This window comes from Chionomys nivalis, chromosome 6 (genome assembly GCF_950005125.1).
Source record: "Chionomys nivalis chromosome 6, mChiNiv1.1, whole genome shotgun sequence".
Lineage (NCBI taxonomy): Eukaryota > Metazoa > Chordata > Mammalia > Rodentia > Cricetidae > Chionomys > Chionomys nivalis.
In genome coordinates this window covers 25,770,148-25,842,236 of record NC_080091.1, presented here as the reverse complement: position 1 = coordinate 25,842,236, position 72,089 = coordinate 25,770,148, and positions in this window count along the sequence as shown.

Here is a 72,089-nt window from a genome sequence, read left to right as displayed (position 1 = left end):
TCCTCCCTCCCCCTCCCTCCTTAAGAGAGGGCAGGAATCCTGACCTGTGGGAAGTCCACCCCCCAACATCCAGTCCTAGGAAGCTTTGCATCCAAATAGACAAATAGACTAGGGTCCCAAAAAGCCAGTACATGCAGTAGAAACAAGTCCCAGTGCCTTTATCAATGACTTCTCAGTCAGCCCCCATTTACAGCCACATTCAGAGAGTCCCGTTTGATCGCATGCTCATTCAGTCCTGGTCCAGCTAGATTTGGTGAGCTCCCATTAGAACAGGTACACGAGACAAGGTTTCTCTGTGTAACAACCCTGGCTGTCCTGGAACTCTTTCTGCAGTTCGGCCTCGTCTCGACCTCACAGAGATCCGCCTTTCTCTGCCTCCCGAGTGCTGGAATTAAAGGCATGTGGCACCACAGTCCAGCCAAAATTGTGCCAGTTTTAAGCTATGAGCCACAGAGTAGATCTAACTCAAGGTTGTAGTTCATAAACACTCGTGCTTCTGCAGCTGAGAAGTATCAAGTTTTTATTTACTTTGTTTTAGAAAACGTTTTCCTCATACAGGAGACTGAAGATTGCCCACGAAAGGAAGAAATCATCACCGTTGGTTTACAGGGGTGATTCTTCTGGTAGCATTCCTTTCAATAACAGTCTCAGAATCAGAGTTTCTAACAGGAAATAACGGGAAGAGGTGCGGAAGTGCAAAGTGGTTCTAATATTTCATTTCTAAAATGAAAGTGAGTGGGTTTCTGCTGTAACTGCCCCCAGAGCTATTTGGCACGGACACAAAGCTTTGGGAGTGGCAGAGCTGTCCTCTGTGGAGAGCCGGTCTTCAGTGCCCTGACGAACAGAGCCCGACAGGCGCTTGGCACAGTGCCGGCTGACTTCATTCCCCATGCCAGTTGGAGAGGATTTGCTGGACTGTATTTGGTGCCAAGGACCGGGTGGGAAAGGGGAAGTAAATTCAAACAAAGGAAGGAGGTGAAGCGCCTGAGGAGAGGCTTCTGTGGCATTCCTTAGGTGCCATCAGCTGTACCAAAGACGCCCCAATATTTCCACAGTAGCTGTAGCCCTGCTGGAGAAAAGCAGGAACATACTGAACATGGCGATATTATCACCTCTGCTTGGTGGACAAAAGGCTTCATTGTTTAACAAAATAAAACACGTTTCTCCTTCCAGTTACTGCTTTGTGTCAGTCTTTTTAAAAAATGAGCGTACAAAGGAGCAATCCCGAAACTTGGCAAAGACTCTTTTAGATCTGCTCCTTCCAAAATAACTGATTGAAAGGGTTCTCAGCTGGTTTTCCTGGCTTGCTGGGCAGTTTTCAAACAATCTCTTTTTTTCTGGTCAGTCTTGAGTAGAAGGAATTAACAGAAGTAGTTGGATCATATTTCTGACATTTATAGACAAACGTTTTCCGAGCTGATTAGCTGTCAGTGTAGATGGCAAGTGTGTGCTCTTGAGATCGCAGAGTCCGCATCTGGACGATGGTTACATACCAGCTGTGAGGATCCTCACCTGCCTCCTTTCCCAAGCCACACTGCAGGGATACTTTCCAGCATCTTAGTGAACTGTGATGTTAATCTTTTATCTCCAGAGTTTCTTTGGGTTCTCCGATGTCCTTAGGAATGAAGACACCCTACATGACCTGAAGATGAAATTTATTCTTCCTAGTAAAAAAAAAAAAACAAAAAACAAAAACAAAAAACAAAAACAAAAAACAAACCTAATCAGGATAATCTTCCAGTCAAAAAGCTCCAGAGTCAGGGGAAAAAACCAGTTTTTCCTGCTATAAAGCTGAACAGCTTTTCGCAAATGTCACAGATTGGATGGTTTCATTCGTATAACATCCCAGAGTGATGGAGACAGAGATATGGGACCTGAGCGATGGTCAAGCCATGGGTGTGACTAGGGGTGGCATAGAGCAGTTCCTTTGTGAGGCCAGAGAGGTTCTACATCTGGCTGAAAAGCTTGGTTATGTACCCCACATGGGATAAACTGTCGTAGAACTGCACCCATGCTAGAAAACACACAATTGTTTCTGCAAAAAGAGACAACATTTGAGGGAGGCGGGGATTTTGGTTGACTGTGCAGAGCTAGTGGAGAGTCTTTGGTCTGGCAAGATATGTAAAATGCCGCCGTTGGGAGGAGCTGGGTAACAGTATATAAATTATTCTTTGCATTAATATTTTTTGGGACTGATTGTGAATCTTAAGAATTATTTCAAACTAATAATTAAAAATTGAACTATAGAACAAACTTCAAGTCAGACAGTCTTAAGGTGACAGGTGTCTAAGAAATGAATGAAATGAATTATGGAGTGATCAAAAAATCTTAATTGTTACATTAATGATTTAGAAGACAGATGACAATAGACTTTTACATTTTCTTTTTTGACACCAGGTCCTTCTACACAGCACAGGCTGTTCTTGAACTTGCAGTTCACGTTCTGCTTCTGTCTCCCAAGTGCTGGGATTACAGGTGTGAGCTTCCACATCTGGCTAGGTAACGGTTTTGAATACTTAATATCAGACATTGTACTAGGCACTAGAATAGTCACAGGTGCCTTTTAAAAAAATAGATAAAGCTTGTTTCATTAAAAGGTAATTTTGTGTATTTGGTAGAACTGTAAAGAAAAGAGAATAACCAATGATAAAAATCCAGGTAATGGTTCCTACTGGGCACAGGAAGAGCAACGCTGCTGGGGGTTGTGGGGTGAGATTTGTGTAAGTATGTATATGTGTATATATAATTTTTCTATGTAGATGTTTAGTTTAATTTTTTAAAATCAATTTAAAATTTTTACAATAAAAAATTTACATTTTTAAAATTTACTTATTTACTTAGTGTGTGTGTGTGTGTTTGTGTGTGTATGTGGACATCTTATAGAACACATGGTGGTTAGAGGACGAGTTGCAGGAGATGCTTCTCTTCTCAACATGAGGACTCTGAGAATCCAGTTCAGGCTTTCGGGTCTTAGTTAACATTTCTATTGCTTTGATAAGACACACACACACACACACACACACACGCACACACGCACACACGCACACAAGCCTACATAGATGTCATCTGAAAAGCTAATAAAAGCAGTCTTGCTATGTATTACTCTGTGACTTGGATTTTTTGGTTACCTGTGTTTGGGACACATATTTTACCATAGTGGTCTTGGTGATGGGATCTCACTGATCTTGGTGATGGACTATACATGACAGGTAAGGGTCACTGAAGATCTAATGCACATGGCTTGGACTATGTATATGACCCTCATTTGAATAAACACTGTCAAACTGGCCACCAAAGACACTTGTGCTGAGCTACTGCCCCACAAGCATGGGTATTTATTCATTTTGCCATATTCTTTCCGTAAATAAGTATTAGCAATCTAAAAATTCTTCTCAGTCCAAGAGATACAAAATGACATCCTCGTGTTCATGGACACACATTTCCTAATTCCTAGTAAAGTTTTGTACTATTTTGTTTTGCTAATTTCTCATTTGTCTCTTCTGTTGTTTATCAGGATAGATCCATTTTCATTTCCATTAAAACGCTGTTTTTAAAGCTGATTTTTTAGACACTGCTTGTAATGGGAGTGACTTTTTTTGACAGTGAATGTGGCATGTATTTATTTATTTGCTTGTTTATTTGTTTTACGTTTCCCCCCCCTTTTTTTTTACTGAACTATCTATTTTTCTCCGCTTCTCTTCTTTCCTCTCCTCTCCCTTACTACCCTCTCCCATGGTCTCCATGCTCCCAATTTACTTAGGAGATCTTGTCTTTTTCTACTTCCCATGTAGATTAGATCCATGCATATCTCTTTTAAGGGTCCATTTTGTTGTCTGGGTTCTTCGGGATTGTAAATTGCAGACTTTAGATATTTATTTATTTACTTTTAAAACAATTTTTTCTTTCTTTCTTTCTTTTTTTTTTTTTTGGTTTTTCGAGACAGGGTTTCTCTGTAGTTACGGAGCCTGTCCTGGAACTAGCTCTTGTAGACCAGGCTGGCCTCGAACTCACAAAGATCCGTCTGTCTCTGCTTCCCGAGTGCTGGGATTAAAGGCATGTGCCACCACCGCCCGGCCAAAACAATCCTTTCTTATTTTGCATACCAATCCCGGTTCCCTCTTCCTCCCCTCCTCTTGCTCCCCCCACCTTCCACACACCCTATCCCCCATCCACTCCTTAGAGAGGTAAGACTCTCCATGGGGAGTCAACAAAGTCTGGCACATCAATTTGAGGCAAGACCAAGGCCCTCCCCACCCTATATCTAGGCTGAACAAAGTATTCCTCCAAAGAGAATGGGCTCCAAAAGGTCAGTTCTACCACTAGGCATAAACACTGGCCCACCGCCAGTGGCCCCACAGACCGCCCCAGTCATAGAACTGTCGCCCACATTCAGAGGGCCTGGTTTGGGCCGAACCTGCTGTCAGTCCAGAGTCAGTGAGCTCTCTCTAGCTCAGGTGAGCTGTCTCTGTGGGTGGATACATGGTCTTGACCGCTTTCTTCATATTATTGCTTCTGCCTCTCTTCGACTGGACTCTGGGAACTCAGTCCAGTGCTAACTGGGCATCTGGCACCTGCTTCCATCAATTGCTGGATGAAGGTTCTATGATGACAGTTAAGGCAGTCACCAATCTGATGACAGGGAAGGCCAGTTCAGCACCCTCTCTGCTTTTGCTTAGGGTCTCAGCTGGGGTCATCCTTGTGGATTCCTGGGAATTTCCCTAGTACCAGGTTACTTGCTAGCCCCATAATGGCTTCCTCAATCAAGATATAGCTCTCCTTGCTCTCCTTCACTGTCTTCTTCCTTCTTGAGCATCCTGTTCCCTCATGTTCTTGCTGCCTTCCTTTCTCTCTTACCCCTCCCCTTCTGCCCTCCCTTCTCCCTTCCACTCCCAATTTTCTTAGGAAATCTTGTTAATTTCCCCTTTCCAGGGAGATCCATGCATATCTCTTTTAGGGTTCTACTTGTCACCTAACTTCTCTGGAGTCATGGACTATAGGCTGGTTATCCTTTGCTTTACATCTAATATCTGCTTATGAGTGAGTACATATTGCGTTTATCTTTCTGGGTCTGAGTTACCTTACTCAGGATTTTTTTTTTTTTTTGTGTGTGTGTGTGTGTGTGTGTATCTTTAGCTGCTCCGGGTCCAGGACATGGATATTATGAACATTGCTGCTATGAACACAGTAGAGCAAACGTCCTTGTGGTGTGAGTGTGCATCCTTTGGGTATATGCCCCAGAGTGGTATTGCTGGGTCTTGAGGTAGATTGACTTCCAGTTTTCTGTGAAATTGCCATACTGACTTCCAAAGTGGATGTACAAGTTTATACTCCCACCAGGAATGTTCCTGTTACTCCACATCCTCTCCAGCATAAGCTATCATTGGTGTTTTTGATCTTAGCCATTCTGACAGGTGTAAGTCATGGTATCTCAGAGTAATTTTGATTTGCATTTCCCTGATGGCTAAGGATGTTGAACAATTTCTTAAGTGTCTTTTAGTCATTTGAGATTCTTCTGTTGAGAATTCTCTATTTAGATCTGTAATCCATTTTTAAATTGGATTATTTGGTAGTTTGTGTCTAGTTTCTTGAGTTCTTCATATATTTTGGAGACCAGCCCTTTGTCCCATATGGGGTTGATGAATGTCTTTTCCCATTCTGTAGGCTTCCATTTTGTCTTATCGACTATGTCCTTTGCTTTACAGAAGCTTCTCAGTTTCAGGAGACCCCATTTATTTATTGCTTTTCAGTGTCTGTGCTACTGGGGTTATATTTAGGAAGTGATCTCCTGTACCCATGCATTCAAGGATACTTCCTACTTTCTCTTCTATAAGATTCAGTGTGGCTGGATTTAAGTTGAGGTCTTTTATCCATTTGGACTTGAATTTTGTCCATGGCAATAGATATGGATCTATTTGCATTCTTTTACATGTCAACATCCAGTTACGCCAGCACAATTTGTTGAAGATGCTTTCTTTTTCCCATTGTATAGTTTTAGCTTCTTTGTCAAAAATCAAGTGTTCATAGGTGTATAGAATAATATTGGGGTGTTTAATTCAGTCCCATTGGTCCACCAGTCTGTTTTTATTCCAATACCAAGCTATTTTCATTACTGTAGCTCTAAAATAGAACTTGATGTTAGAGATGGGGATGCCTCCAGAAGTTCCTTTATTGTGCAGGATTGTTTGGGCTATCTTGTTTTTTTTTTTTTTTCATATAAAGTTGAGTATTGTTCTTTTGAGTTCTGTGAAGAACTGTGTGAGATTTTGGTGGGGATTGCATTGAATCTGTAGATTGTTTTTGGTAAGATTGCCATTTTTACTATGTTAATTCTACCTATCTAAGAGCATGGGAGATTTTTCCATTTTTTTTTACAATTTTTTAATTGTAGCCTCATAAAAAGACTTTGGATATGCTTCTTTTGTTTCTATTGTGTGAAACAATTTGAGGAATATATGTATTAGCTCTTCTTTTAAATTCTGTTAGAATTCTGTACTGAAACCATCTGGCCCTGTGCTTTTTTTGGTTGGAAAATTTTTGATGACTGCTTCTATTTCCTTAGGGGTTATAAATTATTTAAGTTGTCCATCTGGTCTTGATTTAATTTTGGTATGTGGTACCTATACAGAAAACTGTCCATTTCTTTAAGATTTTCTAATTTTGTGGAGTACATGTTTTTGAAATATGACCTAATAATTCTCTGGATTTCCTCAGTATCTGTTGTTAAGTCCCCCTTTTCATTTCTGACTTTGTTAATTTGGGATATTCTTTCTCTACCATTTGGTTAGTTTGAATAAGGTTCTGTCGATCATGTTGATTTTCTCAAAGAACCAGCTCTTTGTTTCATTGATTGTTTGTATTGTTTTCTTTGTTTCTATTTTATTGATTTCATCCCTTAATTTGATTATTTCCTGTCATCTATGCCTTCTGGGTGGGTCTGCTTTTTTTTGTTCGAGAGCTTTCAGGTGTGTTGTTAAGTTGCTAGTGTGAGATTTCTCTACTTTCTTTATATAGGCACTTAGTGCATGAACTTTCCTCTTAGCATTGTTTTCATACTGTCCCATAGGTTTGGGTATGTTGTGCATTCATTTTCATTGAATTCTTAGAGGACTTTAATTTCTTTATTTCTTCCTTGATCCAGTGGTGATTCAATTGAGCATTGTTTAATTTCCACGAGTTTGTAGACTTGTGTGGGAGGGTCTTCTGTCTATGTGTTACTTTCATTGGTTAAATAAAGAGACTGCCTGGTCTTTTGATAGGGCGAACTTAGGTAGGCGGGGAACACAGAACAGAATTCTGGGAGGAAGAAAGCAGAGTCAGGGAGAGCCGCCATGGAGTCGCCAGAGTCAGACATGCTGAATCTTTCCCCATAAGCCACGACCTTGTGGTGACATACAGATTATTAGAAATGGGTTAATCAAGATGTGAGAGTTAGTCAATAAGAGGCTAGAACTAATGGACTAGGCAGTGTTTAAATGAATACAGTTTCTGTGTAATTATTTCAGGGGTTCAGCTAGCAGGGCAGCTGGGAGCCGGGTGGCGGAATGCAGCCTGCTGCTCCTCCTTACTACAGTAGGCTTTTTGCCATTAGTGTTGTAGTTGAATTCTAACTTTAAGCCATGGTGATTTGACAAGACACAGGTGGTTATTCCAATTAGTTTTGTATCTGTTGAGGTTTGTTTTGTTACTGAGTATGTGGTCAGTTTCAGAAAAGGTTCCACTGGGTGCCAAGAAGAATGTATATTCTTTTGCGTTTGGTTGAAATGTTCTATAGATGTCTGTTAAGTCCATTTGTGTCATGACATCTGCTAGTTCTCTTATTTCTTACTTCTGTTAAGATTCTATCTAACAGACCTGTCCATTGTGGAAAGTGGGGTGTTGAAGTCTCCTAATATTAGTGTGTGAGGTTTGATGTTCAATTTAAGCTTTAGTAATGTTTCTTTTACATATGTGGGTGCTTTTTATTTGGGTCAAAGCAACTCTGTCTTGAAGGATTTTTTGTGTGATGGGTATGATGTGTCCTCCATCTCTTTTGATTGATTTTAGTTTGAAGTTTATTCTGTTAGATATTAGGATAGTTGTATCTACTTGTTTCTTAGGCCTATTTGTTTGGAAATTTTCCCCCCAATCTTTTCCTCTGAGGTAATGTCTGTCTTTGAGGTTGAGGTGTACAACAGAAGAATGGATCCTGTTTTCAAATCCATTCTGTCAGTCTGTGTCTTTTTTATAAGTGAATTGAGTCTATTGCTATTAAGAGATATTAATGATCAGTGATTGTTAATTCCTGTTGTATTTTGGTAGTAGGGTGTGTGTTTCTGTTCTTTGGGGTTTGCTTTTGTGAGGTTATCTGCTGCCTATCTTTCTATGGGTGAAGCTCACTTCCTTGGATTGGAGTTTTCCTTCTAATACTTTCTGTAAGGCTGGATTTGTGGATAGGTATTGTTTAAATCTGGTTTTGTCATGGAATATCATGTTTTCTCCACCTATGGTGATTGAAAGCTTTGCTAGATATAGTAGTCTGGGCTGGCATCTGTCCAGGAACTTTTGGCTTTCAGAATTTCCATGGAGAAGTTGGGTATAATTCTGATAAGTCTGCCCTTATATGTTATTTGGCCTTTTTCCTTTCCAGCTCTTATAATCCTTTCTTTACTCTGTATGTTGATGTTTTGATTAGTATATGGCAAGGTAACTTTTTTTTTTTTTGGTCCAGTCTATTTGGTGTTCTGTAAACTTTTTGTACTTTCATAGGCATATCCTTCTTTAGGTTGGGAAATTTTTTTTCTATTATTTTGCAAAATATATTTCTGTGCTTTTGATCTGGAGTTTTTCTATCCCTATTTTTCTTAGGTTTGATCTCTTCATGGTATCCCAGATTTACAAACATTTTTACTGAATGTTTTGTGTTAAGAATTTGTTGGATTTAACATTTTCTTTGACCAATGAATCCATTTCCTCTATTGTATCTTTAACTCCTGAGATTGTCTCTTCCATCTCTTGAATTCTGTTGATTATGCTTGCATCTCCAGTTCCTGTTCTTTTCCAGTTCCAGAATTCCCTCAGTTTGTGTTTTCTTTATTGCCTCTATTTCAATTTTCAAGTCTTAAACTGTTTGCTTCACCTGTTTATTATTATTATTGGTTTTCTTGGCTTTATTTAAGAGATTTATTGATCTCTTCCATTTTTTTGTTTGTCTTTTCTTCCATTTTTTAAGGGAACTTTTCATTTCCTCTTTAAGAATCTCTATCATCTTCATCACCTTACATTTAAGGTCATTTTCTTCTGTTTCTTCTGGGTTATGATATTCAGGTCTCTCTGTTGTAGAACTAGTAGGTTCTGGTGTTGCCACATTGCTCTTTAGGTTGTTGATCATATTCTTGCATTGGTGCCTACCCATCTCTTTCTCCAATTGGTGCAGGCAGTGTCTTTGCCTCTTGGTCCAATTCTTACAGTCAGCCTCCGTGTTTCAGGGATCCTCTCTTGGATTGATTGTTGCAGTTGCTGTCTGTGTCTCAGGGAACCTCTGAGGTCTCCCGGGGATGGGTGGGTTTGCTGGTAGAGTGCGACTTGTAGATTACAGGGTCCACTGTGTGTGTGTGTGTGTGTGTGTGTGTATGTGCGTGTGTGTGTTGGAGCAGCCTACCTGCAGTAGGCTTGCCAGCTGGCTGGCTAGTGCAGCTGAGGTGGGTAAGAGAGGGATTTGTGGCTTTGCCCCTGCACTTAGGGCCTAGAGACTGGGTAGTTGAGCTGAGGGTCTGGTCACTCACCTCTTGGTCTTCTCTGTACAGTTCCAGTCTGTGTCCCAGAGAGGCACTAAGGTGGCGGGGGATGGGTGGGTTTGGGGTGGATTGGGACTCTCATATTACAGGGTTCAATGCAGGGGTGTTGGGGCAGCCTGCCCGCGGGAGGCTTGCCATCTGGCAGGCTGGTGCAGTTGAACAGGAGTGACTTTTTATGGAGCAAGTATTTCCTCTCATCCCTTGCTTTGATTTATTGATTATAGAGCATAGTTTGCCTTAGATAAGCTTTAAATATTGAGTTGTAAAGTCAGTAGTTTTAAAAATTGATTTGTATATTTTATTTTTGGCTAAAGAAACTTCCTCCTTAAAATCATTGTTAGGAATATTCTTAAGAACGAGTCTCTCCACCAATGCAAATAATTCCAGTCAGACCAAATCAAACCAAATTAAAAGATATCCAGATTTAATTGGACGTCTATACTCTTGGGTGGCCCAAGGGGGGAATGAAAACCCCACATGACCACTGAAAGGAAAGAGGAAAGACCACATGTTTATTTTCTGGGGAGAAGTTTAAATAGCCTGTGGGAGTGGTCTTGACCTTTCCTGGGGAGGAGGTCAAGGTTTGGCAGGCTCTCTTGACCCTCTGTAGGGAGAGGTCAAGGTTGACAGGCTCAGGGGAGGGGCCTTCCAAAGATGGAGACCGAGGACTGGGATTACAATCATAACCTTAACTTACATTTTCTTCTAGTATGTTTTTAGCAGTCAGTTCTTTAATTTATTAAGGTTTATTTATAAAAGATTTATAAATAAAGGGTTTGTAAAGGGTTTTTCCTTTTTTTATTTTTGATAAGGTCCTTCACTTGAGTTTGGGGCTTGGCAGCTTGGCGAGCAAACCCCAGGAATCCACCTGTGCTCACCTCTAGAGTGCCAGGAACAGAAGTGTGCACTCCCATGCTCTGCTCGCTTAAAAAGTGTGGGCTTGGGCCTCAAACTCGGGTCCTCATTCTTGCAAGGCAGATACCTTACTAAGTTATTAGCCCAGCGTTCAGCCATAAGTCCTTCTTTAACATAATTTAAGAACGCACGTTTGGGCTACTTTTCTGAAGGGATGGCCACTGCCCCACCTCATAGGTTGTCCAATTCATCCTTTCTTCTTCGTGTAACTTCCTTGTTTTTCTGAAACTCTTGTATTTTACTGTTTAGTCTCCTGCCAAAATACTTTGTTAAATAATACCAGTTTATTTTACTTAGGCAACTTTTTTTTTATTAAGTTGACCTTCTAGGCCACTTTTGTTTTGCCTTTTCAAGTTCCACAGAGAAACTTGTTGAGATATTTATCCTATTACCTTGAAGTAAAATTATAGGCAGGGTAATCTACAAATGCTGGCCTTCCCATCATTTGGAATAAGAATTCTCAGTGTTTCAGCACAAATGCTTTCTGCATTATCTTCATTTAGGTATTTTATAGTTTTCATTGGTTCAGGTATTTAAAAATTTTATCACAACGTTTATTAGTTCTTTCTCTGGAGTAAAAAGTTACCGATTTTCTAATGTTCTTAAAATTGGCGACTTGAGGAATCATTTTGAGTTATCCTTGGTTTTTGAATTCCTATTTTAAAAAATAGATTATCATGTCATCTGATAGTAATAAAATGTTTTCTAAAATAATGTGTTCTGTTTTTCTGTCATGAATTATAATCAAATACTTCTAATTTTTGACATAAGCTATAATGTTTGTTATAATAATTTTACTTTTTCAGGGATTTTTTTTCCTAATATAGTGAATTGGAGCAGTAAATGTCTAAATTGTGAATACGGGGCTTCCCAAATATTATTTGGGTTTTCCTATCTCAGACAATAAGCCCCAGAACATTTTGAGCAAGCCATCTTCAAAACATTTCATTTTATGTTAAGGAGATACCCAGCTTTAGCTACCGAAGACAACTGAGTTGTTTTTCCTCATCAACATAACCTATCCTCCAGAAAATACAGAAACAGATGGAAAGGAATCCTCAAAAAATAAATTTGTATTCTTACCTTTGGAATTCTGTTTTTAATACTTTGTTGTACATAGTTAAAGATTTTTTTATATATACATACAGAAATATGTTTTTCCTGTAAACTGGGACCATTATCTTCAATACAGATAATATTTACCTAATATCAGGGACTTCAGTGAATTTTATTTTATTTTTTACCAATTATTGTTTTATATTATTTTCCACAACTAATTTTTATATACTTATTTTAAAACTACTGTATGCCTGGCAGTGTTAGCATTCTGTCCTTACAGAGGAAGGTGTTTAACATCAGGGGCCTTGCCCACACTCATCGAACATTCTCCAAGCTCATCCTCCACCAGCTTTCCTACACATAATGTTTTATAACTTAATTTGGAAAACAAGTCCCTGACTTTTTTCTTGCTAATCTATGTGCATCTAAAACGAAGAAGCGATTACTCCAAAATTTTATATATTTGTATAAATCTATAGTATGCGTCTATTCCTTATATTACATATAAAATATGAATATAGGTAATATCAAATTACATGTATCAATTATTCATATTTAAATTATGTGCATATTCACACTGTATATCACATCTACCATCTAATAAACATATAAAGCATATATTACATCATATGTAAATATTTATATATTTTTCCAGAACAAGCAACAATAAATAATACTAATAAATAAATAAATAAATAAATAAAGACTAGTCACCACATTTTATTGAGTAGTTATAAAGGATTAAGCATTGTTTTGGGCACTAGAGCTAAATAAGACACAGCCTCTGATATTCTAGTCAATGTAGTAGTAATCAACAACAGTTGTAATTTAAAACAGTTATTAATTTCAAAGGGAGTTAAAAGGTCCCAAGCATGCACTCAGAATGGGGTCTGGTCATGCCTGAGAGACACTGAAGGCATGTCTGAGGCTGTCTGAGGCTGTCACGTATGCAGAGAAGTTTTACCATGGTTAGCGGGGCAGTTGATTGACTGTGTGCCCTTTTGGCTCTGTCTATGAAATACTGTTAAGGGGAATTGGATCTAAGCACCCTCTGAGAGCTATATTAACCTAACATCACTCTTCCTAGAATCCCTAGGATCGGGTTTTCCTTGCTATGAAGAAATCATCAGAATGAATTAAACATGTAATCGAAAGGCTTATTGTGTGCTACTTGAATGCTTTGCTGAACCAGAAATAAAGTGAAAATGAAATCGTTTCCTCTTTCAAATAAATATTGTATGCACCAGGCTTCACTGGAGCCATTAACACTGTGAGGCCTCATGGAGGTGACCGCTTTACACACAACATACACAGATACTCAGCAAGTCCTGTAGCTTCCGGCAGAGAAGCACTGTACGATTCTCTACCCTTATTTCTCTACTTAGTAATTTTTGTTCGTCCCTTTCTAAAACCTACAGACAGGTTTTTGTTTTTTGTTTTTGTTTTTTTGAGACTTCAGAGCAGGCAGTCCTTTTTAAAGTCAGTTTATTTCTTCAGTATTTTGAGCAAGTCAAACCTAGCGTCATCTTGAGACCAGAGTGAGAATTCTGGTTAGGCTTGCAGGTTAGACCAGGCAGGCCTTGTGAATTCTATAAAACCACGAAGAGACTTCTGCTGAGAAAATTCTCATCAGCGTGACAAGAAGGAGATGATCATTATCTTTCCCTGGACATCTACAATGTATCATGAGCTTCACCACTTCTGATCTGGTAATTGGGGACCAATGACATTAAATAATTTTTTCAGTGCCAACTTGAACAAAGAAGAACCAGAATGGAAGCAGCAGCTCTTTCTGATACTGGAACACCAGCTTTTCCACATATCACCCCAAATTTTTACTTTGTTATCATATATATATATATATAATGGGATTCAAATTCTCTGAGTATTTTTAGGTTGAAAAGTGTTGTACATCCCCACACACCAACCTCTTAAATCTTTGGGACTGCCTCAATGAATATACAAGATACAAGTGACACCATGTGACTTTTGAATTAAATGTACACATGCTCTTCCTTGTTTACCAGAGCACTTGCTCCTGGATTTCTGAACCAACCATGACAGGAGTCTGAGTGCGCAGATGCCATCTTACTGTGCGGAAACCTAGGACATATGGAGTGGCAGCTTGTGCAAGCACTGAGGTGACAGCTCTAGCTAGCCACAGACTTTTGAGACATCACAGTTTATGTGCCAGAGACTGGTCATAATGAGAAGCCACCGAGGGTTCTAGCCTCCAGTGCTTCATCTCCCCAGATGACACTGTGTCTCTTCCTATCAGATGTACCAGACCAGGTCCTGGAGCACTCAGGGAGGCCATCCCTGTCCTGTGTTCATTTCTGACTCCTGAATAGTGAGCATTATATAATTCTTGTTGTTTTCTGCCACTAAATTTGCAGTGACTTGTTATGCAACAGTATTTTGTAAAGTTGGGAAGTCTTTTTGATGCCTGTTCTACCTTCTCTCTCGTTGCTGGAATCCTACCTACTTTGTCTGCGTCTCTCCCTCCGTCTCCAGTCTCCACCCACCCTCCGGGGATTAAACATCGGATCTGACATATGTAGGCAAGCATTCTGCTATTGAACTACTTTTAATCTCTTAGCTGGAATCTCAGCCATTTCTAGTAGAGAGGCTCCACACACTGGGAGCAAGCATACTAAATCGGGAATTCAGAAGAATTCTGTTCGATTTTCAAAGTTGTGAGTTCTAACAATATAAGACAGGAGAGGAACCAGCACACTGGGGCCGAAACTCATTTCCCATGCAAGGGTAGAGTTCGACCCCGAGTAGCTGGGAGAAGGGGTATTGAAGGGAAGAAACCATAAAATTCCGAAAATACCAGTGATCATTGAAAAATTCTGAAAATACCAGTGATAATCACAAGAGGGTAACTCCCTGTTTCTCAAGATTATTCTCAAGATTATAATCTAACTTTATCTTCAGCTAGTTCCTGAAACACAGTCACTGAACTGGCTAATCTAGATTTTTGATTCTTCTCTCCCTGCTTAGATTTTTGGCTCTATTTTTTCTGCTAGAGGGGTCTGGATTTATCCGGGTCTTTCAATAGGACTTACCTTACAAGGAATAGGCTTAAGGTACAATAAGCTGAAGATTTGAATTTTGCAGAAATTGTTATGCTTTTCACTTTGAAATTTCAAGTTTAGGTTGTATTTGTGTGATGTGTTTTGCATTTACAGTAATTATGCAATAACTAGAATACCTTTTAATACAAAAAAGTACTGTTTTAGGTGAGTGTAAAAATTGCAAAACTTAACACATATATGTTTTTCTTAAACTAGTGGAAAAAGACAGGAAAGACAGATGCATGATAATTCTATTTTACAAGTGAGAACTTGTACCAACTCAGTTTTTTTCTTCTAGCTGTAGTTCTTTTTTTATTGATTTTATTGAGCTATACATTTTTCTCTGTTCCCCTCCCTGCTTTCCCCCTCTCCTTCAGCCCTCCCCCATGGTCCCCATACTCCCCATTTACTCAGGAGATATTCTTTTTCTACTTCCTGTGTAGATTAGATCCATGTATGTCTCTCTTAGGGTTCTCATTGTTGTCTAGGTTCTCTGGGATTGTGATTTGTAGGCTGATTTTCTTTGCTTTATGTTTAAAAGCCACTTATGAGTGAGTACATATGATAATTGTATTTCTGGGTCTTGAGGTGAGTTGTTTCCTAATTTTCTGAGAAATTACCACACTGACATCCAGAGGGGCTTTACCAGCTTGCACTTCCACCAGGAATGCAAGAGTATTCCCTTTATCCCACAACCTCTCCAGCATAAATTGTCATCAGTGTTTTTGATCTTGGCCATTCTTATAGGTGTAAGACGGAATCTTAGAGTTGTTTGGATTTGCATTTATCTGATAACTAAGAATGTTGACCATTTTCTTAAGAGTCTTTCAGCCATTTTAGATTTCTCTATTGAGAGTTTTCTGTTTTGGTCTTTATACCATTTTTATTGGATTGTTTGTTCTTTTGATGACCAATTTCTTAAGTTCTTTGTATATTTTGGATATCAGTCCTCGGTCTGATGTGGGGTTAGTGAAGATCTTTTTCCATTCTGTAGGGTGTCCTTTTGTCTTATTGACATAACTGGATATCAACATGTAGAAGAATGAAACTAGATCCATATCTATCACCATGCACAAAACTCAAGTCCAAATGGATCAAAGACCTCAACATAAAGCCAGCCACATTGAACCTCATAGATGAGAAAGTGGGAAGTATTGGCACAGAAGACCACTTTCTAAATATAACTCTAGTAGCACAGACACTGAGAAAAATAATTAACAAATGGAACCTTCTGAAACTGAAAATCTTCTGTAAAGCAAAGAACACAGTCAATTAGCTGTAGCTCTTTTTTTTTTTTTTTTTTTTTTTTGGTTTTTCGAGACAGGGTTTCTCTGTGGTTTTGGAGCCTGTCCTGGAACTAGCTCTGTAGACCAGGCTGGTCTCGAACTCACAGAGATCCGCCTGCCTCTGCCTCCCAAGTGCTGAGATTAAAGGCATGCGCCACCACCGCCCGGCAGCTGAAGCTCTTAAGAACAGTTGTAGAGTGTGGTGGGGCATAACATCCTAAGATGTCTAGGTCTTATTCCAGTTCCTCCAGAAGGAACTTTTATTGGGATAGAATACCTTGAGATATAATTCAATATTTTAATTCCTTGGGATATTTTCCAGTGTCCCTCAACTAGTGCAGTAGAACATCCAATGGTAGTTTGAAAGTAATTGACTCCCTAAGCTCATAGAGAATGCACTATTAGGAGGTATGGCTTTGTTGGAGTTGGTATGGCCTTGTTAGAGGAAGTGTTTCACTGTTGGGGTGGGCTTTGAGGCTTTCTGTGCTCAGGATACTGTCCAGTGTCTCAGTTGACTTCCTGCTATTTTCTGATGAAGATGTATCCAACACCGTGTCTGCCTGCATGCTTTCAAGCTCCCTGATGTGATGATAATGGACTAAATCTCTGAAATTGTAAGCTGCCACCTCAATTAAATGTTTTTCTTTATAAAAGTTTCTGTGGTCATGGTGTCTCTTCACAGCAATAGAAACCCTAACTAAGATAATGCTGATGAAATATTTAGAAGTTTACTTGAGACATGAGGGTTAGGGTTAGACCAAAGAGGGAAATGCTGTGTAATGTTTCTTTAGAAAGTATGAATATATGTCTCTGTGATTGGTTTAACAAAGAAGCTGACTGTCCAATAGCTTAGACAGGAGAGTCAGACTAGGCAAATGCAAGGAGGAAGAGGGTGGTGTCTGGAGATGCCAGGCAGATGTAGAGGGAGCAGGAGATGAGCATGTCATGCTAATAAAGGTACCACCATGTGGCAGAGTATAAATAAGAAATATGGTTAACTTAAAATGTAAGAGCTAGTCAGTAATAAACCTGAGTTACTGGCTGAGCATTTATAATTAATATAAGCCTCAGTGTGTTTCTTTGAAAACAGCTACAGGTCAGGAAAACTCCACATACAAACCTGCTTGTAGTGAATCCTAGGTTTCAGTTGGAAGTAATAAGTCTGTTATATATAACTTGTGTTTTGTCTCCCTAGAATTAAGCAAACCATGAACACATTCAGGATGCACCATGAATCTTTGCCCCCAAAGGGAAGGTTATATTGAAGTGACTGAAATTGCTGCCATTTGGTAGGAAGTAAAAATTCCTGGGTGAGTCCTGTCATATTTCCAACTGATTCACTAGACTAATACTTGATTGAAAATCGATGAATCCTGGAGAATGATAGTAAATTACTACCACATTGCCTCCTCAGAGCTACTGGGGTGTTTTTGTGTAGAACAATACAATATTGGGTATATGACAGAAATTTATTCACCTTTAAATGTTCTATTTCCAATCTTTTTATGAGATGAAAATAAAAAGAAAAATCTTTCGATATTCAGTTGTAACAGATAATTGCAGGCCTTTTCTAACTTGTCCCAGAATCGTATTAATTCTCTCGTTTAGTGTCATAATGTAGTCAAATAAAATCTGGGGTGCACATCTATTGAGTGAGGTGAGTTACTTCCCTGTTGCTTAGTCAGAAGTCATAGTGTTTCTGTGAGAGAAGCATCTGAGGAAGGAAGAATGATCTTGAAAGGAGCCGTAGTTTCATTTTCTAGGAATGTCCTAGCATCACCTAGGCATCTGCTTGTGCTCAGGGTGAATATGATGAAAATTTCTTTAAAATTTCAACCTCAAGATTCTTTGATATTGAAGTCAAGAATGACAATGAGTGAAGTTAGGGCATGAGGTCGGGATATTGACTTTAGGAGTACTCCTTCAGCCTGATATTTTGAATCAGAAACCAAGAAGTAATTAAGTTCTAATCACCTACTGGCATGGGCTTGACTAGGGTTTCAGGATAAAGCACAGCTCCAAGGGTCTAACAGGATTTCGCTACGTAGCCTTGGCTAGCCCAGACCTCACTATGTGCACCAGGCTGGTCTTGAACTCACAGATCCACCTGTCATTACCGTTGCCTTCAGAGTACTGGGATTAAAGGTATATGCCACCTGGCCTAGCCTTCAAACACATTTCATCCTCTTCAGGTTTCAGTGAGGACTGGTCACAACTTAGTATCATTTTGGCTTTATGTCTTATTCCAGACACTGCTATCAACAACCAGTTGGGCATAGATTTTTACCGGCGTTGCAGGTTGCTAAGTCTTTCTCATGGCTGCAGCATGGGTATTCTATTTCGCTTTCTATTGCTGTGATAGACTATAACAATAAGCAACTTGGGGTTGAAAAGTTTATTTGCCTCACACGTTTCAGATTATAGTCCACCATGAAGGGAAGGCAGGCAGGGTGAGAATTAATGGCAGGAACTAAAGCAGAGCCCATGGAAGAAGGCTGCTTTCTTGCTTGGCTTCTAAACTTGCTCTCTCTCTTTTTCTTTTAAGCAACCCAGGACCACCTGCCCAGTGGGGGCACTATGTATGGCTAGGGCCCTCTCAGGTCAATTGTTAATAATGAAAATTCTTGACAGACTTGTCTAGAATCCAATCTTGTAGAAGCATTTCTCAGTTGAGGTTCCTCTTCCCAGAAGACTCTAGCTTATGTAAAGCTGGCAAAATAAAAAAAAAAATCTAGCTAGCAGAATGAGACTCTCTTAGAAATCTTTCATGCAGATACAACTCAAACTTTCACAGAAGGTTTCTGTACGTGAAATGGTCCTTGACTGATGAACAATAGGAGCGGATAAAGTTATGTTTATTTCTCCTTTCCTGGTGAGACCCTGTCTCAAAAAGTATGGTGTAGAGGAGTGACAGGAGATACCTGATGTTGACATCTGGCTTGCACACGTGCGTATACCCAAATGAGTGCATGATTCTATCACCAAGCAAAAAATAACTGCATTTAAGCATTTGTCTTTGTCTTTGCTTTTGAGGGTTGCCTACAGTACGGATAAGTGTCCTCAGTCCTATGAAGGCTTGATTGGTAGCCCATGACTCTAGTGGGAGGTGAAGGAAACTTTAAAAAGTAGAGCCTATTTGTAGATTGTCCAGTATTGTCTGAAAGCCTGGAGTGTTGGTTAGCTTTCGTTCCTTGACACAAATATAGACATATTTAGGATGAAGAAATCTCCAACAAGGAGTTGCTTCCATCAGATGTCCTGTGACATATCAGCGTGTGTGGGGGGGAAGATTTTATGCATTGATGGTTGATGTGGGAGGGTGTGGCGCCATGGGTGGAGCTATCCCCCGGCAGGAGTTCTGGTCCTGAGTTGTATAAGGAGGTAGGCTGAGCAAGCCATGTGAAGCAAGCTAATAGGCAGTGTTCCTCCATGATTCTGGCTCAGTTCCTGCCTCAAGATCCCTACTTATGCTTCCCTTAGCATGGACTGTAACTGAAAAGGTGAAAAAAATCCTTTCCTCCCTAAATTACTTTGATTGTGGTGATGTTGTAGCCCATGTCCAGTGACAACAACAGCTGGGTCTTACCCGGCTTATTCGTCCGTGCTTGAAGGGAAGCATGAGGATTAAGAAATGGCAGGGAGAAAACAGACGTGCGAAAGAAAAGACGGAAACACAGGGTAGCATCGGGAGAAAAATTCAGTGAATCCTGAAAATTGCTTGAATTTATTTTCCATCTGCTTGTTTCCTCCAATAAAAGAGGAGGGGGAAGAAGGCAAAGGGCTGCTTTAGCATAATGCAAGGAATAAACAGAACAATCACTCGCTCCAATACTTGAAATTTCAAATAACTATATCCTTAGTTAAATACTCTGTAGTTTAGGCAGGGTCTGTAAAGACCACACCCAGACCGAGCATTCTGTAGGCAGCGACATCCTGGGTCAAGTGTCCTATGGTCTCCTTGAAGGAGCAGGAATAATCACGAATTCTCTTTGGTCAAGGCAGAGTTGACCCACTTATGTGGGCCCCCACAGGAAACAAGGGTACCTGGGAAGAGGTGACTGGGACCTCAACCTTCTCTTTGACTTTTCCTGGCAACAAAACGAACAATTTTGATTTTCTGCACAATCACCACAGGCTCCCAAAGAATCTTGCCACCAAACCAAAAATGATGAGCCTAGAGAAATTTTGGCTCACTATCAAGGAAATCTCAGAGATGGTCTGTAACAAGATGATTTCATAGGTGCTTTCAGTTGATGCTAAATAGACCTGGATTACTGACCTCTCCTCCCCTCTCCTCTCCTCCTCTCCCCTCCCCTTCTCTCCTCTCCTCTCCTCTCCTCTCCTCTCTTCTCCCCTCCTGTTCTCCTACTTTCCTTCTTTCCCCTCATCTCCTCTTTCCTTCCCTTTCCTTCCCTTTCCTTTCCTTTCCTTTCCTTTCCTTTCCTTTCCTTTCCTTTCCTTTCCTTTCCTTTCCTTTCCTTTCCTTTCCTTCCCTTCCCTTCCCTTCCCTTCCCTTCCCTTCCCTTCCCTTCCCTTCCCTTCCCTTCTCTTCTCTTCTCTTCTCTTCTCTTCTCTTCTCTTCTCTTCTCTTCTCTTCTCTTCTCTTGTTTCTTCATTTCTTTTCCTTCCTCTTCCCTCTCTTCTCTCTCCCACCTCTTTTGTGATTCTCATTTTATAAATTACATAAAATAGGATAAGTCAAGTTCCCTTTCAATCAAGGAATACATTGAAGAATAACAGTAGTGAACATTATTTAATTGCTAAGTACTATTCTAAATGATTTATATATACTCATTAATTTACTTACAATTGTGTGGAGGATTCAGTATCATTATTCCTCTTTACATAGAAGCTAGGGCTGAGAGAAGTTTAGTTACTTTCTGCATATGATCTGGGCAGTGAATGTGGAAGCTGGGAGGCTACCCTATTTTCAGTGTCTGCTGTCAGAGCAAAGTTTGTAAAGATTAGAAATTCCAGGAAGAGAATTAATACTGGGTCCCAGACAGTGACTACTGGTACTTGATTACTAATATTTAAGGTATGGTATTATGGCATTTTCTTAGGCATCTCCTAGAGACCAACCAGGCCCTCCAACATAAGTAGACAGCCTTGCTTACAATAAAGCACACAAGCATGTACTCTGGCCCTGCAGAAAAAGTGGAATGCCTGGCTCATTATAGAGACCAACCAGGTCCTTCAGCTAGAAAGGAAGCTCCCAAACCCTGTAGTGATTAGTCAGGTCCTTCATCTAGAATGGAAGCTCCCAATCCCTGTAGGGATCAGCCAGGCCCTCCAGATAGGACAGAAGCTCTCAGTCCCTATAGGGACTAGCCAAGACCTCCAGCTAGAATAGAAGCTTCCAATCACTGTAAGGCCTGGCCAGGCCCTCTAGCTAGAATGGAAACTCTCAGTCCCTGCAGGGATTAGCTAAGCCCTCATGCTAGGATAAAGGTCTCATTTACCATAGAGATTAGAACCAAGTCCTGCAGACAGATCAGAAGGCCTCATTCCTTTTAGAGCACAGACTTAGACCTTCCAGCAGAATAAAAGGTCTCCTTCTCCACAGATAACACGTCCAGTCCTTCCAGCGGGAGTAGAAGGTGTCATTCAACAAAGAGAGATGGGTCAGCCATTCGCTTGCTTCCTAGGGTTGCTGGAAAAGGGTAACATCATGGTATTTATTTATGATATTTGCAAATGGATGATTCTGCCTAGTAATTTATGGCACTTTCCTGGACTTTTAATCACAGAAATGGCCTTACAAATAATTTCAGTCTGTCAGCACAAAATAAATAGATGGTATTTACCACATCAAGCTCTGAGTGCAAGTGGCTGGTAACATCTGGGAAGCAAAACAAACAGGATTAGGTAATTTTAAAAGCGCTTCATTTTTCACCCTCCTTCACATCTCTCTGTTCTTCATGTGATGCAGAGTGGAGTATGTGTCTCAATTAGAAGAAACAGGTCATGACTGCTCAGGCAAATGGAACCATTATTCTTCCAATCTATGCTCTAACCTCCAGCTTGAGGTCAAGCTGTAGGAATAAGAGGTTCCCTGAAAAGGGAGAGCTTTTTTTTTTGTTGTTTGTTTGAACCAGTTCTTTCTCCCCACCACCATTAATGCCCACATTTAAAGTACACATGGCCAATATTATTACTTTCCTAGGACACCAGCCCCAAATGAAAATGAAATGAAATGCTTGCCTTGAGAGCAGGAGGACTAGAGTTTGATCCCCCTTAAACGCTGGGTATGGCGTCTTATGCTTGCAAACCCAGTGCTAGGGAGGTGGAGACAGGAGGGTCTCTGGAGCTTGCATCTATGGCTTCTCTGATAGTCCTCTGCTTTGTAATGTTTTGGGGACGTTATTGTTTGACATGTGGTTACTTTGCTTGTTTGTTTGTTTGCTATTCTAAGACTGATGTAACAAATTGCCTAAACTTGTTGGCTTAAAACAACAGGGTTGTGTCTTCTTAGCATCTAGACTTTGCACCTTTGGAATCCAGGTATAGACAGTACCATATTCCCAACATGTGAAGGTAAGCTCTTGAGTTCACCTGTAAATTTCCCGTGAGACCTTGGGCAATTCACAGACAATTTCTGACCCTGTATGTTGTCATCTGTAGAGTGGAAACATGGTGCCGGAGCAGTGCTCAGCAGTCCAGAGTACTATCTGCTCTTGCAGAGGACCCAAGTTCGATTCCCAGCACCCATAGGGTGACTTACAACCATCTGTAACTCCAGTTCCAGAGGAATTGATGCTCTCTCCTGGCCTGCATGGACACTACGCACACACATGGTGCACAGGCATACACACGGACAAGACATCCATGCATACAAAATGAAACAATAGATTAAAGAAAACGGGAACCCCAACCACCTAACTGTGTTGTTGTAAAGATTTAGAGAGCTATTATAAGAAATGATCGCAGCCCGATTCCTGGGTTCCTGGAGAGACTGGCTAGCTGTTATGAACAGGAACACGGCATATCAAGTGGCAAACACTTGAAATATCCTTACTCAGAAAATACACTGGACTTTTGGTCTTGCCAGAATCTGAAATGTTGATGTAAAGGCTCTGTTAGTCCTTGCAGTTGTCTTGCCAAAATAAATAAGAGGCAGGATCGGTGCTGCCACTCTTGCTCTTCTTAGACAGACATCACTAATTCATCTCAGAAAGTTCTCTGAATGGGGCTCTAGCACCCTTTCAGCACAGTTGTTGAGATAGTCATTAGGAATTAGTCAGAGTTGGCACTTAGGGCAACAATCTATTTTTCATTTCCCTAGACTGTTAACAAAGCTCCTGATGATGGAGTGTCCTAGGATCTTGTGACCTTACAGGGACATACAGGAAACAGTGTGCATAGTTTCTCTATACCCTGAAGCTTCATATAGAGGGCTGTGTATGAAGACTTTATTGACTTTATTTAAAACAATTTCTTTTCCTAAAAATTTATCATTATTACTGCTAGAAATCTTTAGGGAATGAGAGTGGAGACTTAATGCCCAGGAGATCAAGGGGATTTTGGAGTAGCAGTGCACATAAATTGCAGGTGAGGTCTCCCATAGATGTGGTTTTGGGGACGACAACTTCCAGACACTACCCCCTCCTTAGTTCCTCTAACTTTAATTTTAGTCCTAAAATCAGAGATTCCCCTCTTCTCCCGGGGGTGCAGGGGATCAGTTGTTCTACTCAGATCAAAAGGAAAACAAACACACACAGCTGGCCCTTCCCATGTCTCTCCATACTGGATAGGCATGAAGCTACATACATTTGCTTATCTTTTCCTTTCACACGTGGGCTTACTCTAGGCTTGCAAAAGAAATGTGATAGCCGGGCGGTGGTGGTGCACGCCTTTAATTCCAGCACTCGGGAGGCAGAGGCAGGCGGATCTCTGGGAGTTCGAGGCCAGCCTGGTCTACAAGAGCTAGTTCCGGGACAGGCACCAAAGCTACAGAGAAATCCTGTCTCGAAAAACCAAAAAAAAAAAAAAAAAAAAAGGAACCAATGTGTGTGAAGGAATGCTCTCTCTCACACACACAGACACACAGACACACACACGCACACATGTGTGCACCACCCACATGTAGGTGGGGAGGGAGACTGAAATCCAAAGGATGACTGAGAGAACTTGGCAGGAAAAGCAACTCCTTCCAACCATTTAACACGCCCACATTAATCCACTTGGGTGATCAAATGCCAACGACAAAGAGAGTTACAACTTTTTCCAGGTCAAGAAATGTGATTGCTTGGAGGAAATTTTTGGCAAAAATAAGGAGTAAAGCAAGCAAAGAGAGTCAGCGAAAGACAGGACACGCTGTTTGGGCAGGCGGTGGACATCTTGCTTTTTTTCCATTTAAAGGGAAATGGTGGTGAGGGGCAGAAGTTGTTTTAATTTGCACAAGTAGTAAAAACTGGTCGTCTCCCCACTGCCAGTGCTTCTCTGCCGTTTCCTGGAAGAAGTCACAGAGGTCAGACAAAGAGAAGGTGAATTCTCCTAACTGGATAAGTCCAGTTCTTGTTGGAAGCAGCTTGAATTGGCGAGTCTTGTCTGGCTCTAATCCAAGCGCTCAATCGAAAGTGAGTTTCACTTCTTGACTTTCATCCAGAGATATTACAGCCTCAGAAGAGCACTCTTACCCAGAGGGCTTCGGCTGGAGTCACCATGCTTGACTCTTGAGATGCGCAGGGTCAGATGGCCATTTGACAACATGAGACCTGCCAAGCCAGCATATTTCAGGGGGTTGGTGACAAAATCGGTTCTTACTTCCCTTCAAGAGAGCAGTCCCCCCATTTTGTGGTGTTTTTGTTCATCTGGAGCAAAAGAAAAAAACCCAAACCAAAACCCAAACTAACACTCCCCAATAAAAAAACATCAAAACCCCAAATCAAAACAAAACAAAAAACAAAACCCCAGAGGATTTCACAAAATTCACGAAGAAAGGGGGGCCCAGGCTAATTTTAACATCAAATCCTTACCCTGGGCAGAGAAGTAAGGCACTGTTGGCCCCTGTTCAAGTCCTCTTGTCTGTGGAACTGAGTTCACTCTTTTTAATTACGGGAGGCAGTAAAACCTCAATGCGTCACCGAACTAAGTGAAAACCGAGACACAGCCTAAATGATGATAGTGAAGGAGGGTAAAAGGTTTAGGGGAGAAGGGGAAGAAAGCAGAGCTGATTCTGATTTGCACGGGTCCTGTTTTCGTCTTTTGAACTGGTGCAGCAAAGAGCATTGAGTGATGTGAACGGCGACAGTGGCCTTTCAAATGGCCCTCCTTCGCTGCTTTCCTTCTTTTTGTCCATTCCCCTCTTCCTCTTTCACCTCCTCTCTGCATTCATCAAGGCCTGTATCCCCCCTCCCCCCTTTTTCTGCGCTCCTCTCAGTATTAAGTAGAGGGAGTTGCTTCCAGCAGCTTAGCTCTGATAATAAACCTCTTGTGTGGTAACCCCATTTGTTCTTAGATACACACAACCTGTTTTGAATGGGGCTGTGGAGTGAAACTCAAATAGAATTAACCACTCCTTTCAGAGACTGTTGAATACGGGCTTGAGTTCTCCAAATCGAGTTTCAGTGGCTGGCTTCTTTGAACAAAGTGCAAAGGAATTCCCAATAATAAGTGTAACAAGACGGAGAAAATTTTATTCAGCCGCGTTCCTCTCAAGGAAGGCGCTGCGTGTGTTTGGGAGAATTACTTTGATAAGCCACTTTGGCTGGGGATTAAGCCCTCAAAGTAAGCAAGAACAAAAAGTGCTCACAAAACTGCTTCTGAAGGAGGAGGGGTTCCTCTTGCTTGTGAAGGCCTTTGTTTTGCTGAATTCGGGGATTGGTTGGATTGTCAGTAAAAAGCAGGAGGAGAGAAGAACTTCAGACCGGAGAAAGGAGGAAGTTCATGTACTTTGGGGGACCTTAAAAGGAGAGAATCTGGCAAAGGACTTGAAGCCAGGGATGCTCCGCTCTAGAGGCTCCTAAGCTGAGATCTGTGTGTGAGCAGTCATTTACCACGAGAATCTGAAACACGTGAAAAATACACAGCAGTATCACAAAACTCCACCCACAAATCTGGCCAGTTTTCTTCTTGTATCTTTAATGCACTTTAAAAAGCTTTTCTTTTGAAGCAAATTCAAGGGCGGTTTTGAAGAAAAAACAAAATCTTTGCTGGAACTTCTCTTGCTGTGGTCTGTTCTTCACGGTGCACAAGTATCTCATAAAATGTCCATCTTTGAGACAGAGAACGTCCTGCTTTGTTTCAGGCTAAGCGTGGTGACAATAGTCATTGCGTATGCGGCCCCTGGACCCGGATAGTGAATGTTCTAGTTTGCTTTCTGTTGCTGTAATGAAATATCCTGACCCAAAGTGACTTGGGGCGAGATGGGGGGAAGGGTTTATCTGGCATACATTTCCAGATCTCAGCTCATCACTGACAGAACCTGGAGGCGGGGACTGGGCAAGGATGCTACCTGCTAGTACCCCCACTGCCTTGCTCTTTTGATTGTTCACACACAGGATGATGCTTAGACATCATACTTAAGATAGTCCAGGACCACCTACTCATGGATGACAGCAGTTTATGGTTAAGACAATCCCTTGTAGACATTCTCACAGGCCACGCTAACTCAGGGAATTCCTCCGTAGAGGCTTTCTTCTCAGATGACTCTGGCCTATATTAAGTTGACAATTGTAGGTAGCAAGGACACTCTACCTTCTGTCAACTTGAAGCATAAGCATGCCACTTTTAAACTGTTGATTTTTAATTCCTTTCCCCCTAGATAAAATATAAAATACAGTGCAACTTTAAAAGTCCTACAATTTTTAAAAATGCAAATGCCTTTAAGATTCGATGTCCTTTTAAAAGTCCAAACTCTCTTAACTCTGAGCTCATATAAAACCAAAAACCAAGTTAAATACTTCCTTATTCCAAAATAGAAGAACTGGATTATTAAAACAATCAAATCAAAGCAAGCCCAATATCTAGCAGTGTAAGCCCAAGTTCTATAGCTCAGAGTCCAACATCTGGCTTCCACTTGTGATCTTTTAGGTAGACTTGATTGTCCTGGAACTCACTCTGTAGACCAGGCTTGCCTCAAACTCAGAGATCCATCTGACTCTGCTTCTCCTTGGGTTATCTGTCTTATATAGCCCAGGACCACTGACAGTGAGCTTGACCCTTTAATAACAGTCCCCATAGACATGCCCAAAGACCAATCTGATCTAGGTAATTACTCAACAGAGACTTTACTCTATGGCGACTGTAGGCGGTGTCTATTAAAATTGCTAGGCAGTCAGCACTTGGGAGGCAGAGGCAGGCAGATCTTTGTGTTTGAGGCCAGCCTGGTCTACAATGAGTTCCAGGACAGCCAGTGCTGCTCAGAGAAACTGTTTTGAAAACAACAAAAATAAAAACAAAAGGTAAAGCAAAACAAAGAAAGATAAACAAACAAAATTAAAACTAACTAGAAAAATGGGGATAATAAGGATTTGTTCAAAGAAAAGTATGATTTAAAAAGAAAGGGTTTAAACATTTATATACTGATGTATTTGGACGTTTTCTGTTTTCCATGCCTTGAAAAACACCTCCAAGGACTGCCTGCCCCTTTCTGAACAGAAACAGAGAAGAGGATGGGGTGGGGGGCTGTAGAGGTAATGGGAGAAAAAAAGGGAGGAGAAACTGTGATTGGGATTAAAAAGAAATGAAAATTTTTTTAATTAATAAATAGTATGTATTCCAAGGTTATTGGGATGGTGGAGCAGGAGAAGACTCTAACTCCAAGTCTGACAAATTGAGTTTAATCTCTGAGATCCATATGGTGGGAAGAGAGAGCCATTCTTATGCTCTGATCTCCACAGGGGTACCATACACACAGCAAACAACAACAGCTACCTCCAAGACATGGCCATTCACTAAATGAATTGGCTAGATGATAGAGAAAGGACACTCAGTGGGGAGTCAGCTCAGTCCTTTATGACACAGTTATCAGTTAGTGGGCACATTCCCACCCATCTTTCTGAGTATTGGGTTCAGATATTTTTGAATTCCCAGAGTTGAAATGGTCAAATTTGTGAAATACAGAGACTATATTTTCAAAGTAGGTGCTTCATAAACATGGGCTATAGTGTCAATGTTATTGACAGGAACTCTCGTTTATACCCCTGCAAAAAACTTCATCTTTCAGACTCAAGGTCTTAACAAGAGATTCCTGTGTAGGGCATCAAAATTTAACAAAAGCACTTACTGCAACACTTGTGCATCGTGGGCCCTGTTTTCTGGCTGCCTTGGTTTGATCATTGCTCAGGGGGCATTTCTTAACTTTGGAATTAGCCTCTGGAAAGGCTAGCAATTTTCAACACCAGCAAGTTTTGATTTTTCAAAAAAAATTTTTAGGTTTATATTTTCTTTGCTGTAACTGGTCAGAGCAAACACATAGCTAAGATTGTCTTATGTTAGAATCTACTCTATCAGGGACAGTTCCTGCTACTCAAGAGCTCCTTCATTAGTAAGCTTCTTTCTTAAAGTCCAACTTGGCTCAGAACATTCAAGGCACTTGAAGTTTTGTGGTGTTTACCTCCACATGTTATATCTATTTGGCTTTTTGTCTCTACCTGGTTCCAAAAAATAATTCAGTTTTATCATTTTACCATTGTCACTGTAGAAAACACATATCTCAAAGGGAGTAGAAGACAATATATGCCTGGGCCAAATATGAATGACTGTGGGAACACAGGTGGACTTTTACCCATGTATTGTGTTCTAATGGGCTAATAGTTTTTTTAAACAGTATCAGAACAAAAGAACATCACAAATCAAATACTTTAAAAATGAATTGATGGAAAAGGGGAATAATGAGGGGACATCTAAGTGAAGCGAAGAAGAGGAAGGCAGAGATAGGAGGTGTTGGGGTGCAACTAATACTAAGAATGATTGGAAAAGTCGCATGGAAACTTATTATAAGATTATATATACATATACATATATATGTTCATGTGTGTGTATATATTTCACATGAAAGTGTTTAATCTGGGTTACCCTGCTGTGCTGAATAGTTTTAAGCCAACTTGACACAAGCTAAAGTCACCTGAGAGGAGAGGACATCAATTCAGAAAATGCCTCCTTAAGATCAGGAGATAGGCAAGCCTGTATGGCATTTTCTTAATTAGTGATCGATGGGGGAGGGTCCATCTCACTGTGGGTGGTGGCATCTCTGGGCTGGTGGTCCTGGGTTCCCTAAGAAAACAGAATGAGTAAGTCATGATGAGCAAGTCAGTAAGCAGCATTCCTTTGTGGCTTCTATAGCAGCTCTTGCTTCCAGGAGATGATAGAGAGTTCAAGTTCCTGTCCAGACTTCCTTTTTTTTTTAAATTTATTAATTTATTATATATACACTTCCCAGGATACAGTGCCAGACCTCATTACAGATGGTTGTGAGCCACCATGTGGTTGCTGGGAATTGAACTCAGGACCTCTGGAAGAGCAGCTAGTGCTCTTAACCTCTGAGCCATCTCTCCAGCCCCCAGACTTCCTTTGATGATTGAAAGTGCTGTGGAAGGGTAAGCTGAACAAACCCTGTCTTCCCCAAGTGGCTTTGGCCGTGGTGTTTCATCATGGCAATAGTGACCATAACTAGGGCACCTGCACAGGGAATAATACTCTCCCAGAGGCTATAGATTGCCCAACAAAAACCCCAAATTCCAGGTGTGGGATAGTTTCATTTAAATTTTGGCCCCGGGTGCTCAGAAGCCCTCCAAATGATATAGGATATTGCCATTGCTCTCGATTGTCTACTGAAACCTGATGGCAAGAGCCTGTTGCTGAAAACGCCATGCACTTTGGACACAGGGCATGAAGGAATCAAGTTGGCATGGACAAGGAAGTAACCTCTGGTGTGTAGGTTTTATAGACATGGAAGGTGTTCTGTAGACTGCTTGGGAAAAGTCCATTAACAGTCTTACCCAGCTGTGAGTTCTGTGTACTATTATAATACTACCATGGCAAGATATGGCCACTGGTACAATAGTGGCATGAATATTATGGGGGGGAATTTTGAGTTTTTGGTGATTGGATTTAAGGCTGACTTCATAGGAGGAAGCATGTTTCTGGTACTGCAAATTTAGTGAATAGCTCATGGTTTGGGAGCTTATAGATCCTGAATGTAAATAATAATAGCATATATACTATTATTCTGCTAAATTGGCTTGGTATGAACCTGCTCACTAAATTAATCTCTCTATACCTGTTGAAAAGTGCAGTGATCAGAATGCATCAGAGAAACCTTCTTGTGCAGTGGATGGTGGTTAGCACAGAGGCTACAACTAGTCAAACCACAGAAGACAACTATCAGGGGCATGCTTAGCTGTAAACGGAACATTGGTATAAGGCCACCTCCCTAAACACTCAGGAACTATTCTGGAAGATGGCTTGAAAATATTGTATGAGTCAGGGGTTGGGGAAACCATAGGGAAAGTGTCTTTTGGACATGACAGGGGTGCCACACTCATGAGTCCACAGCAGCTATGGTTGTCTACTCAGGACCCACACAAGACCAAACATTCTAGCGTGGAAGCGGAGGGAATTATGGATCCCTATACCTAACTAAGGAGTTATTGACAACTGATGGTTTCTGGAAAAGGAGGAGTCAGTTTTCCTCAAGAGTGTAGCCCCTAGGAGGCTGGCCAGGCTCCAGTGGATGACTCCATACCCACGAGTGGATGGGCATCACGGGTTGGACTCAATGCTCATTAACCAAACAAACGTTATCTAATACTAAATAACACATTCTGGAACTTGGCAACTTGAAACATTAGTTTTACTTCATTCATTTTATTATTATAACTCATTAAGCTTTTGGCTAGCATACAAATAAGTGGGGTTCACTGTGATACTTCACAGATGGATGCTATTAAATTTTCTTCCTATTTACCCACCACTGTCCTGCCAGTTGCTTTTCTCTCTTTTGCTCATCTCGTCCTCTCATGAAACACTTCTTTCTTCTTTCTTATGTCCCCTATATTGCTACCCCCACTTGTTCCCTACATCTCCCTCCTCTTCATCCATAGCCCCCTCTCTACTTCATGTTATACACATGCATTTAAACATGAATTCCACATATGAAAGAAACATATATTTGTCTAAGTCTGGCTTGTTTAACTTAACATCATCTCTATCTAATTGCATCCATTTTCACCAATGTCATTTGAATCCTCTTTACAAGCGAATAAACTCTATTGTGTTTATGTGACACATTTTCTTTTCCTTTCTGAGACAGAATCTTACTCTGTGTCCTAAGCTGACCTGTACCTCAGTATGTAGCACAGGCTGACTTTAATTAAACTCAGCAATCCTCCTGCCTTGGCTTCTTGAGTACTGATTATCAACAGGAACCACCATATTTTGTATTTTCTTCATTGATTGATTGATGGATGTCTAGGTTGGTCCTATCTTGAGCCTTCTAAATAGTGCAGCAGTGAACATGGATGAGCAAGTACCTCTGAGGTGTGATGGTGTAGAACGCTTTGAGCATATCTATCCAGGGATGTTGCAGCTTCATCACATCGTAGTTCTGGTTTTTTTCTTTTAATTGTCATTTGACGAACCTTCAAACTGATTTCCATGGTGACTGTGCAAGGTTGCATCCCACCAATAGTGAACAGGACCCTGTTTCCTTGGCATCTGCTCCTCACTAGTATTTGTTATCCATTATCATCTGGATGCTAGCCAGCCTGACTGCTGCTAGATGGAATCTCAATATAATTTTAGTTTATATTTCTCTAATGACTGTATCGCTGACTGACTAGAACTCAATATATAAACCCAGCTGGTCTCAAACTCAGAGATCTTCCTGTCCCTGTCTCTTAAGTGCTGGAATTAAAGTTGTCTTCCTTAAGAGCTACCTATTTGGGGTGGGGGCATGTGGAGTAATGGTACCACAGTTAAAAGCATTTATTCTTTGTGGTGGTTTGAAAGGAAATGGCTCCCCGAAAGGAGTGGCATTGTTTGGAGGTGTGGTCTTATTGGAGTGGATGTGGTCTTGTTGGAGGATGTGTGTCACTGGGGAAGGCAGGCTTTGAGGTCTCATATATTCTCAAGATACACCCAGCCTTTCAGTCACTTCCTGTTTCCTTTGGATCTAGATGAAAGGACTCTCAGTTCCAGCATCATGTCTGCCTTCATGCTGCCTGCTTCCCATCATGATGATAATGGAATAAATCTCTGAACTGAAAGTAAGCCATCCTAATTAAATATTTTCCTATATAAGAGTTGCCATGGTCATGATGTCTCTCCACAGCAATAGAAACCCTGGCTAAGATATCACTCTTGTAGAGGACATGGGTTCAATTCTAAGTACACATATGGTGTCTCACAACCATCTGTTACTCCAGTTATAGTGAATACAGTGCTGTCTTCTGATCTCCATAGGTATCAGGCACACACATAGCACACATATATATATACACTCATATGCATAAAATAAGTTAATATAAAAAATTTAAAAAGAACTATTCAATGTACTAGTCTATTTCTTGAGTATACGATTTTGCGGTGCTTACATTTTGGCATGCATTATACATGTGGGTGTCAGTCTCCTATCATACACACAGGTGGTGGAGATTTCCTCCTATTGTTTAGGCTGCGTCTTGACTCTGCTGATTATGTCCTTTACTGTGTAGATGATGACATCATACCACCTTATTTGTCAACTGGGATAATTTTCTATCCTACTGAAGTCTTTTCCGGAAAATCCTTATATGTTCTAGCTTGTCTTCTTCTCTCTCATTTTCAGAGTTTTAGGTCTTACATTGAGGTTTTTGATCTACTTTGAATTGATTTTTATACAGTTCTAGCTCAGGATATCTTGAAAGACTTGGCTGAGGCTGTGTATTCACTTGAGATTCTCGATGTGGCTGTGACTAAACTCTTTTCTCATTGGGTAGTCATTTCATTTCTCATTTTGGACTGCTTATGGCCTAACGCTTGGGTTTTGTGATCAGACCTGGCCTCTGAGAACCACCTTGGTCTAGTTTCAGAGTCACATAATAATTGCCTTTACTTAATGCAAGGCACGAAGACCAGCTCATATTCAGTGGGAGAGGTTTCACGAAGACCATTGATTACATCTGAGCAAGGTGTCTAGAGAGGTAAGTCAATTTTTTTTAAGTATTACAATCATTTTTTAAGACAGAACAATATCCGGGATATGTAATCAGTCTTTTGTGATAGCCAAGGTATCAGTGAGTGGATGGATCCAGAGTGAAGAATTCAGGACTCCGCCTTTGCACTTCCTTCTCTTTGCCTTCTTTTCCAGGAGAGCCCCGCTTTGAGTCCAGCTGTAGCATGGGTCCTTTCTAATGGTTGAGTGAGCCCCACTAACGGGAAATTCTCTCAGCTGTGATGCTTTCCGGGCTAATCTGAGCAGTGTTTACCATTCTGTCTGATGACACTCAGATCCATGACAAGAAAACCAGCCACCAAAGAACTCTTCGGACACTTAAGAGTTGAAGGAATAACAGTGTTATGACTGAAGCTGTCACTGTTTCCTGAACTTGGGTGGAGAGAAGGGCCCGGTGTGTCTCCAGTTGGAAGAATTGCGAGAGGGGTCATGGGATTTGCTTTCAAGATGTTTCTTTTCTTCTTCTCTTTATATAAAGTTGTTACTTCTCTGAGCCCATCAGTGTTTAAAATAGGTTCATGCCAGGAAAGAAACCAAAGGTAAACTCATGGTGTGCTGCCACAAACCAGAGATTAAGCACTCCAGGGCCTTGGACTCTAATCCAGACTCAGTCTACGTGGCTGGTATATGGCAGCTGAATCAATTAATTCCTCAAAACTCAGTGCTCTTGCCTTTAAAGATAGACCTTTTCACTAAATTCAGAATACCCAAAATCTATTCCTTTGACCAGTGGGAGTCTAAATGAACCCAGTAGGCGCTTTAAAGGACAAATGCTTGCTGGTCAAAAGAACTTAAAATACTTCTGACTATCCACTACAGGCATACTGGAGTTCCTGGGTTGCAAGGGGTTAAATATGGTTGAGTAGCATAATGTAAAATCTGTATAACTTCCAGAATAACCATCACAGGTGTTTCTGTTCATTAATGTTCATCACTCATAGAGAAACTCACAGAGAGTGTTTCTGGTTTTAGATTCAGTTTCATTATAGGCACCAGTTTGCTCCTCAGAAGTGTTTCTGTATGCTCTTTGTAAAATTTGTAGCCAATCAACTGTTTTTTATCCTTAACATGGTATATTGAATACAAGATATGGTATCTTACACTGTAAGACTCAAGTTTCTGCGTGCCCCACTGTTGACACATCTGTTAGAATGTTTCCTAATCCTGTAATTGCACAGAGATTCTACGTATCTGGGGGAAGTTAGCACGCTCATATTACATTGTAAAGTGTATTATTCTTTTGCCTCCTACTTATTTCCGAATTTATCGTTCTGATACAAGGCAATGATACGGGTTTGCAGTTTGAATATGACTTTCTGAAAACGGAATGTAAATTAGCAGACAGGGGAAGCTGTCTGTGAGACTGTTCAATTCTATCAGTCATGTTAAAGGCCATTAATCTTGAGAGAAGCTAGCTAAAGCTATAGAGAGCCATGCGAAGCCAAAGGCTTGAAGAAATACCTAGTGGCTCATCTTCTTTGCTAGTTGTCATGATAGATTTTAAGATCAGAATTCTCAAGGAGGAGGAAAAGAATAAGATATTACTGAAGCTATAGTAGCAGCCAGTTCCTCTTTTGATTCAATACAATTTTGAATCGAATATAAAATATGCTAGAGTCATATGTAACATACTTTTCTGACAAAGAAAAGTTTTATTGTGGGCGTGAAGTTTAGCTAATCACGTGTACATACAAGTGCAAACGTTTAAGCTAATTGTTGTCTTCGTTTTCAGAGTTGAGAAGTTAAATGGGTGGTCAAATGTAACAAGACAACCTTAACCTCACCATGCTCTGTAACTCGATCCTCACAGCTCATGTTTATTAGAGACTTTTTTTCTTTCTGTGTCAACATAATTCTTTGAGGTTATTGCCTGACTCTATGCATTTGAGACCAAGTTTATTTTAGATACCGAGATGATAAAGTAATAATACTTTTTAATATTGCTGAAATTCTATAAGATATTGAATACAGCATTAACCCATTTCACCTAGACTGTCAACTTGAACTATGTAGAAACTGCCGGCTTTTCACGGTTGATCCTTTGTGGTCACTTTCTCTTCAGGAGATTCTGCATTATGGTATCGAATAAAAGCCTTGAACCAGATGGTCTTTGAGGTTCTTTGCAACTTTAACATGGCAACACTGAGCAGAATAAGATATCAGAAAAGATTTTAATTTAATCATCCAGGGCAGTTATAAAATCGGCTTTAATGTGGTAACACAAATGATTAAGATAATCCTTGAAATAGATATTTCTATGTTCTCTGCTCTGACTTTTTTTTTTTTTAATCTGAAGTCCCCTGGGCATGGTTCTGGTCCTATAGTTTTGTCATAAAGATGTGTGCTATGAAAGACCTTGGTGTTATGCCACACTTGAGTTCAGATGTAAAATTATCTTCATTATGTAAGGCAGCTTACATATCCTGAGTCTCAGTTTCCTTATCTTCAGAAGGCAGATGCGGTGAGCATTTCCCTATCTGCTCACTGTGAGGATTCAATGTATTATTGTGAGAGTGAGTGCAGAATGAGTTCTCAGTGTACTTTGGCTGTGGTTCCTTGGTTTGCATCTGGTGTAGAGAGGGGCTAATGTGTTCGCTTTTCTCCGGGAGCCTTTGGTGGCTCTCCTTGTCATCACCTGTACACTCCTCTTGGGTTTAGCCTCTTTTCAGTATTTTCTTTCCAATTGCATCTTTCCGTGATTATGCACATGTTCACACCTTTCCTTGTTAGTTAATACTATTGAAAACCTGTTAGATGCCAAATGACACCTCATTCCATCCAGACTGTTATCTTGAACTCTAGAAACTGCTGGTCTATCACTGAACATTCCTAGGCTGGCCTGGAAATTCCTTGTAGCCTAGTCTGGCCTCACACTCAGGACAAAGCTCCTGCCCAGCCTCCTAAGTACTGAGATTGAAAGTGTGAGCCACCACACCCAGACTTTCCTACAGTCTCAGAAAGACAAATACTATTTTCTCTCATTTATGGTTTCTAGCTCTTACATAGATACATCAAATCACAGCACACATGTATATATCACATGGGAGTAGAAAAAAATTATCTAGGTGGTCAAAGGAGAATAATGGGAGAGATGAAAATGCAAGCATGGGGAAACAGGGGAAATATGTTCAACATATAATATATATTTGTGTGAAAATTTAAAAATAAAATAAAAATTAGCCATGGAAATGTGGACAATACAAAAATCAACCCATCCTAACAACATTTCTCCAGAAGTTTGGCCTACACCTCTCTCCCAGGGGAGGGTACACTCATCCCTGCACTCCAGGCTTGGGAAGTTGGGATTTGCCTGTTCCTCTTAGGAAGAGTGAGAGAAAAGGCCATGCTTGTTTGATGTGTCATCTACAGAGGGTGAATTTTGTTAAAACAGATTGGTGGATAGAAGGCTCAAGTAGGGTGAAATTGATCTCTTTCCCCTCTCAGCTCAATGTTTCATGCAGAGATTGCTATGCTAGTCATATCGCTATCACTGTGACAAAGTACTGAGGAAATCAATGTGAGGAGAAAAGGGTGGTTGGGGCTCCCAATTTCAAAGGCTCCAGTCCACCCCATGGTTCTGTCCTTGAGTTCTATCGGTTCTGGGCCAGTGGTAAGGCAAACTCTTAATAATGGGAATCTCATGGCAGACCCAAGCGTCCCATTTATGGTTGGCCAAGGATGCAGAGAGAGGGAGACAGCGGAGGGGGAGAGGGGAGGGGAGGAAGGGTCAGGACGGTACATACCCAGTGACTTACTTCCTCCAACTAGCGACACTTGAACTCTTTTCAGAGGATTTGTGCGGCTACACATGTGCACCACATGTCCTAACCACAGCTCAGCAGAACTGCAACCCGAGGAATAAGTCTTCAGTGCATGAGCTTTGCAACGGGCCACATTTCCTACCAAATCCATAACAATTGCTTATTTATTTGTATTGCAAGCGAGTCACTCCAGTCAGACCAGGAGTGGTAATGATATCAGGGATGGATATAAAGCATCTTTCTTTAAGTCTGTAAAGAGGCCACCAAGGGAACAATACTGAAGAGGAATTTCTATAATGGAGACATTCAGTAAGTGAGCACATCTCTGACCGGCAGCTTTGGATTCCATGCTTACACAACATCTCCAACACACAATCGTCTGTTTTTAGTAAACAATAGGATGAGGAAGAAAGGAATTGAGTTTTCTGTTGCTGACAACTTGGGAAATGGTACATAGATGGGGGATAAAACACAGGCCGCCCTGTGTATGAGGATTCTCCTAGTGTCGCCGCTGGGCTCATGGGGACCTACAGCTTTCGCCAATGGCTTTGTTCTTCCTGGAAGAGAGGCAGGCAGAACCTTTTTATCTTTGTAAATGTGTATCTTGAGTCTAGGCAAACTGAGGGAGGGCCTGCATCTGTTGTTTCTTAATTACCTCCGACTCAACAATCTTCCATATTTTCCTAAGTCACATTCTGTTCTCCACAGCCCAAAGCTGGCGGTAGTTAATGTGCTGTTGCCAGGGAAGAAATTTACAAAAGCCAAAACAAACTCTCATGTCTGATCACAGTTATTTTCATAAAGTAAGGAGTAAGGAGCATTCTGGGGCTCCTAATATGGCAAAGTAGAGGGCTCCTTTAGCCTGAATCGGCTTAGCCTAACGGCGAACTGACTACAGTAGCCAGCTTGGGCCTGCGAGAACATTGGTTTATGTTGGTAGCAGAGCCTGTGCCGTGTCTGAGATCCACTGCTTTGAGTCAGATGAGCACTTAAGAAGAAGAAGCAAGAAGACACCAGGGAGATGTTGGAGATACACGGTCTTTTCCCCAGAATGGCAACTCTTCCTTCATTTGTTTACTCAATTTTTAGCTTCCAGTCTCTAGCCTTTGATGAGAGGATTCTGGAATATCAGTATCATACTTGATGTGGTGGGAGAAATACGTTTTCCATCCATAAAGAGGCTAATGACTCTTCTGCTGTTTCTAGCTGAGTGATCTGCTTCTAACAGCACTGGCCTCTGCTGTCCTTACTGAGAGAGTTCTTGCCTGCAGCCTGCTGGTGCCATTTGCATGCTAATCATTTCTGTAATTGATCTTGCCAGGTCTTTTCAAACCTTGTAGGAGGCAGTGGCCTGCTGCTCCTAAATTAACTAAGGACTGCAGAGTCGGTCCTCCCTAGAGAGGAGCTGGGTCACACTGAGTTGCCAGGAAGCATCAGTTCCTCTCTCCAACCTGTGACCTCGCACTGGAGGATTCTGGTCTGTGTGCAGGTAAAGTAGCCTTTAGGGCAATATAGAGATTGTGGTTTAGGTTACTACGAGTTCGCTATTGCCAAAATGAGTAGGAGAAAATTAATGCTGTTTCTTTCCTTGTGTTATTAGAAGAGCAGGTGGTGGAACCAGCCAGGAAGCAGGCGCTTGTCATGCTTTTAGATTACGTGCTGGAAGGGGCTTCCGTTCGTGCTGGGTCATTAATGTAGGACAGGAAGATGAGGGGGACAGTTTCTAAGTTTGATCAAAGATCTGAAAACAACCCTGACTACAGGATCAACTGCTACGTTGTTTATCCTTCCCTTATAGAATGACAGAACTTCACGAAGCCGTACACCCTTCGTATTTCTACCGTCATAGTCAGGTTTCTTTGGCTGTGATGAAATCCCTGAGGTGGAGAACCTGTAAAGAAAAGAGACTTGATGGCTAGCAGACAGTTCTGGAGGTTTGAGGGCATGGTGATAGCCTCTGTTTGGCTCTGGCAGAGCCTCGTGACAGATGGCGTCACAAGGGTGGAAGGAGCGAGAGCAGTATAGGCAGGAGATGGATTCAGGCAGGTGCCAGGCTCCCTTAGAACTTCCATTCTTGTGGCCATGGCTCCATTCTATAGGTCTGGCTTTGTCTCTTCTGAGGGCAAGGCCCCCAAGACCTAATGGCTGTCCATGTTTGTTATGGACGTTTGGTACAGTTTTGGTACCAGCTCATGGTACCGGCTCATGGTACCGGCTCAAGCCATCTCCAAACCATAACATCCATGCCCAAATTCTCCAAAACAGAAATGAAAATCCACAGGAGTGTAATAGCTCACCTAAAGCTGCTATCTGTGAGTAGGCTCCAGCAGCTAGGTGAGGCTATTGAAATCAAAATTAATCAACATGGGAACTTCTGTTTCTCTGTTTTGCTGGTTATGCTTCAAGTACTCGGAGGCCATGTTTGACCAGCAGCTACCATATTGGGTATCCATTTTTTTTTTTTTTGCTTTTGTTAAAAAAAGATGGTTTTGCTCTGAAGACTTATGATTCCTTCCTTCTCCCATTCATAATTTTTACCTATAATTGTCACAAGTCACAGAGAAAGGGCATTTTCAGGTTAATGCAAACTTTGTTTTATTTTCTCCCTCCCTGAGGAAGTGGGAGGAGTGTGCTTACCCACATTTCCTAGCCCTAGCACTTCTCTTACTGTCTTTCCTATGACATAGAATGGCTGAAGCATGGTTTAGTAATGTGCTTTCTTTGACTTAGGGTACAAGTCTTTCTTTACAGCTAATATTGATTGAGCAGTGAATTCCTTACAGAACCCATACAGCTCCTTGCGGAAGAATTGACTGAGGTGCACTAAAGTCACAGATGTCTCAGGGATTTAAATTAACACTGTAAATCTCAGGATTATGGGGAAAGAGCTTGCAGCTTTTCTGAATGGCTCCAATCTTACTCAGGCGTTTACCTGACTGCCATGGAAGCTTGCAGGTCCAAAACCAGAGATTCTGGTATTTAGCAAGTAGTGAATAGTTTGATACTTATACCCAAGGATCTCACTTTAAGTTGATTTTATTTTTCAGATTAACAAGATGTTATGAGAGTAACAAGATATTATGCTATGACAGAAATGAGATAGGACTGATTTAGCCGGTGGAACTCAGCTGTGAATCGGGACAGTATTGCGGTAGAGACAGACTGGGTCTGGTGGATATTATGGGTGGAATAAATCATGAGGTCATGAACACTGCAGCTGGACATGGCCTGGTGGGCAGTACTATCTCCTTTCCTATGGTAGTTACTGTGCTGATCCCACTTGTTTGGGGAGCCCTGAGTCTATAAAGGTTTGCTGGAGGCAGCAGGAGGAACTGCTGCTTTGTAAGTGACCGGGATGATGGGATGACTGCCCTTGCTCTGATCTCTCATCATTTGCAAGAATGTCAAGATGTTTAATCATTTATTTTCCTCCCAGAGCAAGGGGAAAGAATCACAGTGTCAAGAGATGGACTCTGAGATGGATCTATGGACCCTGACCTCTCTAGTTATGTCCCTTGGACATGGTGTCATGTGGGAAATTGATGGGAAAGGGCCCACCATCATAGCATAATGATAATTTTTGAGCAAGAACATTTGGAATCTTTTCTGAATTTGCCTGATCTAACTTGCAAAGCCTTCCTGAAATAACCTCGATTTTTCCTCCCTTTCAAGGGAATCCCTGAAAATTGAAGGAAGAAGACTTACCCATTCCACTATCACAAAAAAGAAGAAAAAAAAAGTGAAAATAAAAACCAATAGAGCCCTCCCCATTTTCCTGAACCACTCTAGCCACTCCTTTTCCTGCAGGATATGTACACTGTATAAAAATGCATTGCTGTGATTGGTTTAATAAAAAGCTAAACGGCCAATAGCTAGGGCAGGAGAGGTTAAGTGGGACTTTCAGGAGAGAGAGAAACTCACAGGGATGAATCTAGGTGAACAAGAGATGCCAGTGGGACACTAAGGAAGTCAGACATACAGAATTATTTATTTTTATTTTATTTTTTTAATATTTATTTATTTATTATATATAAAATATTCTGTCTGTGTGTATGCCTGAAAGCCAGAAGAGGTCGCCAGACCTCTTTACAGATGGTTGTGAGCCACCATGTGGTTACTGGGAATTGAACTCAGGACCTTTGGAAGAACAGGCAATGCTCTTAACCACTGAGCCATCTCTCCAGCCCCAGACATACAGAATTAAAGAGATGTAAAAAGCCATATGGCTTTTGGGGAGCTGGCAACCCAACAGGAAAGACTGACTACAACCTTTCTGTTAAATTGGTATAAAAACATTAACCTCTGGGCATTCAATGAACAAATAACGCCTAGTCAAGTATAAATATTCACCTTTTTGTCTTACTTACTATTTCCAGTTATTTTGAAGATCTACTTCCTCAGTCCAACCTAAGTAGTTAGAGGGAAGTTCATTCTTCTAATAACAGAAAAGTCAAATGTCAAGTGCTATCCCATAGCTATATAATGAGAATCAGCATCTACACAATGTCTCCTGATGGCTGCGTGTGAACATAGTCTTGTTTGAGACGCAAAAGAGATGGGTAAATAGCATTTGTAAGGGACCACACAGTAAATATTTTAGGCTTTGGGGGTTATATGGTATCCCTTGCAGTGCTCAACTATGCTCCTACAATATAAGAATATCCAGAGACAACATTTGCAGGAGCAAGTGTAGCTTTATTCCAATAAAATTTTATTTGTGGACACTGAGGTTTGCATGTCATAAGCTTTTCATGTTTTTTCTCAATTACTAAATATTTTCCCCAGCACTCCTTAACTTGTTTGCTATATAAAAATCGGTAGCTGGTTGTACTTGATGTGGTAGCTGGCTGACTCTCTGACTAGACTACTATGCTCAACCCTTCTTACTTTATAGAACACATGGAGAATGATGTTGGAACTACATGCTTGGATATGACCAAGGACACTCATGGTGGCATTGTAACGGATGGATTGTCAGTTGGTGGGCCTCCAGCTGTACTGAAAGCTGAGACCATTGACAAATGCTCATTCACTAGCAGGCAGGTTACTGATGAGAAAACCCAGACAATCTTTCCATCTCTGCATACGTCTGGAAGTGAACTCATTTGAAGACCCTTCGTAGATGTTTTCTCAGTGGAAACCTGAGAGGAGACTTTCTGGCAACTTGCAAATGAACTGATTATTGTCCGAGTGTTCATTTCTCAAAATAATGCAAGAAAACCAGAATGCAAGGAAATTATACATAGATGACTATACTAAAGTTGGCACTAGTTGAAGAAATAAAGTCACGGCTTCTCAGAAAGTGCTGTCTTGAGCCTTCCAGTCCCATCTTTGGTCGCCATCAACATTGTTCCTCAGTACCTCTGGTTCACTCTGACCTGGACTCTTCTCTATACACTGAAGGTTAGGTGAAACCATGTCATTTTAATTGTTGGATTCTTCCCAATGATCTTTTCTGCTTTGCTTAAAGATCAGGAATGGCTTAGAGAATGAAAATGGCATGGGTATTTAAAATTCTAGGTTAGAGTGCTGTACTTCACAATCCCCAAGTGAGTTGTAAGCTTACTATATCTAAGTTGACTGTATATTACTTTTCTGAGTAAGTCTGTCCTATATGGAACTGTGTCCCTCCCCTCAGATTCAGACGTCGAAATTTTACTCTACAGTGCCTCCAAACTGCAGAACTAAATTTACTTAAAATGGGGTTTTTACAGAGATAATAGAATAATAATAATAAAAGATTTGATGGGAGTGGTTCTTCACACAATGCTACCAGTGCCCTTGTAAGAAGAGTCAATTAGAGACAAGATGGAGACAGATTGAATCAATGTTCCTACAAACCAAGGAAGGTCCGTGATTTCTGGAAAACCATGGGAAGTTAGGGAAAGGTATGGAGGAGACTTTTCTTTCCAGTTCTATAAGGAGAAAGCATTGCTGATGCCCTGAGCCCTGACTTCTAGCTCCCAGGACTGTGAGATCATAGATTGCTCTTGTTTAACCCACCAAGTTTGTGGCAGTGTGTTATTGTATTCCTAGAAATGAAAAGCAAGTTTATATGTATGTCGGTAACCACCACAACAAGGCACAGGCTATCTTTTTCCTGGATGGAGAGTGTGGCTCGGTTGTTGACTTCCTTGCACCCTTGAGGCTCTGTGTTCAGAGCCCAACACCACATAAAGCGCTCATGATGGTGCATATATAATCCTAGCACCCAGGAGGTAAAAGCAGAAGGATCATGAGTTCAAGGTTATTCTAAGCTACATAAAACATTTGAGGCCACACTGGGCTGCATGAGACCCTGTCTCAAAAGAAAACATATTTTGTTTTTTGAAAAAAGCTTTAATGCACTATAATTCACATGCTACACAACAGCTCTATTTTATAGAGATACAACTCAAGAATTTTTAAAAATGTATTCCCAAAGCTGTGCAACTATTAATGAGTCACTTAGAATACTGAGAAGCTGTAACCATTCGCAATCCCTCTCTATACACTCTTTTCCTTATTTCTAAGCAACTCTCAATTTACCTTTTGTCCCTTTATCAGCCTGTTCTGGACATACCACCGATTGTTTATCTTTCATGCTAACGAGCTCATCCACATTTGAATATGGAAATGGAAACATACACTGTAGATATGGCACCTAGAACAGCCCAAAGAAATCATTCCATCTAAGTTAGCGCAAAACCAAACTAAATAACAACAAAATCCAGTGAGTTTCTTGGGGTTACTTACAGGGGTATGGGGAGTTTTAATCCCACAGGGTGAGAATAAGACCACTGCCACAATTTTTGAGTCAAATTTGAAACAATTTTTATTAAAAATTGCCCAGGAAGATGGACACTGGCCAGGTCCATGCCCGGTATTCCTAGAGAATGACACCAACCACATTAGACAGGAACTTATAAAGGTAAACCCTACAAGGTTATGTACTTCCCACTTTGGTCCAATCGGGAACAAACATATATCTGACTTACTTCCTGTCTATGTGCATCCCACCTATGTGTGATCAAGTATACCCTGTGCAGTTGGGATAACCAACTTTGTTTACAGAAGTGAAAACTTGTGGATTTTTGTCTTATAGGAACAGCCTCCAGCATTTCAGGAAGTTGCCTGTCCTTGGGCAAGGGGGATTTACAGATTGAAGGCAATTTTTGTTTTCTAGATCTCTTAAGCACAGTAATTTCAACTTAAAACATCACTGTAGCTCTCATAGCAGCATGGGTGATTGTCAGGCAGCTGCATCATCAAGAAAGCCCACCCTAGCCTGGACATCAGCTCACGAAAACCACATCCCTAGAACACTGGGAATGACTTCAGGTAGCTCAGTCGGTCAGAAAGTCTATTGTCCCCAGCAATTGTTGCTGTCACCCACTTCCCTGAAGGAAGAAGTGTTTGAAACAGCTGCGCAGCAGCCTTCTACCGCCTCATGGTTGTGTTGCTGCTGCTTCTGTGAAACAGGGTTTTCCTAGGTCGCCCACCATGCTCTCAAGCTTGTAGTCTTCCTGCCAGGGCCTTTGGAGGTCTGGGATTCTGAACGTGACCTAGGTCTTAATTCAGGTTTTTACTGGCTGTTTGAGTATCAAATCCTTTGCCCATGTTCACTTGGGTTATTTTTGGTCTTTTGTTATTGAATCATGTGAGATGGGGCTGTGGGTCAGGGTTCATTGCACTGGCAACTAGATTTTATTGTTTCAGTAGCAAGGTGCAGGTCTAATTTCTGTTTTCTATGGACTTCTGAGGACTGCCTCTGATTTCTGGGTGTCTGAAGAACAGAGGATAAAGGCCAGGAACTAAGAGGAAGAAGGAATATGAAAAGTGTCTGAAGCGGATAGAGACCAGGCCATGCCATTCCAAATACGCATGCTTGCATTTTAGCCTGAGTGCAGAACTACCTCTTTGGGATTATTCATTCTTTATTTCCTGGATATCTCTGTTATACATTTGAGGTGTCCTTGTTAGTAAATTTGTTTGCTTTATCTCCCACTCTCCTGCAAATCTTTCTTTTGTTACAGAAGTTGGTCTCACTAAATACTATGTTGAATAGGGAGAAAATTGTATTTCTTTCCCTATGCTCACCTGCTGGGAAAAAAATATCTTGCCATTGCAAAAGTTTTGTGGCGTTCAGTTCACACATCATCTGCAGAAAAAAGGAGGTTTTTTTTTTTGTTTTTTTTTTTCTGTTGAAGATTTTTGTTTTTCTTTCCTTTCTTTTAAACCAGTTTTTTGTTTTTTGGCATGATTTGTTCCTCATTGCCTGTAATTGCTGAACCCTGGACACAAGGTTGCAGGTAAGTTCAGTAAGTTGTTCCTCTCCTGCTGAGTGGATTCTGCCTTTGTTACCTGGATCAAAGTGGAAAGCCTCCCTTCCTGTCTGTCTATGCAAATCTAAAGCAGATAAATGTGAGCTATCAGAAGTCAATTTGCTGGAAACCTGCCCCTTAGTAATTGGCTTCATATTTCAGCCCTTAGAAAAAGTCTACTCTCATTACCGCCTTTTCCTTCTCCCCTCAAGGCCGAGAGAGGGGGAGAGAGAGAGAGAGAGAGAGAGAGAGAGAGAGAGAGAGAGAGAGAGAGAGAGAGAGAGAGAGAGAGAGAGAGAATGAAACTCCAGATAAATGATTCCAGATAAATGATTCTTTTTTTTCTCTCTCTCCCTACTGGCTTTACTCCCAGGTGTCCCTGCTCAGTCATGCTTCCTCCAAAAGCTCCCCCCCTCTCCCCTGCCCCTCTAGCTGGCCAGGCCTCCTTGCCAAGGGTGATTGTGTCCTTCCCATCCCAGGCTCACTATTTACCAAGATAGGAAGTGACAGGCAAGGAGACCTCTTGCTCTCGGGATCTTGGGAAGGCAGTGCAAAGCATTACATCAAACACCGCCCCAGGACCAGCTCTTTGGGGTTGCATTAGGCAGTCAAGCCTTTGTCGCCTGCTGAATGTCATCTCATTCAACACTCTGTTAAACAACTTCTAAAGGTCTGAACAATATGACTGAGGGGCCATTGACTGAGGATCTTAGTAGCCAAGTACTGGTTTTACTAGGCTGGACTCTGTGTACTGTTCACTGTGTTATTTAAAGCCAGTTTTTATGCCTACCACCCCTTACTCAGCCCTTGATGTATACTTTCTGTGATCCGCTGGGATATCGTATTTGGGACCAGTTTCTACAGAAAGGCACAGTAGAAAGGAAAAGAGGAGAGGAGTTTGTCAAGAAGAAATGAGAAGACAAGTGGAAAGAAATAAGCAGAAGTAGAAAGTGTGTGAGTGTGTGATGGTGTATATGTGTGTGAGAGAGTATGTGTATGAGGGAGTGTGTGTGTGAGTGTGTGATGGTGTGTGTGTGTGTGAGGGTATGTGTGTGTGTGGTGTGTGTGAGGGTATGTGTGTGTGTGTGAGTGTGTGATGGTGTGTATGTGTGTGAGGGTATGTATGTGTGTGTGTAAGAGAGAGAGAGAGAAAGAGAGAGAGAGAGAGAGAGAGAGAGAGAGAGAGAGATAGAGAGAGAGAGAGAGAGAGAACATGCTTCCACATATAGAAAAAGGGTCTCTGACTTTCCCTGAATCTTGGGAATGACAGATTTTCTTTCTGACTGGCCTAAGTTGGCTACTAGGAATTTTCTTCCTGAGTATGGTATGCCTTGACTTGGAACTCTGGGATTCACTGTTTTACCGAATTTCATGGTATCTCATAAAGAACTTTTCTCTAAACCACACTTTAAAACAATCCCATAAGAAGATGACTTTATTTCTTTAAGTGAATGAAACATTTGAATCAAGAGCTGGTATAAGGTCAATGAGCAGACAAGGATATACTCAGTATCGTCAGTCAGTAGAAGCATCCAATTAAACCACCATTAAACATCACTATCCTTTCTCTGGAATGGTTAGAACAAAAAACCTCACGATATTTCAGGTTGGCGAGACTGCGGTACACTGGATCTCTCTTACACTATTGGCAGAATTGCAAAATGAGCTAACCATTGTGGAAAACGTTCTGGTTATCAACTCTTACCATGCCACACAGAAATCCTCCTCAAATATTTGCACAGAGGAAATAAAATCACATGTCTGCATAACACTCTGCGTGTGAACATTTTATAACTGCTAAGCTATAAATAATCCAAATATCTATCAAACAGTAAACTAGTACTTAGATAAATGTATTATGTATGATACATATTATAACACACATACAGACAAACACATTGGAATACAACTTAATAATAAAAATAATTAACATTGCATACACTAACATAGATGAATCTTAAAAACTGTTCAGTAACTGAAAAAAGACAGAAATAAACAACTCCATAATTATATGAATCCAGTTAAATGAAATACATGGGAAAAAAACTCCCAAAAATGACAGCCACAATTACCTGAGGCTTGTAGTAGGAAGATATCACCAAAGGCAAAGGGACATGAGGTCAATTTCAGGGTGACAAAATATTCTAATCTTGGGTCTAATGAAAACAATAGCATCCTGTATGGCTCTTACTTCAGTTTCTGTTTCCTGGTTCTGCCCTAACTTCCCTGGAAGTAAAAGGTGAAATAAATTGTTTCCTCCCCAAGTTGGTTTTGGTCAGTGTCTTATCGAAACAACACAAAGCACAGTAAGACACTTGCTGAGTTCATTTAGTGCTGCCTATATGTGCATGGGTGTGGCTCAATCTACTGGAGCATGGGTGGTCTCTCAGGACACACATACCTATTTTTATGTGTTAATTTTATATAGCCTGATACTTTTCTGAATGTGTTTGTCAGAGTTAGGAAATTTCTAGTGGGGTCTTTGGGATCTTTCATTTATAGAATCATGTCATCTGAAAATAGGGACATGTTGACTTCTTCTTTTCCTGTTTGCATTCCATTTATTTCCTTCTTTTGTCTTACTGCTGAGGATGGGGATGCAAGTACTATGTAGAACAGCAGAGAATTGGCATCCTTCTTGTTCCTGATTTTAGTGCAAGTGCTTCAAGTTATTCTTGATGAATTTAACATTATTTTGGCTGTGCGTTTGTTGTATATTGCCTTTACTAAGTTGAGCTATCTCTTGTATATCCCTATATTCGCTAGGACTTTTATTGTGAAAGAGTGCTAAGTTTGTGTCAAAGATTAACTATCACGTGTCTGTTACTTGATTAAGACATACAAATCCTTCTGCTTCTGACCTTGTCTTTAATGCAGTGGAATTATTGCTGTGGCTGAGTTGGACTTCCATATGTTGACAGATAATTCATTATGTCATTCTCTCCCTTAAATGTTGATTGAGTTCTATTTATGCTCAAGACTCAGTGTTAGCGCTGTGTGAAATACACAGAGACAGCACATATATTTCTATTTTTAAGAGCATCTTATTTGTCTCGGGTCCAGGCACAACAAAATTAACAGATGGAGAAGACTTAAACTCATGGAAGAAGAAGGCAGTGAAAGGGAGGAGTGAAGACTCTGTGTCAGCCAAGTAATGGGCTTGTACCTGGCAATGAGTTAACAAGGGCTTGCTTTCCACTCTTCACCATTTCCTGGAGAAATCAGACTTCCGGAGATTGTGTTCTTCAACACAAGAGTGGTGCATGGCTGCTGTAAGTTTTGCCAATGCCTCACTGTTCTGGATGTCTTAGGGATTCTATTGCAATGAAGCACCATGTCCAAAAAACAGCTTGGAGAGGAAATAGACTATCTGGTTTACACTTCAACAGCCCTTTTCATCATCAAAGGAAGTCAGGACAGGAACTCAAAGACAGGAACCTGAAGCAGAGGCCATGGAACAGTGCTGCTTACCGGCTTGCTCATCATGGCTTGCTCATTACTTTCTTATAGAAGCCAGAACCATCAGCTCAGAGATGGCATCACCCACAATAGACTGGGCCTTCCCCCATCAATCATTAATTAAGAAAATGTCTTATAGGCTGGCCTACAACCTGATTTTATGGACATATTTTCTTAACTGAAGTTTCTGCCTCTTGGATGACTTTAGCTTGTGTCAAGTTGACATAAAACTCTCCAGCACACTGGATTGCTGCTTGCTTTGCTGTGGTCTTATGCTTGCTTAAAGGGGGACACCTTCTTAAAAGAAAAGGTACCTGAGTCTTGTCTGTGCATATCGTCCTTAATTTTTACACGCTTAGAAGTAGAAAAACCAGGTTATGCTTGGGCTGGAACTGGGAGGCTAACCTGGAACTGTTGACTGTGTTACTCACGTGGTTTCTGAATTTAAATAATGTGAGCCCTAATGGACTAGTAACCCAGTTTTACCCTGAGCAATAACAAAGATATTATTAAGAAAAGAGGAGAGGGGTAGGGTGGGGATGAATTCTAATGCGAAAGGTGTCTCTGAATAGAGTGTGGTCATTAGAGGAGTAGACTCAGAGCAAACGGCACCCAGAAGATCCTGGGTGACTAAACCCCTCCTTATCTACCCTGGAGTCAGAGAAAATAAGCTTGACCTCGGACTCCTCACAAAGATTAGTCTAGAAAAACCAAAGATAACTGAAAATCTACTATGCATAGGCCTAATGCAGTGAGACAGTGGTCTAAATATATAATATTGTTTTCTCTTTTCTAGGCTAGTGCTTTGAACCCTAAATATCATTGTTTTAACATGATCCTCAAATTCCTGCTTTTTAAACTGAGTTGGGATCACAACCCACTGACATAATGTTATGTGATTTTTTAAAAAGCAGTATTATGCTATATTAAGAGCTAGATTATTTTATATAAAACTTTTAAGTTCCTGAATTCTCAAAAAAAATCCTCAAATATAGCAGCACCAAGTCTGTGTTGTTGCATGGTTCAGTGGTCCCATGCTCACTGGTCTCTCCTTATCAACGGGACAAGCATTCTCTTGTCGTGACCCATCCCAAATTTTCTCTAGTCTCTTTACTCCCCCTTTGCCCCTTTCAGGAACTTGTTGAACTCCTCTTGGAATTTGAGTTTGTGACCTACAAACTAACAAAGAAATACAAAGTCACTGGTGATCGAGAAAAAGAAAAGTGATAGTGAACTCAGTGAATCCTAGTGGGGAAATCGTCTTTACCCTAAAACATAAGAGGAGCATTCTGTATATCTATGCTGCATGAGAGATACAGATCTAGCTTTGTTTGCTGTTGTGACCCAGCCTTTGGCAGGACACTGAATGGTCCTGTTCTCCCAGTCTGGGGCTATGCCTTCTTAGAGAAGGTTTAACCCCTTGAGTTTAGCTTTTGGCAAGTAGAATGGGAATAGAAGAGCAGAAGTGTTTACTGTTGTCTTCTCTCTGCAGTTCTCAGCACTGAATAATCTCTTCAGTTCTCAACATATCTAGTATGTCTTCTGTATTCAACACAGTTTTCCTTCTCTAGTTGTGTTGTTAGAGGGAGTGGCTAGCCCAAGGAGCTCAGTTTAGGACTCAGCTGCAGAACTTATATGGACTGGATTAATTTTCTTAGTTTTTATTCAAAATGTCTTCTTACTCCCGTCTAACTTTTCTTCCTGCTTAAACTTTGACTTTGAAATAACAAAGGGCTGACTAGTGCCCTTTCAAGTTTCTTCTTCTTCTTTTTCTATGTGACCAGGCTTTACAAAAGGCTATTTTATTCTAAGAAATTAGGTTTCTGGTTATCGGGAGCCCTAAATAGACATGAATTACAAGAACGTCCTTTGAAAGCCCCACGCAGCCCTTGTTTCATTAAATTCCATGGAGCAACCTTAATTTAGTGGAACACTGGATAGGCTATTCTTTTAACCTCTTATCACTTTGGCCAGGCCCATAAACCATATTCATGGATGATTCCATCAAGAAGGACAACAGTGAGATTAATATTATTTCAGGACACAGTAAATGCCACAGTGATGAAGCTGTTTAAGATCTGGTGCTCACGGTGTCACACTGAATGCATTGACATTTACTCTGCTATCACTTCATTTCCAATATTCCTTCCAAATCAGCCGATGCTAATGCTTCCGTATGTGTGCAGAATACAATGTGGGTGGGGGTTGGGAGACTGGAGAGAGATTGTACAAGTCCTTTGCTTTCCTTTTGGTATTCAGCACGGACCACTGTACTTGGATAGTGTTTTATATGCACTGGGACCTACTATGTCAGTTATTAGGACTACAGGCTCCCAGAAACTGGACTTTTTTCCCAGAGCTGGATCAAAATTGGTCATTGAATCCTTAATTGTGATTGAATGTTTGTTGCTGTTTTTCTTATGATATGAAATGAAAACTTATCACTTGGTATTCTTAGCATGTTGGAATTGAATTGAGCACTTGGGAAATGGATATGTTCATAATGGCTGATAACTTAGAAAGCTTTGTGTGTGTTACTTTCTGGACCTCCTTATCCTTAAATTTGATACCTTTGACAACAATATAGACACAAAGGTACAGAGTATCTGCAAACCTATGGGCAGATTTGGGGAATATCTCTTAAACAGGTAGCAAAGATGTCATCTACAATGGCATTACTAATTGTGCTGTGATTTCTGTATTCTCCCTTCCTTTGCTCTCCCTTCCCATCTCTCTATGCTAAGAGTTCTGGGAACTAAAGGACTTTGCACATGCTAGGTAAATCTTCCTTTTGATTTTGAAAAAGATTCTTGCAGGTGAGAAAAAGTTGACAGCTGTCTGATTCCTGGCTCTCAAGTTTTAGTGTGATTGCCAATCTCCCAAAATGCTAGCTAGTTCCAGAAACTATATAGTCTTGGAGTTCCCAAGCCTATAATCTGGCATCAAGACAGATCTTTATAGCACATCACTGTATAGACAGGAGCAATCGAAAAGGGCTTTATGAGAAAATTGAGTGTTAATCAAAAAGCCAGGAGGGGGAGAGCTTGAAGGAGACAGGATTTATCAGCATCAAGGGCCATGAGGAAATCAACTACAGTCTGAAAAGTTGACACTGAATTATCAATAAGTACATCACTAGCGTTTTGAACAAATGTTTGTGGAAGAAGAAGCAGAATGTGATGCTTTGGGCAACATAAGGTACCATGTAGATTATTAGATCAACACAGATATAAACAATGTAAAGCAATAAAAGAAACCATTGTGTCCTTCCAAGTTCCAAAGGTTCTCTGAAGAGGTGTGCAGAGGATCTGGCTCAACAACGGTTTTACATGGCTGTCTGTCCATCCTCTGCTGCAGTTTGAAAAGCTTCATTAGTTTTAAATGAATGAAGCCCACAGGAAGCCATGCCACAGGATCCGTCTTCCAACTTTTCCTCAGTTTCACAGCTGATCTCATTAAGGGCATTTTGAAGGGCTGGTTGGTCCTGTGATGGCAGAAGCACTGTCTACAGATGTTACTGGCTCAGTAGCTCCCCTGTGCAGACCAGAAAGATAAGTAAGAGTGTTATGCCCAGTTTGTGGGGTCCTCAAAAGACCACCAGGGAGACCGACTTACCAAAATGCAAAAGCAAGGTTTATTGTGTGCACAATACAAGTCGGCAGGGATCTCATGAGCACAGCAGCAGCAGCAGCAGCAGCAGCAGCAGCAGCAGCAGCAGCAGCAGCAGCAGCAGCAGCAGCAGCAGCAGCAGCAGCAGAACTAGCTACCCTGCCCTTCTAGAGGGCATTATTTAAAGGTAAAAACCAGAGAAGTTACATTAGCAGTATGTGTGCTGGCAGGTGATCCTATCTACAGTGGTTGGAACATTAGGAATTTCCTCTGGATGGCCAGTTCCTGGGTGGGTGCCTGGGTGGTTTCAGTTTGTGGTCTTTATTGGAACCAGGTATTGTCTCAGGGTAAACTACTGAGACTCAGGCCTCTATTGAGCTTGTCATGGCTGGGGCCTACAGGAAAGGAGAAGCCAATGGCTTTAACTGAATGCTGAACTGAAGTTGGCTCATGTGACCTGCATCTTACTCATTGCGTTGTATTACCTGAGCTGAAGAATTATACTTGTTGGTGTGATATAGATAGTATGTAGTGTGTGTGTGTGTGTTAAAATGGACCATTTTTAGTGTTAAGTTAGAGGCATAAAGCATATCCATTTTTCCATCCAATAATCAGCAACATAATCCAACTTGAGATGGTTTTCATCTTGCCCAGACAGAAAGATTGTGCTTGTAATTGCTTACTCTGTGTTCTGCCTTCTTTTAGTTCTTGATAATGCTCACACTTTTCAGTGTGAATATCTCTATGAATTTGCCGACTCCCTGTATCTCCTACCAGTGGGATTATACAGTATTTGCTTTTTTTTTTATTCTTGAGTTAGTAAAATGTCTTCAAGTTTCATCTATAGTTTGGTACATGACAAGATTTACTTTTGATATCAGAGAATACCTCATTGTATGTACACACTCTTTGTTGATCTACTTACTCATCTGCCCATGAGCATTTGGGTTGTTTTCTGTTTTCTGGCTCTTATCAATGCTGATAAGAATGCTGGTGTATAGGGTTAAGGTTCTGTTTGAAGCCCTGCTTTCGATTACTGCGGTATGTACCCAGGAGTGAGTAGATTGCTGGATCATGTGATAATCATGTCTAGAATTTTTTTGGATTTACCAAACTGCTCACATATTTACTATTATTATTTTCTAGTGCTTTGAAGATTAGAGATGCAGTGGTATTGAGAGAAAAATCCATGAAATTAGGGCCCTCACAATAGTGGAAAAAGAATAGTTAAGTACAGATTGTCACCGAGTATTCTAAGAATGATGCAGGGCAATGGAGACAAACTATAAGCATCCATAGCAATTTCATGCTAACTCCAGTGGAGTCAGAAAAGCTTTGTATTGGGCATGGACTTGAAGAAACAGGAAGAATGAATGGCTAGGAAGGCACCAACTTTGAGAATGCCACGTGCTGAAAACAGGAGTGGAAAGCCTACAGATAACTGCCCGTGACCTCTACAGACCAGATCCCTGTGAGTCCAACCTCCAATGCCAGGAGAGACGGCGGGCCACAGAAAGCCAGCAGTTTAATGCTGTGAGTCACTAGCAGATGAGACATACATTATGTATCCCACAAAAAGGACACTCGGCAGGCAGGCACATGCTTGTACCCTCGGGGCTATCCCACTCTCTCACCCTCAGGGCTATCTCACCCACACCTCTGCTCACAGGGCCCTCTCTACTGTGCGGCCTAGGCAAGGAGCAGGGCCCGCTTTCCTGAGTCCTGCAGCTGCTAAGAGGAGGTCAGCTTGTTCATCTGTCACAAGTGGTGAGGGGTGAGGAGGAAGAGGGCATCTCTCCCCCATTGTGGAGGGCCAACAATGTGAGTCTATTTGATCTTGTCTGAAGACCAGAGCTTCTCAGGTTGTTTAGAGTTGTTGACAACACCTGTGGCTATACACCCCGACCTAAGGTGCGGTACTTGGGGTTTTAGATATAAAATGGCCCATCCAGGTAGATCTACTCTACCCTGACCAAAGGTCAGAAAATTTAAGCACACTTTTGTTCTTTGTTTTAAATTAGGAGGTTTGACCAAGGGAGTAGCTGCCTTCAGGATACTTTGTCTAGGGTGGGCTCATTGCCCAAACAACAGAATGCTTTTTTTTCATGAATTAATGGCTTGATATCTCAGAGTATTAAAGCAAGTAACTGTTCTAGCTGTCCTTTGTACCATGTAAAGCAGTCTTTTGTCTCCCCGCCCTTTTCTGTATTGGGGCATAAAAGTATATGGAAAAGTAAACACAAGCAAAACACAGAACACAGAACTCAAAACTCATTCCTGAGTGGCCCTCCGGATAATATCCTCTGTCTCTGTGACTCTTTCTTATCTCTGTCCCTCATACCTAACACTTCTAATCCTCAGGCCCCTACCCTGAAATGTACGAACCTGCTGTGGCAGAAGTCACACTAAAAAGGTGACGCTTAAGATTCATGACGGATAACGCACCTATGTTTGGCCAGTGGTACGCGGGGGGGGGGGCGACACGTGATGGACACTGCACATAAATGAGAAACCTCAGGTGTAAGAATAAAAGGTGAATGCTCGCAAAAATACTTCCTTAGCGATCAGGGAAATGCAAATCAAGACAACCTTAAGATACCATCTTACACCTGTCAGAATGGCTAAAATAAAAAACACCAATGATAGCCTTTGCTGGAGAGGTTGTGGAGAAAGGGGTACACTCATCCATTGCTGGTGGGAATGCAAACTTGTGCAACCACTTTGGAAAGCAGTGTGGCAGTTTCTCAGGAAATTCGGGATCAACCTACCTCTGGACCCAGCAATACCACTCTTGGGAATATACCCAAGAGATGCCTTATCATACAACAAAAGTATATGCTCAACTATGTTCATAGCAGCATTGTTTGTAATAGCCAGAACCTGGAAACAACCTAGATGCCATTCAATGGAAGAATGGATGAAGAAAGTATGGAATATATACATATTAGAGTACTACTCAGCAGTAAAAAACAATGACTTCTTGAATTTTGCATGCAAATGGATGGAAATAGAAAACACTATCCTGAGTGAGGTAAGCCAGACCCAAAAAGAGGAACATGGAATGTACTCACTCATATTTGGTTTCTAGCCATAAATAAAGGACATTGAGCCTATAATTTGTGAACCTAGAGAAGCTAAATAAGAAGGTGAACCCAAAGAAAAACATAGAGGCATCCTCCTGGATATTAACCTTCATCTGGCGATGAAAGGAGACAGAGACCCACATTGGAGCACCGGACTGAAATCTCAAGGTCCAAATCAGGAGCAGAAGGAGGGAGAGCAGGGGCAAGAAACTCAGGACCTCGAGGGGTGCACCCACATACTGAGACATTGGGAATGTTCTATCGGGAACTCACCAAGGCCAGCTGGCCTGGGTCTGAAAAAGCATGGGATAAAATCGGACTTGCTGAACATAGCGGACAATGAGGACTACTGAGAACTCAAGAACAATGGCAATGGGTTTTTGATCCTACTGCACGTACTGGCTTTGTGGGAGCCTAGGCAGTTTGGATGCTCACCTTACTAGACCTGTATGGAGGTGGGTGGTCCTTGGACTTCCCACAGGGCAGGGAACCCTGATTGCTCTTCGGGCTGACGATAGGGGGACTTGATTGGGGGAGAGGGAGGGAAATGGGAGGTGGTTGTGGGGAGGAGGCAGAAATCTTTAATAAATAAATAAATTATTAATTAAAAAATTAATATAAAGGGGCAGTGATTATACCAGGAGTAAAGCCGTAAATATTTGTGAATATGGGGCAAGAAATTAGTATTCAACTGTCTGTACTGTTGCTTGGATGTAATTTGATAATCAGAGGAGCTGGGGCGGAGCAGAAACAAGTGCAGAGATTTTTAGAATTTGGAGATAGCGTAAACAGTATACTCCCTCACCTCCCTGGTGACATACTCGCTGAGGCCTTTGGGCTGCTCCTGGACTTGGAGATGCCTAAGTGCAGCCGGACCTTTGGCCTTGGCAAGCTGGGGTGCTTTGGTTACAGAGTCGAGCCGGAGCCATATCACCCTGCCTACTCTACCGCGCTGCCCCGGTGAGGTGAAGGGCCCATTCTCCCAAGTGCTGCAGCTACTGAGGTATTGGGTCAGGTCCCCCACCTGCTGCAGATGGTGAGGGGCAAGGCGAGCAGGGCTTTTTTTCCCTCTCCTACAGTATATGAGATGGGCGTGACCTGCTCTCCCATTCTCAAAACCTCAGGGCCATTTTACCCACGTCCCGGGAGGTGTTCTATTGTGCTGCCCAGATGAGGTGCAGATCCCTTTCTTAGGAGTGCTTCAGCCTGTAAGGGGCAGGACCAGTTCTTTGTGTTGCAACCAGTGATGGACAGGGACCAACTCTGAGCAACCCTAATCTCTCTGCCATTGGTGGTACCAGGAGCCAGGGATATCGACAGAGACTGTGGCTGCATCAGAGCCAGGGACTCAGACATGGGCCCCAGCAGAAGACCAGGCCCAGACATCACCACAGCCCCGAGTGGCCATGAAGCCACTCACCTCAGCCCGCTCCTCATCTCTTTCATCTCTTCAGATATGCTTCTGTTCACAGGACACGCATCATCTCTTTTTTTTTTCCTCTCTTTCTCTCTCCCCTATCACACCATTTATACATTTGCTCACGGTAGTAATGTCCATAGGCATGATGCCACAAGGTGCAGGGTGGGGCAGCGTTTTCCCTTCAGAACCCTAGGGCGGACCATCGCTAGGACCCACTGTCTGTGGGTCTCCTTGTTGTTCCCATTAGATTGTTATGGTCCTGGGCAAGCCCATGCTTCCCTATAACTAAGAGGTCACAATTGCCTGCGGCGCAGACTTTTGGTTGGTGTGAAGGTGTTCCTGGAGTTACCTCTCCTACCTGGGCTAGAAAGCCTGGGCTGCGATCTATTTGTGTGTGTATTCTTATGTGAAAAGAATACCATTAACTACCTTCTTTTATGTGAGTGCTTTTTGAGCACCGACATCCTAAGTACTTGAAAATATGTATATGAATATAAAGTATACACTAATAATCCATTAACGTGCAGCTTGGAGAAAAACCTGTAAAATATTAAGGTAGAGTTCGTTTTCTAAAAACAGAGACTGCTGTAGTTCTGATACCAGATGACATTTCCTAGCAAGAGAAGACTTTGGAAGTCAATTCTCCTTTTCAGTTTGTTCGGCAGCCGCACCAAGTGGAAAGATTATGTGGATGTAGGATTCGTATATATGCACGTCTGTGCACAGATTCCGGTGCACACTCCGGTGTGAACCAGGTCACGATCAGACAACAGCGGCTCAGGAATAGCAAATGAAATTTCTTGTAGGAGACAGTTTGCAAAGGTAGAAATTCGGAGTGGGGCTGTCGCTGAGGCTGCTGGGATGAAAGACAAAGAGTCAGAGCTTTCTGGGGGAGGCGGGGGGGGGGGGCTGGGAATGACGTCAGTTTTTCCTACTCAGAGTGTCGACCTGGTGTGGGTGTGAAGCAGATGTCAGTTGCTCACTAACCCCCTGGACTGCAAAGGAAGGTGAGTCATTTTTGACTGTGTTCCTTGTCCCTGCTCAAGGAGGCCCCACCCTCGCAGGTCTGGGACAGAGTCTCAGCCTGGTGACTTTTCCCGCTTCTCGCTTCTCTGGAAGGATGAGTCAGGGGAGAGTCACGAATTTCTCTCCTTTCCCTCTGTGACTTGGTTTCCCACACTCTTCCTCTTCTCCCTACACACTGAGGCGCATGCTCAGATGGGCTGGTGGGTCACAGGAGCAAGGGTACTTTGTAGGGAACCCTGTGTCTTTTACTCCAGGAACGACCTATGGTTTTTGCTTGCTTTTTAACAAGATGTCTGACCAGGGAGCCCTGGGTCTTACCCCTGGCTGTCAGTGCAGCCAAAGATAAACAAAAGAAAGGAACACCTGGAGTCAGACATTCTGTTTACTAAACAAAACGGACAAGTTCTCACTGCAGAGTGAGGAAGTGTGGTGGCTTCCAATCCCCCAGAGCTCACTGGGATCCATTTTATTGAGCTGGGTAATGACGGGCGTGCTGGAACAGCTGGGTAGTTCCTATTAGCTCTAAGAGACTCAGGAGGGCAGTTTTTCTTGAGAAAAATTATGTTTTTCATTTAGACCAACAACAGTCTGGTGGTCTCAGCATACTTCCCTATAATTTTAATGAGTAGGAAGATCATAGCCAGACTGTTCTTCAAACATTAGGGTGGCTGGAGCTGGCAAGTAAAGTCGTAAGACCTAGTTAAATAAAGGTTTTCAGATAATTTCTTTTGGAGTTTACGTACGTGTTATAAAATATCTTTGTTCTAAGAAGGTATTAGTGGTTTATTTAAAACTCAAATTTGACTGATTTACTTTATTTATTTATTTATTTGAGATATTTAGTACTTTGCCAATTGCTTATGCCTTACACTATAAGAAACAGATGAAAATAAGAGTTAGCTACTACTCAGGCAGCATGGACCCCAGCAGTGAGTGCTTTGGGCTCTTATCCTAGATAAGAAGGTGGAAATGTTTTCCTGTTATACTGTAGACTGTTCTGTTCTTGTCTGAGGTCAGGAATGCCAGAAGGGAGGCCTAGTTTGCTCTCTCTTCCTGTAAATAAACACTCCTGCTTAGGAACTTATGTGAGAATGTGATCAGAACTGAGGCCATATGAGCACCTCACGGATGAGCTAGTCAGGTGAGCTAGCTCATCACTCCTCTAAGGCTGCACCCAAATGTCTGCCGAAAGTCCTATCCAAAGCTTCTGGACTCATACTTCAGTCATATTCTATATATATATATATATATATATATATATATATATATATATATATATATATATGTGTGTGTGTGTGTGTGTGTGTGTGTGTGTGTGTGTGTGTGTGCGTGTGTGTGTGCCATCTTTCCTTAAGTTCCCACCTTCAATTCAATAATAAAACTTCCTTCTGAGACTTACCCCTCTGTGGTTTATGAGTTTCATTCTTCTAGTTTGTGAGACAAGAATTTGGTGGTCACAGGATCCTAGTTCCTGCAAGGACACCCCAGTTTCTACAATTATACTGGTACATAGACTAGGAAATTGAAGGGCATGGACTTGTGTTCTACTTTATGTTTATTAATTAATTAATTAATTAATTTGTTTATGTGTGTGTGAGAGAGGGAGGGAGGGAGAGAGAGAGAGAGAGAGAGAGAGAGAGAGAGAGAGAGAGAGAGAGAGAATATCTGGAGGTCACAGGATAATTCCACCATGTGGGGTCCTGGGGAGTGAACTCAAGTTGCCGGCTTGGTGGAAAGTGCCTTTACCATGGAGTCATCTCTACAGCCCACTGTATGTGGGGGTTTTGTCCTAAACTAAAGGCTGAGTTTTTGTTATTAATAAAAAGTCTCCATGTTGTTATTTGTAAGTTGGTGCCTCCCCCCAAAAATCTGACTACGTTCCTGTCCTCACCTACAGGTGGGAGGTGTGATCTGTTCTATTCCCCATTTCTCATATTCTTTATACTCCTTTTGATTTGGGCAGGATTAAATCAGTTTCCTTCTGCCCCCTTTGTGGCCAGGAGCCAAGAGCGAGAGTGTCTCTGGGCACTTCCTTCTCTATGCTTGCATAAGAAAGCATGTAGTATTAGCATGAGAAAACTAACACCCTGAGATGGCCAGACCTGGGAGGTCTACAGGGATTGACAGGGACTGGCACCAAGTCTGGGAAATGCCCCAGTGTCTGACGATCCCAGATGAGCCTGCATCTGCATTGTTGTTGCCATTGACTAGAAACCAGCATAGCAGCCACCCTAGGTGGATGGATTGGGCAACTGGAAAGCTCTAAACGTTGGTGCTGAGGAAGCAGGATCTACAGGGTCCTAGTGTCTGTCCTCTCTGCCTCGTGACTCGTTCTACTTCTCCCAAGTCTCATTTTTCCATCCTTTCCCTGGTCTATAAGTTTCCACACTCTGCCGCCCTGAGGAGAAGGAAAAAGCTCTCTGTCTGCTTTCTTTCCTTGCATAACTCCTTCATAAGGATAAGGGCAAGAATGAACACTATAGCCAGGACACACACACACACACACACACAGAGAGAGAGAGAGAGAGAGAGAGAGACAGAGAAAGAGACAGACAGAGAGAGAGACAGAGAGAGAGAGAGAGAGAGAGAGAGAGAGAGAGAGAGAGAGAGAGAGAGAGAGAGAGGAAAAGATGGCTCAGGATGGCATAGCCATCCAACCACTCTGAGTCCCACACCCGGAGACCTTCCCATGCTGCTGACTGCCCATTTCTTTTTTCTTCCATTCACTTGCTCAGATCATTCCATGAGAAAATAAACTTATAGGAGCTTCCAAATTCTGGGGGTCCACATTCTAAGTTCAAGCTCTTGCCTCCTGGTCTCTAAAGTCTGCCAGTCTCTTGTATAACTGGCCTTGTACAAGGTCCCTAGGCTACCGTTCTTGAGGATAATAGTCGGACATGCAATGCCTTCTTTCCTTGGGTTGTTTTCCCATGTGTCCAAGGCTGGTGCCATATGATATGACATACATGACATTAGGTTGAACTCCTCTTTGTTTGGCTGTTGAGACTGTTTCCCTCTCACTCCTGCCATTCCCTTTAAGCCAGAGAGAACTCCACTCAAAGTTAGGGGCAGGGACAAGAACAAACAAAACTTAGCAGGGCTTGGCTCACGTGCTTCTGACTAACACGGAGGGCACAAGCCCAGACCTGAGTCAGGTGTGCTGTGCTCCCAGCTATTGCTGGCCTGCTTGCAATGTCTCCAGACAGCTGCGCTTGTGAGTAGGCTCACCACAGGCTGCAAAGGCTTCAAATCACTGCCCTTCTTATCAGCTCGGTTTCTGAGTGGCTTAAACGTCCTGTCAACACAAGGGGTCACAGATCTGTCTGGTCTCAGCCTGCACCTTCTTCAAGTTGAGCAGTGATGACATGCGACGCTTTCCCAGTCCTACTTTCCTCATGTGCCCCCAAAGCAAGAGCAACACCTATGGATATTGGGAATGCTTCTTGGCTTCCCCATTCCTCTTCCTTCCAATGACAGCTTATAAAGTTAAGAACGTAAGATCTTTAGGTTTTCTATCCATTGATCTTTGCAGATCCTCATAGGAATAAAATTAGGCCAGCTAGTGGTCGCAGACTCCTTTAATTCTAGCAGGAGGATATTTTATATACAACCCCTGTGAAACGATCTTTAGACTCTCAAAGGGATTATGGCTCACAGGCCGAGAACCACTGTTCTAGTTGAGTCTGGAATCAAGCAGTATGCCATTCTGAGTCCTAGGCCTATTGATTTGCATCTTAGTTTGTTTGGCATGTTCCTACCACAGATTTATTTAAAGGTAGCCAGGAAAAATTCAGATCATGGGGAGTAAAGTCCTTATCTTCTCTCAAGGTCATGATGAGTTGGGGTAGCATAAATGCTAGGGCCATGTTGGCAAGTGTGGTGCATCCTTTCCTTATGACTGCTAATGGGGGGGAGGAGTAAGAGACTAATCAGAAGACACTCTGGTAGGAGGGCAGCGGGAACCAGATGTTCTCACACACCATTTTAATCTTACAGGTAGATAATTGCCCACAGACCTTAAGAAATGTTGATGCTTTTCTGTACTTGAGCATAGCCTGAACATAAATTGGAGGGTGGGAAACATGAACCCCAGAGGGAAGTGATAATTTTGATGACATTTTTAGAATTAACACAGATGCAGCCATCCTCAGTTCGGGAAAAGGTGTCTCAGACTTCCTGCCCTCCTTACCCCAAGACCCAAGACTCCTGGGTCCCCCAGTCTTCCCTCTGGAGTATGTTCTTCCCTCCACTCTTTGCAGGAGGTAGGCATCGATAAGATAGGGAAAACCACCCAGACATGTATTTTCCCCCCTTTTAAAATAATATTTTAGATGGAGAGAAATTGAGCATAGAAATTGTTTATGTAACCCAGACAAGTACATCACAATTTTTTTTTTTTAGGGGCTTAACCAGTCCTTTGATTTAACCTGGACATATGTAAATGGAGACTGTTCATTTGTTTTCAGGCCACCCAGACCTGAAACTATATTAATTACAACACTGTTTGGCCAATAGCATAGGCATATTTTTAGCTAACTCTTGCATCTGAAATTAGCACATAATTGTTGGCTGTGTTAGCCATGTGGCTTGGTACCTTTTATCAGTGAGGCAGACATATGCAATGCTAGTCAGTTTCTTTGCAACCACACTGAGATATTCCCTTTTAAAATTTTATTTTATATGTATGATCCCATGCCTGGCAGAGGCCAGAAGAAGGTGTTATATCGTCTGGAATTGAAGTTACAGGGATGTGAGCCTTCAAGTGAGTACTAAGAAACAAAAAGAATTAAAGGAAAGATTCAGCAGTGAAGGAAACCACCAACAGAAAGCAAATGTAACTGAAGGGGGAGGCCAGGTTCCAACCCCATCAAGCAGCAGAACTTGGCAGCTTCATCCATCTATGGTTCTGGAGTTAGAGTCAAGAATATAAGGAAGGGGTTGTGAAATCTTCTTCCACAACCAGGGAAAGCTGCTGAGATTAGGGATGTGTCTGGGGTGTCCCTGCATGGAGGTCCAGGAGGCCATTGTGTGAACTTGTGAGGGTAAAGTCTGAATTGTGTTGGAGACTTCAAGATGTCACAGATGCCAGAGTTGTAGGATACCTGCTAAAGAGAGCTGCTAAGAGGGTGTGGAGCCAGCCTAAGAGAGACAAGTGTGGTGCAATCAACAAAGCTGAAAGAAGCTGGAGTGCTGAAGAGTGCTTTAATATAAGACATGGAAAGATAGAGTTTGGAGTTTGCCCTGCTGGTTTTCAGACTTGCTTTGGTCCAGTACTTCTCGATATGTTCCCTTTCCTATCTTTTGCAAGGGTAATATATATTCTGTATCATTGTATGTTGGAAGTATGCAATCTGCTTTTTAATTTTGATTTTGCAGGGCGTTATAGTTAAGAGAATGTTTTGAGTCTCAGAGACTTTGAACTTTGGACTTCTTAACAGTGTTGTGATCTTGATAGACAAAGTGACTTTTGGAGTTGATCTGAATGCAGTTTCACATTATTATATGTGTTACGGGAAGCCCACCAGAGATAACCATTCAAATACACTTTATAACCAATCGAAAGTCTTTATTCCAGACAGCTGGGACCACACCAGGTATTCACTGATCTCTAGTTGTGGCCCCGAGTATTCAGAACTTGGGTTTTTTAAAGATAGAAACCATGACTTGGCATCTAGCAGTCTCAGGAGAATTTGCAAATGAAAGCATTTGGAAACAATCAGTTTTAGGAGAAGTTAAGACTTGTGGTTAGCTGGAGGGGGCTCTGCCCAAAAAGCAGTTTAACAGAAGTTAAGATAAGTTAGCTAGAACATCCTCACCTTTGGTGCCTAGAGTAGGGTTGAATAATTTTCCATGGGATTATCAAAGAAATCTAATTGTAGTTTAACCTGAGTGGTTAAATACAAGATGGAGGAAACTTTGTATTGTCTTGCTCTGTCTTACCTGGCTACAGGTTTATGGGGGGCAGGGAGTGGAATGTGGTTATTTGAAAAAGAATGGCCCCCATAGGCTCATATATTTGAATGCTTAGTTACCAGGAGTGGAACTGTTTGAACGGTTCAGATTTATAGTGGTTCTCAACAGGAGGACTGTGACCCCTTTGGGGGTTGCATATCAGATATCCTGTATATAATATATTTACATTGCAATTCATAACAGTAGCAAAATTACAGTTATAAAGTAGCAACAACATAGTTTTATGGTTAGGGGTCACCACAACATGAGGAACTGTATTTAAGGGTTGCGCGGTAGAAAGGTTGAAAATCCTTGGTTTAGAAAAATTAGGGGGTGTGAAGTTTTGATTGAAGTGTGTCACTGGGGGTGGGCTTTGAGGTTTCAAAAACCCATACTAATCCTCCTTAGTCTCTCTCTGTCTGTGGATCACAATGTAGCTCTTAACTACTTCATTAGTATTATGCCTGCCATGTCTGTCAGCATGACTCCTCTGTGATTATAATCAGACAACTTTCTGAAACTGTAAGCAAGTCCCCAATTAAACACTTTTCTTTATAAGAGTTGCCATGGTCATGGTGTCTCTTCACAGCAATAGAAGAATGACTTAGAAAATGGAGAATTTGACTTAATTCTCTTTTCAGAAAAATGCCTTGGGTGTGGCTCTTGATTCACAGAGTGGATTAGAGTAAAGCAGGTAAGAACAGACCTTTAAAACAATCAACAAAGGCCGGGCGGTGGTGGCGCACGCCTTTAATTCCAGCACTCGGGAGGCAGAGGCAGGCGGATCTCTGTGAGTTCGAGACCAGCCTGGTCTACAAGAGCTAGTTCCAGGACAGGCTCCAAAGCTACAGAGAAACCCTGTCTCGAAAAACCAAAAAAAAAAAAAACAAAAACAAACAAACAAAAAAAACCAATCAACAAAGAAAAACTGTAGCTCTTTTGGATTGAAAGTGACTTAGGCTTACATCTTTCCTTGGGCAGGGGCTAGTCTTAGATGATTACATGTGGGCTACTTCTTCATGCCTGTGAGAGCACCCTTCATTCCTCACTGATGACAAGGTAAATATAGATCCTGAAAGGTGTTTAGAAACACTCAAATCTACTTGACATTTTTCTTATTACTAGTGTATGATTAGTAAATTGTTTCATTGAAGAGGTTCAGATTTTTTCTGAGTGTTGGTGAGTCTGTGTGGCGAGTAAGTGTCATGTGATGTTGTCTGGGTGGGCGACATTCACAGTGGGTCCATGTATTATTCTGACGTGGATTAGAAATGAAGGAAAACAAACAAACCCTTGGTGCCATGGCCTGTGTGGCTGGGTCCTGGAAACTTCACTGGGAGAGATGGGAGATGGCAACAGACAGACACAAGTAACTTAAAATGAAAAACTGATTGGGTGGGTTTTGTCCCTGAATGGAGACTTATCAGCAGCCTGGATAAACGTCAGGTTTAATATGTATGGAGTGATGGAGGATGCAGGCTAGGCAATCTTGGTAGGTGGGAACAATCTCAGGGAGTTTGATCGTGAAGTCACTGAACTTAGGAAGATGTAGCAGATACTTTGCATGTGCTGTTTTTAGCTAAAAGTCAATAGTCCTCAGCATCCATACTTGGATCAGGAAAAGGTCTTGCTAGTCTTCTGAGCCTGACTCAGGGAAGGCCTTGCATCCTTGACGTGGCTACACTCATGTCATCAATGTCGGGTACATGTTTCCCATAGCATGGATCATACCAGGGTACACATGCTTCCCACATCATGTGTAGGGATAAGTCCCGCCCCTTAGGGGGCATGTTCGCCTCGGGCTAATGTTTACCTATAAATCTGGCGAGCATGCTCGCAGCGCTTGCTTCTGCTTTCCTGGTCTTGTGGGAACGGTGGTTCTGAAGTCTATTTCCCCATTAAAGCTGTATATATTTTTACAATCTGTCTGCATTTGTTTACGCCGTTACAATCATGGATCCTTATCATGCATGCTTTGAGGTGTGGCTTCTGACTTGTGTGTCGTGCATAAATTCCAGGTGTGCTTAGCTGCTCTGTTTCTGGGCTCTTCTGGTACCTACCTGTAGGAGACTTGGAATAACTTAAGCCACAGCCACTAGAACCCTTTGTTTCTGGACAGGAAATGATTCTCTGTGCAAGTGATGACATGAGTAAGATTGCAAGGTGCTTTTCTCCTCCTCTTTTTCTCCTTCTTCCCTTCCCTCCCTCCTTCTTCAAATTGTTTCTCAGGTAACATACAAAGTAATGGATTTCATCACTGCATCTTCATACATCTTATGTCCACATACATATGTCCACATACAGATACTTATGGGCCATTCTTGGCACCTTTCTCTTTCTCTCTTGTGTTTTATTCTCTCCTCTGGCTGGTTGCCTTCCTTCCCTTTGCTTTCCTGTTACATGCAGTCAGCACCCTCTCCTATTTCCTAATTCCCTCCTTACAATCCATTTTTATCTTGCCCTTTCCTGCTCTGTCTTGCTTTTTCCAAACAGTGGAAACAATGGGGAGAGGCGCTTGGACTGAACATTGCCCCAATTATAGCTGCCAAATGAACTGAACTCACCCCATGGTTCAAATTGGAATCACACTCCCAAATAAAAATGACAAAAGCTCTCTTTCCCTCAGATATACTTTTCTTTCAAAGTTAGAAAATATCTACTTGGAATAATCCAAATAAGTATGCCCTTAAAAATCGAGAACTGCAATGGCAAGCAGACATGGTTTGCACCTTGCCTTCCCAAGCTCCATAGAAGCCCCTCAAGAGGAGTCTTGTCTGAGTTGGAGCTTTCAGGCTTGTAGAGAAATGGGACACCGGAGAGAGATGCAGGGCTCCACTTGAGCACCATGCGGGGGAGGTCTGAAACTCTTAAGCCCAGAGCACTGGGACCATGGACCACCCCAAAACCCCTCCCAGGAAATTCTGTCCCCTCTCTTCAGTGGTTCTCCCATGTCCTTCATAGTCACCCACTACCCCAAGTTCATAAAATCAATCCCTGGGGAAAAAAACTGAGAGGCTCTGCACCCTGGGATACGGCCGCCAAGGAGCACAGAGGAGAGAATGAAACCTGGTTTTCTTGAATAGCTGTCTACTGAACTGTGTGACCACAATTCCTTTTGACTGGGCTCCAAAGCACCGGAAGCCCTAAGTCACCCTCAGAAGGAGGCCAAAGGGTTTCACTCTGGGAAACAAAACCATCTCAAGAGGGAGCCATCTAAGTGACCCATCTGCTTCCCTCCAGAGTCTTCTAATGATTATCCCACTTTGACCTTCAGCAGTCCACAAACCTGCCTTCCTGCAACATCTTCTAATTAGCCTCCCAGTACTTAACGGTTAAGGATAAATGGACAACAATCAAAGTACATTAGGATCCGACGCCATGATGGATAAGTGTGCCATCGGAGCCTAGCTAATGTTATCTTCATGCCTATTGGCCGGTCACATACTTTTTCTCCTGCTCCGATTCTGGCCTGGCTCATGTGCCTTGAAACAGCCAACGGGACAGAAGTTAACTGCATGGAAGCAGAAACTTAAAACAATGCTGTGGATTTCCGCTGCCACTCACATGCTCCGAGCGTGAGCTACCTTGTCAGAGAAACAGAGAATCATGTGGGGAGAACCACGTCCTCCTGACGAGGTGTAAGAATGTAATGTTATAATCTAGCCGCTGCTCTGAAGCAGCTCTACACGTCCGCAAGTCCTGACAGGCACCTCCGGAGACGTTGTCTGAGTCTCTAGTTAACAGGCTTGCTAGTGCCAGAAACATGACATCTCATCTAGAAAGCAAGTTTTCATCAAAGGTGCTACATCCTGGTCCCCACGCCTTTTCCTGACTTCTGCCTGGGAGGCAGAGAGCCTGGCTGCAAACCATGTTGTCTACTACCCCATTCTCAGTGTGGAGTTTGCGTCCATGCAGCTCTCAAACATTCTGACCAAGCAACTAGGGGAAGAAAGAGTTGATTTAGCTTAAAGCTGCCAGCTCATTGTCAGCAAAAGGTAGCCTAGGAGGTCAAGTCAGGAACCTGGAGGCAGGAACTAAGGCAGAGGCTGTGGAGGAGTCCTGTTTATTCTTTGCTCTCTTATACGATGTAGGACCACCTGCCCAAGGGTGGCATATTGTCTTTCATTGACTGGGTCCGCCCCAGCAATCATTAATCAAGAAAATGTCTCACAGACATGCCCCTGGCTAATCCGATGGAGGCAATTTCTTAGCTGAGGTTTCCTCTTCCCGGGGGACTCCTAGTCTGTGTCAATTTGGCAAATCTAAGCAACACACCCGGAGGCCTACAAGAACGGGTGATGCTTTCATGTTATGCTGTGGATATGGTATAACATGCAATTGTATTGCACAGTATGGCACGCTGAGAACAGAACAAGGGTAGCTAGTGGATGCTCAGAATAGACTCAATACAAATAATGGTCTTGGGTCATGAAAAGGTATACAAAGCTAATTGTTATTCTTATTTGAAATCTGTCAGTTTTTTTCTTCTGTGTTTTGGTTTTGGGTGGTGGATAAATGTTTAATTCTGTATTTGATAGTGAAAGTATAAAATCTAGTTCTGAAGCTCTACAGCTTCAGAATGACTATTATATCTACATGGATGTTCACAGAGCTATATAGACTTTGAGTCTGTCTAATTTGGGTATATGATTTTTTTTATTCGCAGGTTCTTTATAATAAATGCTTAATTAGACAAGAAAGCAGAGAAGTTACCTTTGTTTGTCTCTGCCACTTGGGCTCAGATTCTCCGAGATCCTGCTATGCTGCCTGTCTCTAGTGCTAGGGCCTGAATTCTTTTCAGAGCCCTTGCCATGTTGTTGCCTCCCTGTCTGTCTGCCCATGGTACTAATGACTCTTCTAATAAACTGTACGATCCCTAGTGATCTGTCTCAGTGTCCTCTTGAGCCATTTACCCCATGTAAATCCTAATGTAAAGAACATTTGTGACTGGCCCAACTCTTTAATTGAACCCAGATTTATGACTGAGTCCAGCTGACTTGTAGGCAAAGCACTGCCTTCTATGAGGAAAGAGAAATGCCATGACATCACACTGGCATCATAAACCTGACCTCTTGCCCAGTCCTATCCCACTGTGCTTGAGGTATAAGAATACCTGTGTAGCCTTGAATCCAGCTGTATATGGGAATGGCACTTCAAGTCACGTCTCAGATACAACTAAACATCATGGCTAAATATCAGGAGAAACTGAATGTTGGAGAGGCTTTTCTGGACACAGGCGTTTACCCTCAGGGTCCTGGGCCTGCTGCACACTCTCTCTTTAGACTCATGCATGACTTGGTTGCAGTGATAGTTCGTTTGTATTTTAACAAATAAAGCTTGCCTGAAGATCAGAGTGCAGATCTAAGCCAGTAGAGACCAGGCGGTGGTGGCTCACTCATGCCTTTAATCCCAGTCCTAGGGAGGTGGAGACGGGAAGCAATATGACTGGGGGGGGGAGAGAGAGAGAGAGAAGAGAGAGAGAGAGAGAGAGAGAGAGACAGAAAGAGAGAGAGAGAGAAATATAAAGCAGGAGGAGACAGGAGCTCAAATGCAGTCTGAGGATCGTCCCTTCAGTCAGAGGACGCAGTCTGAGGACAGGACCGCCCCTTCGGTTGGAGCATTGGTAGAGCTAAAAGGTCGCTCTGGTGGCTGGCTGTACTGCTTCTCTAGTCCTTCAGCTTTCATCCCTTAATATCTGACTCTGGGTTTCATTAAGATGAATTAGAATTCATACTAGACTTGGCGGTTATTTCTTATGTATTATTTTTTATAAATATGTAATATTTTATATAAAATCCTGGAATGCAAGTAGATAAAACAAAGTGTCTGGATTCTAAGTCTCTGCCCAGAGCTGCTTCAGGTAGAAGAATTTGGGATGCATGTAAGATCACCTGACACTTCAGGTCCAGCCTGTTCCTCTCTCCGGCTGCTTCTTTCTGTATGGTTCGGCTCCACACAGCTCTTTCTGACCCCAATCTCACTGTCACCTCTTTCAGAGAGTCTCACAACTCAACTCTTCGCCTCCATTTGCATAGGAAGTATTTTCCCTCTTTGTATAGAATTGTACCTAGAAGGTTGAAACCCTTAGTTTGTTTTTCACTGATTTTGCAGTGGTCCCTATAAGTAGAGTCCTGTGATTGGCATCTCTATTGGCCCTTTTCTCCCCACCCCACATGGCCTAACCAAACACTGTAGAGATGCTATTAGCTCACTGAGCGAACGTCGGGAAAGAAAGTAAATAAGAAGGTCATCTTTCAGGTATGCATTGAATATTGTAGTTTGTACCATATTTCTGATGATATTGTATATGAATATATTATATATATGAATATATTATATATATATGAATATATATCTCACAGCCAGGTACTGTTGCATGATGAATAACTCTAGAGTTGACATTTTTGCATCTAAATGGGTTAAGAGAAAGGATTTTATTCTTTAGTAGCCCCTTGCTAACATTCTAAGGGACGTTTTCCTCTATTTGACACTAATAGAATTTAAGGTCTCTGGGGAAAATGAAATCTAAGAAATAAGTAATTATTGCTCCGGGATTCACCTCTAAAGCAAACAGACCTGAGGTAATTGTTTGAATAATCTGGGTGATATAGCATCATTTTCACTGGATCGCAATTGTCTTAGCTATCTGAATAATAGAAGACTATATAGACTCTACTTGGCACATTTAGCTTCTGGGGAAGGCAAGGTCTGATTTGGGGAGATACTGACTCTCTCTGAATTCAAAGATGACTTGTTTTGACTTTCTGACAGTGCAGATGGAGCTACACTCTACAGGACTTAGATAATGTATGTGCAGGACAGGCCAAGTTTAGTTTGTCTGACCAGCGTAACCTGTTCCTTGGAACACAAAGGCACCAGATGAAATTCTATCACGAGGACACTAAAGGCTAGAAAAATTGTGATCAAATCATATTCGCTAGTGGAAGAGGTACAATAATGAAAATTCCTACTGTTTTTATTAGCTGAATGATTTAAGGCAAAGATGTCCCCATTCTAGACCTCAGGTTTTGTTGGCATAAGTAGAAGGATTGACTTAGGTAATTTGTAGGGTCCCTTTTGTGTTTACATATATGTGATTTTAGAACTCTGCTGGGCTGGGGGTTCCCCGGGATTTATTTTTTGAGCTTTGATTGGAGCTAAGTCTGGCACTGTTTGACCCCTTATGTGCCTATAGGAAGGGAAGCCGAGTTTCCCAATGCTTACAAGAAGCCTTCATATCTCAGTGTCTTCAAAGTGAATTGTGCTTGTGTTTACAAGACCATTTCAGTGTGTGTGTGTGTGTGTGTGCATGCACATGTATGTTGCAAAAGGTATTGATAATATATATGTATGCGCATGTGTCTGTGTTGATTAGGCCTCTAGAGCTGAGAATGACCGAACTACTGTTTTACTGTGTGGGATCACTCTACCAGAGAGAAAAAAAATTCTAAAAGCTAATAAACTGGCAACGAAATGCTTTGGTCTAGAATATGATGTCACAATGTCTCTGTACTTTACTAGAATTAGATCCACGATCCCATCCAAACACAAGCAGGGTCTTTGGAGCACACCCACCACATGCTCCAAAGGTAGGAAATGGAGGCATTTTTAGAGAAGAAGGTCAGTGACCACCCAAAATACGAAGGCCACATGTGCCTTTAGCATCTTACATTACTAGATGCTACCAAAGGCAGGGTTACTCATAGTGCAGGAGGGCTGGCAGGGTGTGCAGAAGGTGGTCAAGAGAAGGCTTTCTCTTCCACAATAAAACAGATTGCTGGCTTCAGGGGCCAAGGGTGTAAAAGGGAAATCGTGTGAAGCCTAGGGCTTTCTCTAGGATTTATCTTGATCACACTCTCTTCTTTATAGTTTCTTATAGCCCAGAAATGAAGTAAGCTAAAAATGCTACCCTTAACTAAAGTCTACATCAATTAAAAATCTCATATATTTATTTCATTTGAAAACACATGGTTTTCAAGCATGTGTGATTTTCATCAAGCCCCCTCATCTGTTTGTCATTTAAGGTTCAGATTGTTTTCCATATTCCCCTCAAAGGTCGCCTGCTCATGATGAAAGGCTGGAGAAGAACTGCAGAGGAGGAGTTTTCTGAAGTTATAAAGCATCGAATGCCCACGGGGAGAGTGACTTCATTTATAACCATACAGTAATGATTGCAGCTCAAAGGACACATGCAGCTGAAAGATT